General features: G+C 35.7%; 4 protein-coding genes, 1 long non-coding RNA gene and 1 pseudogene across 8 annotated transcripts; 5 read left to right on the plus strand and 1 right to left on the minus strand.

The window, feature by feature from the left end:
* The first annotated feature begins 26,931 nt into the window (after positions 1 to 26,931).
* LOC109804649 (uncharacterized) lies at positions 26,932 to 32,971 on the plus strand. Of its 3 annotated transcripts, none has more exons than XM_083068320.1 (8): positions 26,932 to 27,139; positions 28,363 to 29,621; positions 29,755 to 29,944; positions 30,433 to 30,536; positions 30,670 to 30,772; positions 30,871 to 31,160; positions 31,699 to 32,004; positions 32,207 to 32,971. In XM_083068320.1, the coding sequence occupies exons 2-8, from the start codon at positions 29,175 to 29,177 to the stop codon at positions 32,564 to 32,566; spliced, it is 1,800 nt and encodes a 599-aa protein (XP_082924446.1). In that variant the 5' UTR covers positions 26,932 to 27,139; positions 28,363 to 29,174; the 3' UTR covers positions 32,567 to 32,971. The 3 variants fall into 3 exon arrangements, with proteins under 3 accessions (XP_082924446.1, XP_082924445.1, XP_082924447.1); XM_083068319.1 differs by having other exon boundaries at positions 26,932 to 27,107; XM_083068321.1 differs by lacking the exon at positions 26,932 to 27,139 and adding an exon at positions 27,255 to 28,138.
* Positions 32,972 to 35,985: 3,014 nt separating this feature from the next.
* On the plus strand, positions 35,986 to 38,555 carry LOC109804650 (disease resistance protein RUN1 pseudogene; annotated as a pseudogene).
* A 1,787-nt stretch (positions 38,556 to 40,342) lies between these two features.
* Positions 40,343 to 44,289, plus strand: HY5 (Basic-leucine zipper (bZIP) transcription factor family protein). Of its 2 annotated transcripts, none has more exons than XM_020366565.3 (7): positions 40,343 to 40,502; positions 41,325 to 41,520; positions 41,600 to 41,784; positions 42,246 to 42,363; positions 42,785 to 42,965; positions 43,071 to 43,227; positions 43,974 to 44,289. In XM_020366565.3, exons 1-7 carry the CDS (start codon positions 40,422 to 40,424, stop codon positions 44,034 to 44,036), a joined length of 981 nt encoding a protein of 326 aa, XP_020222154.1. In that variant the 5' UTR covers positions 40,343 to 40,421; the 3' UTR covers positions 44,037 to 44,289. The 2 variants fall into 2 exon arrangements, with proteins under 2 accessions (XP_020222154.1, XP_029128587.1); XM_029272754.2 differs by lacking the exon at positions 40,343 to 40,502 and adding an exon at positions 40,580 to 40,719.
* A 6,691-nt stretch (positions 44,290 to 50,980) lies between these two features.
* Positions 50,981 to 57,556, minus strand: AGT (alanine:glyoxylate aminotransferase). The gene is made up of 6 exons (XM_020366785.3): positions 57,411 to 57,556; positions 56,175 to 56,434; positions 54,123 to 54,407; positions 52,825 to 53,191; positions 51,968 to 52,178; positions 50,981 to 51,268 (listed from the first exon to the last, which is right to left on the minus strand). The coding sequence occupies exons 2-6, from the start codon at positions 56,377 to 56,379 to the stop codon at positions 51,131 to 51,133; spliced, it is 1,206 nt and encodes a 401-aa protein (XP_020222374.1). The 5' UTR covers positions 56,380 to 56,434; positions 57,411 to 57,556; the 3' UTR covers positions 50,981 to 51,130.
* A 51-nt stretch (positions 57,557 to 57,607) lies between these two features.
* Positions 57,608 to 64,567, plus strand: LOC145954309 (uncharacterized). Its single transcript, XR_014431505.1, has 2 exons — positions 57,608 to 57,735; positions 64,032 to 64,567. It is a non-coding gene; the product is annotated as an uncharacterized LOC145954309 (long non-coding RNA).
* A 975-nt stretch (positions 64,568 to 65,542) lies between these two features.
* Positions 65,543 to 68,278, plus strand: LOC145954981 (uncharacterized). Its single transcript, XM_083069677.1, has 3 exons — positions 65,543 to 65,558; positions 67,257 to 67,362; positions 67,831 to 68,278. The coding sequence occupies exons 1-3, from the start codon at positions 65,543 to 65,545 to the stop codon at positions 68,276 to 68,278; spliced, it is 570 nt and encodes a 189-aa protein (XP_082925803.1).
* The last annotated feature ends 3,811 nt before the right edge of the window (positions 68,279 to 72,089 follow it).

Below are 72,089 nucleotides of genomic sequence, written 5' to 3' on the forward strand. Positions count from 1 at the left end.
TTGGGGGTCAATCCCACTACCCAGCATACAATCCCACACCCAGAGCGAGGTTTCTCACTCCCCCTTACCTCGATAAGTAGGAGCTGAAATTGAAGCAGGATCTCCTCCTCCGAGTTCCCCTTAGTCTCCAGAAAGTGTAGAAGAAAAAGGGTCAAAAGTGAAAAAATGCATTTTTTTGGAGTGCCAGAACACATTTATAGGCATCAGGATTTGGCCAGAACGGCCCATTCCGAATCCGAAACGGCCCATTCTGGGCACGTAGATTATGTACAAAAGCCTCTCCTATAATGGCCCATTCCAAAACCAGAACGACACGTTCTGAGTCAATACTTTGTTCTTTGAAACCACATCCGGAATGGCCCGTTCCCAAAGTGGAACGGCCCGTTCTGGGTTGAAATTTTACCCATGCATGCTCGAGTTGGAACGGCCCGTTCCCAAATTGGAACGGCCCGTTCTAGGGCTATAAAAATCCAGAATTACTAATTAATAAATAAATAAATAACATATACACACACACACACACACACACACACACACACACACACACACACACACACACATATATATATATATATATATATATATATATCGAATTAAAATAAAATATCAATACAATTTAAAACATGATTTTCTTCAAATAATAATTATAACAAAATATCATAATTAATAATATTGTACAAAATAATTTTCATAAATGATTATTATTAAAAACCTTTAAAAAATCAATCACATTTAATTAATCGAAATAATTATAAGGAAATAATCTTCATAAATACAAAAATAAATAATAATTATTCGTAGTATTAGTAGAAAAATTCGGGGTGTTACACTTTTTACATTTTGATTTAAAAAAATTATAACTACACACAATTTTTTTAGTATATAGGCATAAATTTATATGATAATTATAAATTGTAAAATAATCATTAATATAAAATTAAAACTTCGAGAGTAATTATCAAGGGATTAGAGAAGGACATGTGAATATAGCGAGGGAAAGATATTCCATGCATTGCAACGGAATTGTGAGCAATTAGTTGGAGATAATTTATGTGGAAAGAGCAAGTGAATAGTGAGAGAAAATTTACAAGGGAATGACAAGCAGTTAGCGAGGGATAGTATGCGAAGGAATAGTGAGAGATTTGAGAGGAAAGTTTGCAAGGGAAAAATGATTAGCGAGGGAAGTTTTGTGAGGAAATGGCAAAGGACTTACAAGAAATAGTTTTGCAAGGAAACAATGGAGGGTTAGAGAGAAGAAATTAGTTCATGTATATAGTGAGAGATTTGCAAGGGATTAGCGAGACATACATTTTCAACAATTATTGAGGGAATAATGAGAGAAAAAATTCAACACTAAATTAGTGACTTGTATTTAGTAAAGAAACATTTCCTTGCAAATCTCTCACAAATCTATCACTAATTATATTCACGAGGGAATGTTCCCTCGCTAAATTATAATTTTCTTGTAGTGAAATATGTAATGTAAGAACAAAAATTGATCATTCCTTACGAAGACACAAATTTATTGAATTCAAAAGTATCATGCAAATAGAGTGGAGATTTGATTCATAATTCATGAAATTAACAATTGAAAGAACGAAGTAGTAATCAATTGAAAATTTCATCAATCCAATCAATTCATGGAGTAAAATTATCACGGTATACATCAATTGTATTTGAATTCAAGTAATGTCATAATTAAAAAATGAATTCGATTAGATCATTATCTAATATTTATTTACATAGATGAAAATTACAATCTAATTATGACGAACTCGAGTGTAATTAATAGTTCATTTAGAGAAGTAATCAATTACCTCACCTCAATTTGATTGGGCTAATCAGTCTGAATATAATTCTTTTCCAATTTCAACATATTGATGGTCACATACAACACCATAAAAGACATACATAAAGCAAATAGAGGAGTGACAAACATCTCTCATAGATGCATGCATGTGGTGTCACTCACATATCACATATCACTGGTGTGTTGTTGAAACAACACACCTAAGGTAGTCTAGAAATACATGTAGGGAGCTACCCATACACTCTTAACTAGAAGGATGTACTACTAGGGTCTAGTTGGGATAGCGAAGCTGCACAAGTTACTTCTCGTGCTCATAAATGGATGGAATCGAGACATCCAAATTGCACTATCCCCTAGGACTCTCCCAAGCTGTTACATAAAGAGGATTTTCCCTAACGGTATACTCCACATCGTACCCATCATATAGATGCACATGACGCATGTCCCACATTCACACTTCATTGACTCAATATTTCACTTGTCACATCATATCATGTCTCATGTCACTTGTTCATATATCACTGAAGTTAGACGAAATACACATAGAAGGGGGGTTGAATATGTGTGTGTGAAGGTTTATAAAAATTCTTTTTGCATGGAAGTCTTTTTCGTGTTTTCATACTGACTTTTTGAGTTCAAGATGCATCTCATGTTTGCTTTTAATATAGCGTTTAAAATAGTTTTGCGTCTGCAAGTTTTATCGTCTGCTTGAAAGTGTTTCTTGTAGTAATAAGTTATACATGACATGCTTTCCATCTAAAAATTGTTGTAGTGTAAAATAGATGGTGAATAAAGTATTTAGTATGAATTATCAAGTAAGTAAAGTTTGCATCTGAAGAAGAGTAAAATAGTGCAAAATATTTTATACTGGTTCCCTCAGACTAAGCTACGTCCAGTCTCCTTCAATTGAAGGGTTCCATTAGATATTCAATTAAGTACAAGTATTGTAGACCATTTCTGGCCCGCCAACTTCACTCATCAACGCTAGTATTTTTTGATCAGCCTCTTCAAGCTCGTAGTGAGTATTCTCGACCACTCCTAGTCTTGAGTATTCTCAACCACTCATTGTTGCAACCCAAAAATTTTCGATATTGCAAACTATGGTTTAGACATCATTTTAAAAGTCTCATTAATTAAGGAATGTCTGGACACCAAACTAATCCTTAATTAATAGTTTTGAAAATAGGTTCATGGAGTCACCACCAATATTTTACTCAAAACATTGGAAAAAGAAAAGGTTTTGAAAGATCCAATAATGGCCTTGATAACCAGAATTGGGTTCGGGGGTCGGTTACGTGTAGGGAAGGTATTAAACACCCCTACAGCGCCCTAAATCGGTACCCTATGATGAAGTTAATGTGATAAGAAATAATAAATTAAATATTAGATCCCATTTTTTAATATTTATTTACATATTAAAAATTTAAATTATACGACAAACCCTAAAATATCTACATGATTACATTAGTTATAACAATAAATATAAGAAAATAAGAAGATTAAATGAAATACCTCGTAGCAAGCTTTGTTAGATCTTCAGAAATGGAAAATTTAGGTGCTTTATGGAAACCTTTCACACTATAATGCCTCACAAAACCTCAAGAAATACAAAAGAGAGAGACAGAGAGAAAAAGAGAGAAATTTCGAGCTCTAAGGAGTGCTGGACAAAATTTTTTGGAGGTTCGGAGAAAATAAGCCCAAGCTGCCTATTTATAGATTTTAAAAAGGGTCCAGAACGGCCCGTTCCAAAATCGGAATGACCCATTCTGGATATGAACGTTGTGTGTTAATTTTGTGACTGGAACGGCCCGTTCTGGAACTAGAACGGCCCGTTCCAGAGGTAAAATTAACACACAATTGGTTAAACTGGAACGGCCATTCCAAAAGGAGTTTTTAGGCCTTTTTCTTAACTTGGAACGGCCCGTTCCAGTTTGGGAATAGCCCTTTCCAGTAAAGCTTTTAACCCACCTTTTATAAGCTTGGAACGGCCCGTTCCAATATTGGAACGGCCCGTTCCAGTTTTGGAACACCCCGTTCTTAACCAGGGTTTTTTGGCCCTTTTAAGAAATTGGAACGGCCCGTTCCAGTTTTGGAACAGCCTGTTCCAGTCTTCTAAAATCAGCTTGTTTGGGCTTTTGGGCCCTCTAAATTCTTGTCTCGTTGTTTGCATGCCCCTAGACGAAATTGGGTGTCTACAGCTGCCCTTCTTTACTTGTCCTTTGGAATAACTGTGTTGTTTTTCCAAAGGCAAGTAAAGACGTAGACATTTCGTCCAGGTCTTCTTCTCGTTTCTGTGTTGATGCTTCTACATTGCTTCCCTTTGATAGGTGTATTTGCTCGTATCATTACCTTTTAGAGAAGCTGAGTGTTGGGTTGCATACTCTATAGGGTAACAAGGATGACAAACTATACACCTGATCTTTAGTCTTCGGGTAGAAGCTCCATTGTTTCTCTTGTGGTAGTGAGGTGAAAACTCAGATCTTCACTCTTGTTTTGACAATAGATACCTTCACATTATTTCCTTCGGGTAGACGGTGTTCCCTATACCTTACCCCTTGGAGCAACTAAGTGTTGGGTTGTATGCTCTGTTGGGTGTCAAGGATGGTAAACCGAAACATCTAGGCTTCAAGATCCATGTGAATGCTCCATGTCGCTTTCTGTGTCTGAATCTTCTCCTTTACTTCAGTAGTGTAGATGCCCCCACACCATTTCTTTCGGGTAGATGGTGTTTACCTGTATCCTTGTCCCTAAGAGCAAATGAGTGTTGGTTTATATGCTCCATCGGGTGATAAGGATGGTAAACCGAAACATCTAGACTTCTGGTCTTGATGTAGATGCTTCCTACTACCTCTGCTTGTCTCATGGTAGTATGTTTCTTTATTTGTGGCTTGTTAAAGAGGGAGTCTATCCTGAGCTCAGCCACTCCAAGCTGGACTGATATTTAGGGCTTCAGCCGGCCCACTGCTAGTTTTGGGGTCTAGCAACCCTTACTGATCTTGTACTAGTTTTAGGGATCTAGCAACCCTTACCGATCTTATACTAGTTTTAGGGATCTAGCAACCCTTACCGATCTTGTACTAGTTTTGGGGATCTAGCAACCCTTACTGATCTTGTACTAGTTTTGAGGATCTAGTAACCTTTTTTGATCTTGTACTAGTTTTGGGGATCTAGCAACCCTTTCCGATCTTGTACTAGTTTTGAGGATCTAGCAACCCTTACCGATCTTGTACTAGTTTTGAGGATCTACCAACCTTTACCGATCTTGTACTAGTTTTGGGGATCTAGCAACCCTTTCTGATCATGTACTAGTTTTGGGGATCTAGCAACCCTTACCGATCTTGTACTAGTTTTGGGGATCTAGCAATCCTTTCCGATCTTGTACTTGATATCTTCTCATTGGTGTTGTGGGATGAAAAACTGCCCCTAAGTGGATGGGCAGGAGATGTTCGATGTGCCCCTGTGTTGGTGGGCAGAGAAGTGGATGGCTGGCAGGGATTCCAATGTTGCCCCTATCACTTGAGTATTGTGATGCCTCTCCAAGCGCTTGCTTTTTGGTAGATTTTTTCTGAATTTCATTTTTGTTTAGCTTCGGCTCTTTCATGTTTGAAGCTTGCCTTTTTCTGTTATTTTTCTAAATGCTTCGGCTTTTTCTACATTTACTAAGCTTGCCTTTTTCTGTTTTATTTTGTGTTTTCATCATTGGTGGAGGGATCCCAACCCATGATGATGTTATTTGCTGAATCTTTATTAATGATTATTATTTCGGAAGCCACTCCTGGCTTTGGTAGGAAAACATTCCTGGTCTTGACATTCTCTTGGATCATCCTTCATTTGGTGAAGAGTAAGGCGCGATGGCCTCTTCATGCTTACAGACTTGCTTGTTTGGTCGATTCTATTCTATTCCACTATTGATATGTCTTTGCTTAGTGGGCACATAGAATCACTTGGGGTTGCCATTTGACACCGCTTTGACTCATGCTTGGCTATTGCTTTTACAAGTGCTTTGTCTAATGACTCCTTTTGACCCATAGCAAGTAGAATGCATGAATGCATGAATGCAATGAAAATGTAAAACATGAATGATTCTTTTATTTATTCCATTTTTTTTTGTGTAACGCCCTTCCATATGCCCCTACCTCATATGCATGCGATGCAGTTTATGCTCATGTGTTCAGTCCTAAACATGCAATTCATTTTTTTTAATGTTGGGAAATTAACCTATGCATGTTAAGGTTAATGTTGATGATTCCTTTTTATCCATGTCGTTTGTGATTATCGTCGGGATATGTTCTTTTGAACTCAAGGTTTCAGTGGCTCCTTGATTATCTAGTTGATGTGTAGTCAAACGTCTCCTAACTCCGTTTGGGAACATCTCGATCTTTCCCTCTGTGAGTATTCACTGTGCATTTTTCGTGTATCTTTTTGGTAACATTTTAATGCCATAAGGGTCAAGAGAAAAAAAAAAGAAGGAATGTCATTATTATTATTTTGTTTTTTTCCAAAAGGGTTGTTAGAAGGGATTTTTCAAAAAGGATTTTTTAGAACAAAGGCTGGCCAAGGTAGGCTTTGGTGTTTATGGCTATTAAACAAGGCATATTTGTTACAAAGAAGCTATCATTGTGTTTTAGCCTTTCTAGAAAGTGGAGTGATGACTTGGGATTGCATTTTGTTTAGATGATCCCCCTGAGCCGCCTTTCGATTTTCAACTTAGGTTGCTACTTTAACGTCCTAACTTTTGCCTAGGTCCCTTGAGATATGTTTCCTAGTGGACATTTTTCTTTTGATCTTTTCTTTTGCCTAGGTTACCCAATTTTGCTTGTGGGTTGCCTAGCAGATCTTGCCCTAACTTTTGTACAGCCCCCTTAGTGGGTTCCCTGTCGGGCCTTCATTTTGCAATGTTTGTATGGGACGCCCAATCATGTTTGGACTCCTGATTGTTCCTTTGTTATCCTTTCCATGCTATTATTCAGTAACATCTTTATCGCAAATACATCTTGTTTATTAAGGGTTAATGGATGAGGCCTAGAGTGAATGTTTAAAGGGAAAATAGAAATGAAAGAATGTTATGGCATTTAAAATAGTACATCCAATTTACACATGCCCCTTTAACAAAGCTCGGAGTCTCGGGCATGCCCCAAGTTCATGATTCGTACACAGAGAGATTAACCAAGATTCCCCCTAAAGGGAATACTCAAGCTGCCTTTCGGTTTTCAAGTTGAGCATGCATTGCTTCTTTATATATATATATATATATATATGTGTGTGTGTGTGTGTGTGTGTGTGTGTGTGTATCCCTAACTTTTGCATAGGATGTATCCTATCGGGATTTTGATTCCTTTACCCTAATTTTTGCCTAGGGAGCCTTCTACGGGTTTTCGTCCTAGCGAGTTTTTGTCATGCAATGCCTTTATTCTTCAATTGAGTTTTGTTGTAATTCCCTAGAAGCAATGATTCATTCATTTTTGATCATTCCTTCTATCCCAACAGTTGTCATTTCCACATGGGAAACTCTCGGTGTTTGAATCGTCAATTTGGGCGTGTTATGCCCCCCAGTCTTTTTGCACAATTACTGATTTTTGAGTGCTTCCAATTTGATGTATCGAGTTTGCACTTGATTACCAGTGATCTCATTATTTGATTAACACGCACAAGTTAGGTTTCCCTTTTTATTCTTATTTATTATTTACAAGGAAGACATGTTATCTATATGAGGTGCAAAATAGAATGCAAAGATGATTGAGAAACTCAACAAATATCATTCTCATTGATTTGTTTGTTTAGAGAACATTCTTTGTACAAGATCTTTCGGTGCACTTTGATGATGTTGTTGCAAGCTACAGAAGCTCACGCTTGAATGACGTCCCTATAGACATGCCTGCTCATTCGTTGATTTGCAATTAGTCTTCGTTTCTTCTCAGATTCTCTTCTTGTTATTCCCATCAAAAGTAACCATCAATAGGATCTTCAGGTTCACCATTATTTTGGTCATTGCCAAAATTTTCATCTTTATTGACGAGGTTGATGAGTCAGAGAAGAAAGATGCAGCTTGGAGTGATTTGATAACAAATTGGAGGTGTAAGGGAGCTTATCATCAATTTTTTTTTAACTCCCTAGGTTCATGATTTCTCGTTCATCAGTGGAGTTTTCTTTAGCTTCCTAAACTATGTTCTTTTGAAGTAATTTTTTCTTTTTTTTTTGCTTCAATTTCCTTTTTTGCGTGCCTCCTTTTTGAAATTTCAAATAATCTCCTATTTGGGTTGAGGAATGAAATCTTTATAAATTGGAAGAAGTCTCAGAAGATGTAGACTTTGTCTTATGTTGAAAGGATGACGAGAGTCCAAAGTCTAGTAGGCCTCCTTAGTATGTGCACACGATTCTTGTACTTTAGAATGTTCTCCTCTCTCAAAAATCTTTACATACTATGTGTCTTCCATTTTTTAATGAATGTATATGCTAAACTAAAAAATGCATGATATTTGTTTTCTGCCTAAATTTTATCATAGTTTTTTTTTACTAAAGGGAAATGATGCATGATTTTTGCTATATATTTATCTTCTTTTTTTTTTTGAAATAAATTATTCTATATGATGCTTTGAAGTTTGGGTATATAGAAGGAAGTTAAAATTTTATCATATTTTTTATTAATATTTATTTGTTTGTAATTCTTATCCATTTGAAATAAATAAACACAAACACACATATGCTCCAATAAGTGTACATCCGCGAACAATCACGTTTAAATCCTTGGTCTATGATTCCTGCAAGAAAAGTGCATTGTATAGGATAGTTCTAATCTCACTAGTCTTAAGGCCTCCAAGGTGCCCCCATTATAGGGACCTAGTATCTCTGTCGCCGTCACTTGGCAAACTCTAAGGTGTCTCGCAGTATTTTGGGCTAGAGTAACCGGTTATCACCTTGAGTGTGATTTTCGACAAGGCTCGTAGGCTCCAAGGCCAAACTTGGGCCGGTCGTATACCAACCACTCCCTATGTTTAATACCCTCATGCCCCCGGGTGTAGGGAGAACTGTTGTGTGCAAATGTTTGTGTACAATTTTTTTATTCAAAAAGATGCAGAATTTAAACAGGCAAACAAATATGAAAGCCAAACAAATAGAACAAACAACGTAAAGGGAAAAAATATTTAAATTATTATTTTTATTCTATTAACATCATCAATTAAATGGGCTTGACCCTCTTTAAATGTCCCCAGCGGAGTCGCCATCTGTTGCAACCCAAAAATTTTTGATCTTGCAACCTATGGTTTAGACATCCTTTTAAAAGTCTCATTAATTAAGGAATACCCGGACACCAGACTAATCCTTAATTAATGGTTTGAAAATAGGTTCATGGAGTCACCACCAATATTTTACTCAAAACATTGAAGAAAAAAAGGTTTTGAAAGATCCAATAATGGCTTTGATAACCAGAATTGGGTTCGGGGGTCGGTTACGTGTAGGGAAGGTATTAAACACCTCTACAGCGCCCTAAATTCGGTACTCTATGATGAAGTTAATGTCATAAGAAATAATAAATTAAATATTAGATTCCTTTTTTCAATATTTATTTACATATCAAAAATTTAAATTATACGACAAACCCTAAAACATCTACATGATTGCGTTTGTTATAACAATAAATATAAGAAAATAAGAAGATTAAATGAAATACCTCGTAGCAAGCTTTGTTAGATCTTCAGATATGGAAAATTTAGGTGCTTTATGGCAACCTTTCACACTACAATGTCTCACAAAACCTCAAGAAATACAAAAGGGAGAGACAGAGAGAAAAAGAGAGAAATTTCGAGCTTTAAGGAGTGCTGGACGAAATTTTTTGGAGGTCCGAAGAAAATGAGCCCAAGCTGCCTATTTATAGATTTTAGAAAGGGTCCAGAACGGCCCATTCCAAAATCAGAACGGTCAATTCTGGATATGAACGTTGTGTGTTAATTTTGTGACTAGAACGACCCGTTCTGGAACTAGAACGGCCCATTCCAGAGATGAAATTAACACACAATTGGTTAAACTAGAACGGCCGTTGCAAAAGGAGTTTTTAGGCCTTTTTCTTAACTTGGAACGGCCCGTTCCAGTTTGGGAACAGCCCGTTCCAGTAAAGCTCTTAACCCACCTTTTATAAGCTTGGAACGACCCGTTCCAATTTTGGAACACCCCGTTCCAAACCAGGGTTTTTTGGCCCTTTTAAGAAATTGGAATGGCCCGTTTCAAATTGGGAACGGCCCGTTCCAGTTTTGGAACAGCCCGTTCCAGTCTTCTAAAATTAGCCTGTTTGGGCTTTTGGGCCCTCTAATGTCCTGTCCGGTTGTTTGCAAGCCCCCGGGCGAAATTGGGTGTCTACACTCCTGGTTGGCAAACTTCACTCATTGACTATAGTATTCTTTGTTCAGCCTTTTCAGGCTCACAATGAGTATTCTCGACCACTCTTGGTCCCAAGTATTCTCAACCACTCCTGGTTGGCCAACTTCACTCATTGACTTTAGTATTCTTTGTCCAGCCTCTTTAGGCTCGTAGTGAGTATTCTCGACCACTCCTGGTCCTGAGTATTCTCAACCACTCCTGGTTGGCCAACTTCACTCATTAGCTTTAGTATTCTTTGTTCAGCCTCTTCAGGCTCATAGTGAGTATTCTCGACCACTCCTAGTCCCAAGTATTTTCATCCACTCCTGGTTGGACAACTTTCTCATTGGAATTAGTATTCTTTGTTTAGCCTCTTTAGGCTCGCAATGAGTATTCTCATCTGGTCTTAAGTATTCTCAACCACTCCTGGTTGGCCAACTTCACTCATTGGCTCTAGTATTCTTTGATCAGCCTCTTCAGGGTCGGAGTGAGTATTCTCGACCACTCCTGGCCTTGAGTATTCTCAACCACTCCCGATTGGCTTACTTCACTCATTGGCTCTAGTATTCTTTGCTCAGCCTTTTCAAGCTCTCAGTGAGTATTCTTTACCACTCCTAGTCCCAAGTATTCTCAACCACTCCTGGTTGGCCAACTTTACTCATTGGATCTAGTATTCTTTGCTCAGCCTCTTGAAGCTCTTAGTGAGGATTATCGACCACTCCTGACCCGTTGACTTCACTCATTAGCACTAACATTCCTTAATCAACCTCTTCAGGCTTGCATTGAGTATTCTTTGACAAGCCTCTCCAGGCTTATACAAGTATTATTTTCCTAGCCTCTTCAGGCTTTACAAATGATAGTTAAGATGTTTTGAGTGTGTGGTTTACTCTCACAGAGAAGATACAAGAAATTTCTACACTCACTAAGGTTCATGTTCCTAAGTTACATTTAGAACTCCTTAGTCTACAAAGATACATACAACATTGTACATTTAACTATGAATGCTCTGTCTCTGATTTCATTACTTCTTGGGCTTAGTTTTTCTCTTTGCTAGTCTTCGCCAACCTTTCCAGGTTTGAAGTTGAGACATATATATAGTATCTGTAAAATTTGCTCGTTGCAAGTGTCTGTTGAAGCAGATGTATCATTCATGACTAGTTCGATCTTTCATTTAATGCTCTTGATTTTGCATTAAATGTTGCTTCTTGACATTGCGTGAAGTCTTCTAAGTTTTAGCTGCAATATCTGACTTTGACTGTGACCTAGGAGCTTCTTGTCCTTTTTTGGTCATCGTAGCTGCAAAAGTGTTGTCTATATCTAAAAAAATGATGTACTTTCACTGACACACGCTTGCTTTGACTTTCTACTTATTCTTCTTTTCCTTTCAACACGTGATCATGTTGAGAGCTCTCTATAAGATCATAGACGATGCTTGAATTTTCCTTTGAGACTTGCTTTGATTTTTCAAGTGCTTACATGACAACCTTCGTCTGCGTGTGGTAATGCACGTGCATCTTATGCCTTGATCTTTGTCTGAGCATTTGTCATTTATGCTTTGACTTTCTTTGGTCTAGTCAATTTTATGGATGGATAGACTTCATTTTTGTCTGGAATGTTTCTTTGTCTTGTGTTATCCATCGTCTGATATTTTGTTGACCTTCGTCTGTTTGACCAACCTTTCATCTGTATGGATTTTATCTAGTGCTTGACCAATTTTTGTCCTGTTCTTGATTTGACCTTTTCATCTAATATTTCAAGACTTTGACTGGTAGTATGTCTTGATTAATCTTTCATATGATATTTGAGGTGGCTTTGTCTAAGGTTTTTATCTGATACGCTTCGTCTGTATTTTGTATGGACTTCTTCTCATTCTTGAATGCGCTTCGTCTGAAGCTTGATCAATTTCCATCTTGTGCTAGACTTGGATTCGATTGACCTTTAAGTCTGAGATTTTTCAGTCTGATGCTTGAAGTTTTCCTTCCTTTATCTTGAACGACGTGGCATCTACTCTGTTCTTCAATTTGCCTGTACTTATTTTTTCTGAAACACTAACACATTTGTTAGAAATAATGTATTATATTTGTCTCATTCAAAACCTTGTTGGGAGTTTCTTTTTTGTTTATGATAAACTTAATCATAGCATTTCGTATATTATAGCAAGCTTGCATATTATCGATGTGCTACATTTCTCCCCCCAGTATATGTTCTCCCCCTTACTAGATTTTCCTTTTAGTCATGTCAGATTTACTAGATTGTTCTCTTAGTCATGTCAGATTCTTATGCCATATTTGATTAATTCTTTTTCTATTTCTCCCCCTTTGTAATCATCAAAAAGAAAAAGGGAAATATTTAAAGAGAGATTAGATACCAGATTGAGTACTATAACATAGCGAGATTATGCATATTAAAGACATAACTTCAAGTAGAGCATGCCATGTATCAACACAATAAACCTTGGATGAAAAATTGCATATTGAATTGAATTGAATAAAAATTGTATACAGTGAAAATAATCTATACAACCCAATAAATAATAAAAGAATACATCCTATTGTTCTCCCCTTAACTTGGTTACCCATAAACCAATCTATACAAGTTACACTATCTTCCCCTAAGTGATCATCAAGACGGAGGTGGATCCCTAGGAAGCTGAGATGCCATCAAGTTGAAAAATTTGTCCAACTTGCTATCCAAGTCTACTTTGAATTTATTGAATGTCTCAATAGAGACATATTATTGTGCAGGTTCAGAAGCAGAAGAAAGATATTTCAGAGGAGAAAATGTTGTAATTGGCTCAGCAAAGATAGTCTTAGACGATTCAGACTGTGCAACACCAGAAGGAGCATCCCAAGGCATAGGCATGCCTAGTTTCCATGAGGGAATGTCCTTGCACCAGTCGTAGATTGGAGCTTTATACCAAGTGTCTGTAACAACCTTCCATTCATCCTTGTAAAGTTCTAAGTTGAAAAGTTCTGAATGGATGAAGTACTCCTTGCTGAGAGCATCCAGGTCTGGTTCTCGTCTTTCATTCTGATGAAAGGTGGAAGATGTATCTGAGAAGTGTATCACCTTGCATGGAGACATCCAGTGATATCCATGCATCATTGGTGTCCTAGCCTTTTCTTCGTCTGAAACACCAGACAAACTTGTCTCCTGACTGCACTTATGCACGAAGCTTTGATAATACTTTGCAGCGTCATCTTTATTACATTTGAGTGCATTGGCAAGGTTCTATGGCTTATATAGGCTTACTCTAGGATAATGATGAACCTAAACCCTTAATGGTTAAGGCATTGGACCAATTGGAAGTGCAGCATCTTTCATCTTATTCTAATCTATTGGAGGAAGACGGGGGCATATGCGATCAGGGTATATAAAAATTTGGGTATTTTCTATTGTGTATAATGAGGGAGGTATATGCAATTGTATGGAGGTATCTTTACATATGCACAGATGGCCAATTATTGAGAGGTCAGACGTTGCGAGGGAGCGAAGGTGACCTATATTTACAAAAAAAATTTGGTTGGTGGTTGGATGAACTCTACCTTTGGTAGAGGGGAAGGAGGATGCCTTAGACGGATGGATGTGGATGGAGCATTCTTCTTGCGTCTTGGTGGTGATGAAGCTTGTTGTTGACGCAGAGGAAGGACAAGTTGAGGAGTGCCATGTAGAGGAGTCCATGCGGACTTGAACTTGATTAGCCCTCTTGGGTAGATCTTCCTCTTGAAGGTTGGTGGAGGAGGGGCGGTGATGGCATTTGGTGGAAGTGCTTCGTAGGCCTCAGACGAAGTGAAGGGAACGTCTGGGCAGTAAGGAGTGCACTTATATAATCCTTCCTCATACTCATACACCGGCGCAGGTAGGATTTGTTGGCACGATGCGGAAGAGGCTTCAATTGTTTGACCATAAGGGTTAGTGACAGTAAGAGCTAGAAAATGCTTAAGAAGATAGTACGCAGATGGAGGAGGTCTGGACTGATCTTCTAGCTCTTTAGAAACGCAGGGAGAAGACTTTTGCTTATGTCCAAAGATGGGTAGACGAACAAGTATGGAGAAGGGAGCAGGAGGAGGAGGTTGCTCTAAGTGGTAGTACTCTAGTCCATCGTTGCCTTGTTGGATAGAATGGCTTCACACTTGTAGGTGTTCCCTTGGGAGTCGCGTAGAGGGTTTCTTGAAGCTTCTAGTATGGTGGAGCCTTCTTCAAGCCAAGAGTACACTGGCCTGTAATACCCCAATGCATACTTGGTGGGCTTCTGCAATACATAGCGCTCAACCTAGTTGAGGGGTACAGTCCACAAAGCACGCTTATAGTCTTGTCTATAATGTATGGACGTAGATTTGGACGCAGACCAACATTGTTTCTCTTTATGATGTCCTTATTCGTGGTGATGTGGATGTCCTTAAGAAATTCCATCTTTTCGTCTGGGTTTGCTACAGTAGGAAAAATGATGGAGTATAAGTTCTTCTCTAGATGCATCCCTTCTAGAATGAGTGGATTTCTAAGCTGCTTGGTGGAGGATGAGAGAAGAGGCCTTGAAGGAATGATCATCTAGTCCACTTTGATGGCCATTTTTCTCTTCCTCAAGGCAAGAGTATTTATAGGAGAAACCTGGAAGAAATTTTGAATTAAGATAGCATTTAAGAAAGATAAGGAGAGAGAGAGGTCATAAAGGTTGTATGAATATCACTTACAGAAAAAGAATGTACAATGATGGAGGGGGAGGAAGTGTCTGTAGGAACCTCAGACAGAGCTGAGGGGACGATGATTTCAACCTCCTTTTCAAGAGGAGGAGCGCACGCCGACCACTCTAGTTCAACAACCACCTTAGATGCTAACTTTATCACCCTCTTCTTCTTAGGGTGTGGTGGCGCAAGTGGAGGTAGAAGAGCCTTCCTCTTCAGAGCCTTCCCTATGGGTTGGCTATCCTTCGCATCAGACGTAGAGTCTTCGTCAGATCCAGGTTGAAGGACCATCTTCCTCTTGGCTGGAGGTGCCATAGCAGCCAAGGATTCAACCTCTTTTGGAGACGGAGAGAGTTGACGCTTCCTGCTTAAGCGCGTCTCTGGTTGTTCCCCTTCGATCTCCTTTTTCATCTTTACGGCAACTGTATTATATGAAATGGTGTAGTTCACTGGCATCTTCCCCAAGTTTGCCCTTCCAAAGACAATGGGGTTTAGCCTCTTATTCCTCCCCATTGCCATTATCCTATGCTTTTCCTCTTCTTCAGTAGTGAAAAAGGCATCATAGACTTTCTGGTCCCAAAGGATTTTATTAAGGAGCATCGTGTGAACCACGAACTCCTTGCTTTCTTTCAAGCACCCTCTCTAGTGCTGACAGAGAACTTGTGGGAGGTTGAAGGGGGTTCCAGTCATCATTTGGAACAGGCAAAATTTGTGCAAGTCCGAGACACTGTCCTTGGCACCCACCTTGTGCATAATGGATTTATTGAGCATCTGCTAATAGACCTTAGCCTTGTCTTCAAACTTGTTATAGGCTATAGGTCTTCCTTCACCCTCCTTGTGAAGGACTTTGGTGACTTGAGACAAGCCACCAGCATCAAACATCCACCCTTTGTGGTAGATGGTGCTGGTTTTCTCGCACCTAATGGCTTGTTCGATGGCAGTCGGGTTGACCCTGATGGTGACTCCAAGCACCGTTCCTTCAAAGTATCCTTGAAAGGTTTTTAAGGAATCATAAAACATCTTCACTAGCCCAAGATACACCACCTCCTTAATATTGAAGTACCTGAGGATTCCACAATCTGGCAGATCCTCATAGATGGGTATTCCCCACTCCTTCATCTACACAACGTTGAAGTGATGCTTCAGTACGTCACTGGCTTCACCTCCGTGGAGAAGGTGTGAGCACAATCAGTTGCCTCACACATTTTAGCAAAGATGACTATAGTAGGAACATTCTCAGCTGGAGCTGCCATTGCAATGAAGTTGAGAAAGTTTTGAAAAGCTTAGGGTTTTTAGGTTCAGAGAGAAGGCTTGAGAGTTTGAGTTCTTTTGAGAGCGTAGAGTGTGATATGGAGTGTGAGAGAACATATAACATTTTTTGTAACAGAAAATTATTTCTATTTTATTTCCCTTATTTATTAATATTTGTTTGACGTGGCGCCCTTTTGATTTCCTCGTGGAGAGTGGGATGTGTCTAGCGCCGTCACAATTAAAGCTTGTTAAAGGATCTGTCTTTTCTAATAAAAACCCCAAATGACGGTTTGTGTTACTCATTTGTTTTAAGGGTTTTTAACCTTTAAATGCGGATAATGTTTGTCTCTGACTGCTCTTGATAGATCACACTGAAGATCATTTATTAGGAATCAGACTGAAGTTTTAGACGAATGGACTGAAATTTCAGACGTACAAAAAATTTCCTAGACGCTTCAGTGGACGAAGATTCTCTAACGCAATAATTTCTTACTACACTCTGAGGAATATTTAGACGTTATGATTTACTACGTTTGTTCTCCTATAACATTTCAGGCGAAAGATGGACAATAAATATATTAATATTCTAGCACATTTGAGGTGATCAACTCTTATAACATTTAGAATATGTTTCATGAAAGTAAATGAGTTAATATTTGTTTTACCTATTTCAATTGTCTGTCCTCCTTGCTTTTTGACTTCCTGTTTATCCTTCGTTCCTCCATGGATCGTATTCTACCCCTGCAATGTGAATTGCTCAACCCAAGGGGTCAAGCTTTGATACCAATTGACACATAGAAGGGGGTTGAATATGTGTGTGTGAAGGTTTATAAAAATTCTTTTTGCATGGAAGTCTTTTTCATGTTTTCATACTGATTTTTTGAGTTCAAGATGCATCTCATGTTTGCTTTAATATAACGTTTAAAATAGTTTTGCGTCTACAAGTTTTTATCGTCAACTTGAAAATGTTTCTTGCAGTAATAAGTTATACATGATATGTTTTCCATCTAAAAACTGTTCTAGTGTAAAATAAACGGTGAATAAAGTATTCAGTATGAATTATCAAGTAAGTAAAGTTTGCATCTGAAGAAGAGTAAAATAGTGCAAAATATTTTATATTGGTTCGCTCAGATTAAGCTACGTCCAATCTCCTTCAATTGAAGGGTTCCACTAGATATTCAATTAAGTACAAGTATTGTCAACCACTTCTGGCCCGCCAACTTCACTCATCAGCGCTGGTATTCTTTGATCAGTCACTTCAGGCTCGTAGTGAGTATTCTCGACCACTCCTGGTCTTGAGTATTCTAAACCACTCCTGGTTGGCCAACTTCACTCATTGGCTCTAGTATTCTTTGTTCAGCCTCTTGAGGCTCGTAGTGAGTATTCTCGACCACTCCTAGTCCCAAGTATTCTCATCCACTCCTGGTTGGACAACTTTCTCATTGGCATTAGTATTCTTTGTTTAGCCTCTTTAGGCTCGCAATGAGTATTCTTATCCACTCCTGGCCTTAAGTATTCTCAACCACTCCTGGTTGGCCAACTTCACTCATTGGCTCTAGTATTCTTTGATCAGCCTCTTCAGGCTCGCAGTGAGTATTCTCGATCACTCCTGGTCCCAATTATTCTCAACCATTCTTAGTTGGCCAACTTCACTCCTGGTCCCAAGTATTATCGACCACTCCTGACCCGCTGACTTCACTCATCAGCACTAGCATTCTTTAATCAGCCTCTTCAGGCTCGCATTGAGTATTCTTTGACAAGCCTCTCTAGGTTTATACAAGTATTCTTTTCCTAGCTTCTTCAGGCTTTACAAATGATAGTTAAGATGTTTTGAGTGTGTGGTTTACTCTCATAGAGAGGATACAAGAATTTGTTATACTCACAAAGGTTCATGTTCCTAAGTTATACTTAGAACTCCTTAGTCTACAGAGATATATACAATATTGTACATTTAACTATGAATGCTCTGTCTCTGATTTCATTACTTCTTGGGCTTAGTTTTTATCTTTGCCAGTCTTCGCCAACCTTTCCAGGTTTGAAGTTGAGACATATATATAGCATCTGTAAATTTTGCCCGTTGCAAGTGTCCGTTGAAGCAGATGTAGTCGTTCATGACTAGTTTGATCTCTCATTTAATGCTCTTGATTTTGCATTAAATGTTGCTTCCTGATATTGCGTGAAGTCTTCTATGTTTTAGTTGTAGTATCTAACCATAACTATGACCTAGGAGCTTCTTGTCCTTTTTTGGTCATCGCAGCTGTAGAAGCATTGTCTTTATCTAAAAAAGTGATGTACTTTCTCTGACACACGCTTGCTTTGACTTTCGTGCATGCTTTTCTGCTCATTCTTCTTTATTTGATACACTTCATCTATAGTTTGTATGGACTTCTTCGCATTCTTGAATGCGCTTCGTCTGAAGCTTGATCAATTTCCATCTTGTGCTAGAATTGGCTTCATTTGACCTTTCACTCTGAGATTTTTCAGTCTGATACTTGAAGCTTTCCTTCCTTTATCTTGAACGATGTGGCATTTGCTTTGTTCTTCAATTTGTCTATACTTATGTTTTTCTGTAACACTAACACATTTGTTAGAAATAACATGTATTATATTTGTCTCATTCAAAATCTTGCTAGGAGTTTTCTTCGTTTGACTTAACAATCACATTTCTCATAGTGATATTCATAAGGTCACACACATAGGGATCCTCTTCATCATAACATTCATAAAAACACATAATTCATATCAAATCAGCATAAGACAGTTCACATCTAATTCACACCTCCAAACACAGCAAAAACATGTAGACATCAATAGGGGTCAGGTTCTGTACCTGACGAATTAGATACTGCGCCAAAAGCGAGGTAGCACTCTCGGCGCTCCCTAAGTGCGCCCGACGAATTTAATGTCGCGCTCAAAGTGGAGAAATCAACCCAGCATAACTTCACACGCGCTTGGCGCAACTTTCTTGCGCCCGATGCAACTTTCCTAAGCCTAGTTCAATTTTCCTAAGAAACTATTAATTTGCGCCTGACACGAAGAAGTACGCTTGGCACCCTCAATAATAACCTGCACTTCATAATCTGGCGATTTTTCACAACAACCATGTAATCATATAAATAAATCGGTAAAATCCTAAAAAAAACATCTATAACATAAATTCATAGTCAATTTTACATAAATACCTCAATTATCATCGACCGAACATATCCCTAATTGTTTCTCATAGGGTTTTCCACAGGAACAAACAGAGTGCTCTAATTTATATCAAAACTTATCTATTTTTGAAATTAAATGCATATTCACGCATCACACCTAACAAAGAACACAATAGAAAACTCTTACATCAAAATGGAAAACATTCATATTTTATCTGTTCCTAGAAGCATGCATTAGGAAAGGGATTGAGAGTTAATCCTACTACCCAACAATTATTCTCACACTCCCGAGTGAGGTTTCTCACTCTCCCTTACCTGGATGAGTAAAAGATAAAGCACTAGTTAGGTTGTTCCTCTTCTTAGAGCTCTCCTTATTCTTCACAGAGAGAGAAATAAGAAGTCAAAAGCGTGAAATGAAACTTCCCTTAACTCCTTCCCCTTAACTCCTAATAACCTCTTTTTCTAAGAATAATAATAATAATAATAATAATAATAATAACAATAATTAGCAAAAGACCACTACATCCCTCTTTCCCTTCTTATAAAATAATTAATACAATACAATATAATTAAAATACACCTCTTATCTTTAATCAAATAACATAAGCATAATTATTAATAAAATACAATTCATAAAAGTTATCAATATATCATCAATCAAAATAATAATTACAAATCATGCTTTATAATAAAATAGTGCTCATATAAGTAATTAAATAATATCAAAATCCTTTAATAAACACATTAAAAATATTAAAATAATTTCTAAAATATTATTATAAGGTATGAAAAACGGGGTGTTACAATTATTAAAAAATTATTATCATCATAAAACATAAATAATTATGACATTCTTAAATGAAAATACAAATTCTTATCGCAAACAAATATAGGGAAATTTGTAGACTATCCTCGCTCATACATCATAAAACCTAATTAGAGTAGTACATATATAAATTCTACCTTGTCGTAACCATTAGGGTGTTCAAACATTGTATATCCCTATTAATCTCCACAATTCTCTTGATATTCATGGTGGTGAATAAATTGATCCCTATGCTTGATTACTATCTTCATATATGTTGTCAAGTACATGCTTAAAAATGAGAAACAAAGGAGTGAGATTTAATGATCCCAATTTTTTTACAAACTGAGGATGGGGATATTTATCTTTACACACAAAAGACTTTATGGAGGAAACTAGGATTCTTCTATATTTACTTTCTTGATGTCACACCCTTATTTTTAATTACCTATTTGTATAATTTTTTGTAAATTATTATATGTTTTATTGTGATAAATATATAATAAATATTATGTAAATTATTGTGACTAAAAATTATGTAGTGTTATCCAACAAAAGTTCTTTGAATTCAATGACATGTATTTTATTGTCAAATTCGACTATTTATCGAACAACATTGTGAATAAGCCATAAAATTTGAATAATTAGATTTAAGAAAATTTGAGAAATTTATAAGCTAAAGGATAGTTTAGAGTAGATTAAGAATAAACACAATTATGAGAGAAAAACACAAAATTAGAATTTACAAATAATAATAATAATAATAATAATAATAATAATAATAAATAAATAAATAAATAAATAAAATTAGAATTTAAGTTAGAAAATTTATTTTGCTAAAATATTAAGTTAAGAAAATAATAGAAAAAAAATGTTCAATTTGATATATAGAATTTTATCTTAATTATAGTATTTTAGAATAATTAATAAAAGTTATCTAACTAAGAAAAAGTAAAATATAAATTTCAACCAATCAAATTATGACATGTAAGCAAATTGTAACTAATTAAATTAAGATTAATTAGCATGATTAACAGATGATCAAGAGACTTAATATTATGTTGTGATGGTGAATATTCTAATGATAATATTAGTTTATTAAAACTATAATTAATTTTTAAGATACTTTGATAATTCTACAAAATTCTAGGAAGTTCTATAAAATTTTACAAAAATGCACACCTAAGCACCGTGTGATTAAAATAAATACAAAACTTAACCATTAAAATAACTAAATAATTCTACAAAATTCTAGAAAGTAGACACATCATCATGTGATTATAATAAATTGAAAGCTTAACCATTAAGATAACCAAATAATTCTACAAAATTCTAGAAAGTGGACACCTAATCACCATTTGATTAAGATATGTTAGAAAATATCAAGAAATATCTATAAATCTAGAAGATTTGAGAATGGAGGTGGAGACTAGTATAAATAGGAGAAACCACACCAAAAAGCTCACAAACAACCCTTCAAGCCAAGACATAAACCAAGCCAAAGAAACACCCAAAAATAATCTATCATTTCCACAACCAAGGAGGAAAACAAGGAGTAGACAACTAAAATTTCAAGAAGAAAGGAAGAAAGAAAGAAGAAGAGGAAGAAAACGGAGTAGGAAAAGAAGAAATCAAGGAAGTTAGGATTGAATATTGCTATTGAAATTGTTTGAATTGTATTTGAAAAGTTTGATTGAGATTAATTTTTGAAGTGATAGATTAATAGTGAAACATGTTGCATATTGCATAATATGGTCTTTGAGTCAAAATATTTTCAGGGGCAAAAAGAAAAGAATTAAAAAAAAAAATATTTGAGAAACGAATTTAGCACCAATGATATTTGATAGAAAAAGAATGAGTTTTGTAATTTTGAAATGATACTTTTTACGCAAATTCTTTTCTTTATGTTTACTATCCGAGACACTGGTGGCAAGAGATTGATTGTGATAGTGGGTACTGTCAAGGACAGTTGGAAGTACGAGATGGATAAAGGAAAGGATAAAGTGAGAGAAAGCTTGATATGATTGTGAAAGTCTGACTGAGGTATTTGTTTTATGCTACCAATGTTAAAAGATAGTAAAGGAGGCTTGAGTAGAATGGGTAAGATGGGACCTCTAGTCTAGGGGAATAGACCTTTGGTCTAGGGAGTGTTTGGGCATGGGCAATCCCATAGATGGCTAGTCTTTATTTGATTTTGTGTCGTGGTAGCCTGCCAGGTGCACAACATTCTGACTATTGTCTACATGTTCGCGTTTAGTGAGGCATTGTTGAATCACTAGATAGAGTAATGTTAAGCTCTAGCTTCACTAAACACTCAAGAGGGAAAATATCCATGGAGTATTGAGTCAAAATGATTTTTAAAAGTATATTTTCAGTCAAAATCTGCATCTCATTCTTATAAGCATATTACATTATTTGGACTATTATTAATGAAAAATCTTATCAATTTGTTGTGTGTATTGATAATTGTATGAACTTATTATGCACTTGTCTGATTTGTTTGTGTAAGATGTGAATGAAATTAAATGTCTAACCCCATAAATATTTTTAAATCCAGATACTGAAGATCTTGTAATGCAGAAAAGTTAGATGTGCAGTTAGAAGGTCAGATGCAAAAATCCAGAGTATAGGATGGGAGGTTTTATTTTACTAAGTTGTTATAAAATGGTTTGTAATATCTAGTAACTTTTATTGAATAAAACATATTATTAGAAAAATGTCTTTATTTGTTTTCATGTCTTTCTACATATTATCCATAATAATATAAATATTAGTAACTATAAATAATTAGTTATAATTAGCATATGTAATCTGGAGAGGGGGTTACACTTGACACTTCTACACTCCTTACATCTGACATCTCAAAGGCTGCATTATATGACAATTCATATAGCTTTTCATTGGTTAGAACCTTTTTACTAGTTAGAATCTTTCATAGGTAGTCCTTTTTGAGAAGTTTGATCATCTTTAGAACTAGGATTCAGGACTGTCCCCACAAACCAATACATAATTTTTTAGCATGGTTTGTACCCAATCACACTTTATGAGAAATTTTCCAAAAAGACATTTATTTCTAAATTGCTTTAAGTCTACCATGCTTAATGTTAAGTCAACTGATGATATTGGATCCTCAATTTTTAATGATAACAAAAAATATTTTCTTTTGAACAAAATGAATTATCTATAAAATATTTTATATCAGACGAAGTGTAAAATGTATATCTTCTGCAAGATGAAGAGAATCAAAAGAAGCATATAGTCTATCTCATTATGTATTACACATATACTTTTAAGTGAGACTAATAGTAATTTCCATTAAATTTTTTTAATAGATTGAATAAGAAAGATATCTTGAAACTCTCAAAATCTATTAAAGAAAGAAAAGTCAAACTATTCGTTAGAACCAAAGGCAAAATCTCGAATATCACAAAAAAGCAAAAAAAGGTTCTACAAAGAACTACTTTGTACTGGAATTGCTTCTACTATCCCCCATCTTAGAAGAAATGATGATAAGCAGTCTCCTAGATCAGATAAGAGATACACATTTTATTGAAAAACATTTAATGCTCTCATTTAATGAAGCAATAGTAACTTCTTTCCTCTAGGATCAGCAGAGAAAATAGATGAAGCAACTTATTAGTTTAACTCAAAGTGGTGCAATGATTATCTTCTTTAAAGCTATATATAAAGATTAAGCCTTCAAGAAAGAAAAATTAGGGATATGCATACAAAGAAACACTCATTGTGAATTCTGTATGTTCTTCTTTATAGATTATTTGTACTTTCATTTTTGGTTTCAACACGTCTAGAAGAGACGAAACAACCTTATAATCTTCTGTAACCTTTGTTATAAGAGTTGAGCCTGGAGAGGCTTATTTGAAAAAGAATACTTGGTGTTAGGCCTAGAGAGACTTGTTATTCAAAGAATACTTGGGTAGTCATCTGATACACACTATTCAACCCCTCCTTCTATTGTGTGTCTTTTCTCTATAATTTGGTATCAAAGCTGAACCTTTGATGGGTTTGAGCATCTAACAATGCTAAAAGAAAAGACCCTCGATGAGAAGTAGTGAAAGACAGTACTTATTAGAAGGAACTGCTCTCACAAGGTCTCCTACCTTCGACGGAGAAGACTATCCCTATTAGAAAGATAGGATGAAGATGATCATCAAATCCACCTAGTACCAACTCTGGAGAATTATCACTCAAGGTGATATCATCGAAACTAAACCTGAGAGTCAATATACTTAAGATGATTATAACACTTTGCAGCTAAACCCTAAAGCAAGTTACATACTTGCATGTTCTTTGCCCAAAATTGAATATATCAAGCTTTGTAGCTACTCAACTACTAAGGAAATAAGCGATGCCATCAGGGTAACTTATGAAGGCACTGAATGATTATAAGATTTCAAACAATTCTAAATGAGTTAAAATCTCTAGGAATTAAGTTCTCAAAAGCTCATAACAACTTAAAAATCTTGAATAGTCACTACAATTGTTGAAGCACGAGATCTTAAAGCTCTCACTCCCGATTGGATTAAGAACTTTAAATTTAATAGTTCGATCATTGAAATTTAATGTAAAACATGAGTTATTGAATAAAATAAGTTTAGATATACTTATATCTAAAGTAAATGGATCTCTCTTCTATATATATATATATATATATATATATATATATATATATAGAGAGAGAGAGAGAGAGAGAGAGAGAGAGGAAGGAAGGAAGGTGGGAGGGAAGGAGAGAGATAGAAAGATATATGCACATTAATTAGGTGTAAATAGTTTGTTGAATTCTACCTAATTATGGTTTTAATAATCACAAATTCTTAGTTTCAAATTCTAGAAAAGAAGAGTTCTCATTTGTGTTCTAATAAGATTATTCTTATGTTTCAACAAAATTTAAGTCTGATTAGAAGGTTACATGAGCTAATGATTCCTTTAACAATAAAAGTGATTAACAAGACATTCTTATAAAAAAAAAAAGGATTCACTTTTGAAAATTATCTATTAGCATTGAAGGCATGTCTGTCATAAGCAAGAAAATAAGTATCCTAAGCCTCTGATTAGAAAGCTTCAAGTTAAACATTTTTTTAGGATAAATGTCTTGAAGGCATAATTTAGAAAATTAGCAATTTAAGTTGTCTATCAAAAAACTTCAATGAAAATAATGCTTCTCAGAAGACTTGTATTGAAGACTTTGTTTAGAAGGCCTGAATTGAAGACTTACTCAAAAGGCAACTCATCTGTAAAAAGCTAATAGGACCAAGAAGAAAAGTAAAGTATAGTGATGTGGGCATCTAGCTTAAAAAATAAGATAGCCATAAATCTTTTACTAAGTGTCTATAGAGGGAAGACAAAGGTCTTTATTTAAAGTAAGCAAGATCAAAGAGAGAAATCAACCACTCGAGCAAAACAAGCTACAATCCTTACTTCATCCTCTAAATTTTTTAGAAACTTTCACTTCTTATTTGTATATCTATTTTTTAATTAAAAAGAAGTGTGAAATCTTCCTTAATAAAAGCTCCATCATAGGAGAAATATATGCGATCTTAGCAAACAACAAGAATACAAAATTCATTATTGTAAACATTGTCCCTAACTAGAATTGAGAGTATAATGGTGTAAGGAAGTAGAAACAAATCACAACAAGTGTTGTGTAGTCTCATAGCAGGTGACTGTGAGACTAATTTTTCAATAGGTGGTTGAATGAGGAATTCTCAGTAGGTGATTGATTGTGTAGTAATGTTTTGCATCAAAGGTGATTGAGTTCTTGAACAACAGTTGGTAGTGTTTTACATAGATAATAATACAACTCTCTTCTTATATTCTAACATTCACTTTATAGTCAAGTTAATTATTTTTATGAATTTTTGCATCTCATTTATTGTGTCTAAATTAATCATTACTAAAAAAAATTAAGTTTATTTATTTAATTTTTTAATAAATAATATATATATATATATAACTTTTTAATTATTAAACAATATAGGTTAAATTTTTTAAATCACTTTACTAAGCAAGATGGGACATGATAGACTAAAGGGACTTGACAAATTTCATTTAGTCACTCCTACTTCCAATAACCTTTTATTAATCCATGAGATATTCAAAATATTGTTTATAAAATTGTAAATAGTATTAATGCAATAATTTTTTTTATTTATAATATAGTTATAAGATAATTATATATATTTATCATCTCACATTTTAAAGATTCCAAATATTTAAATTTAAAATAAGTTAAATTCTTTTTAAATTTTAAAATAAGATTTTCATGCTGTAAAAAAAAATACATTTTATAAATAAGGTGAGTTAGAATTTCAAATTCACTTTATTAAACAGACGAGATGCAACAAAACAAATTGACAAAACAAAATACAACACATTTTGTCACTCTCATTTTCAATAACTTTTTATTAATCTACAGAAAATATTAAAAATATTATTTATAAAATTATAAATATTATAAATTTTTATTTATAATATAATTGTAAAATAATTAAAGACATTTAGCATATTACATTTTAAAGTTACAAAATATTTAAATTTAATGTAAGTTAAATTCTTTATAAATTTCAAAATATTTTTTCATATTGTAAACAAATCTTATCTTTTAATAAATATTTTAAATAAAATAAGAAATATATATAAGACTATATTTAATTTGAATACTTTTATTTTTTTTTTCTATATTTTCAAAATAATTTAAACAATTAATTATATTATCTTATAATATATAAAAATAATTCTTTAAATAAATATAATTTTAACATATATAAAACTAAAACCATCAAAATCAACCATAATTTATGAGTCAACTCAGCTCATCTTGTCTCATGTCGGGTTGAACTATTTTTTTTTTTTTGGCAAGTTTCATAAATTCAGAAAATTCCACTGCCCAATTATTAAAGAAAATTGAAGAAGGGTTAGGGCTTGCCCGTTTTCGATTTCTTCTCTGTCTCCGCGCTCTTCTATTCGTGAGTCGTGATCCAGCACCGCCACCGTGCACCGTGCTCCGTCGTGCCACGCCACCGCGCACCGCCACGGTACTGGTGATTTTGCATTTGGATACACGCACGTATAGTTCTGATTGTGTATAGCTATTTAATATTTTAATTCTGATTTACTGAATGTGTATAGCTATTTAATATTTTACTGATTTACTGATTGTGTATATTTTTTAATATTTCAATTTTGATTGTGTGTTGTGTAGCAATTGTGTATAGTTCTGATTTCACGAGCACGCTCTGATTGTGTATATTTTTCTTTTTACTGATTATGTACTGATTTTTACTGATTGTTTATAGCTATTAAATGTTTACTGATTTTAATTTTAACACCCCTAGTTCTTGGACTTTTAGTTCTTGAATTTTAATTTTAATAGGTATAGTTCTTTTTCATAGTGTACTACTGACTGTGTTGTATATGTGGCTGTGATTTATTTAGTCTCTAATTTCACATTATATTATACAGAATGGATTTTGAAACTGTAGATGAACAATGTGTTAACTATAATTTAAATGAATCTTTGCCATCAATCCCAAAAGAGATTGTAAAAGAGGGTAATGATGTTGATAGAGAAAGTAAGAGGCCTAGGGTAACTACTTCTACAGTTTGGGATTATTTTAATAGAATTGGTATAAAAGATGGTAAAGAAAAGGCTAAATGTAATGCATGTGGTTCAAAGTATGTTATTGGTGGTACAAAAATAGGGACTTCAATAATGTTGCGTCATTTGCTGCCAAAGTTTGTGGTGCTAAAAAAATTAAAAGACAATGATGTGGGGAAAATGATAATTAATCATGCTGGGAAATTAAGGTCTAGGGAAATTGACCAAAAAGTTGTAGAGGTGGCAAATGCACTTGTATTGTTCTAGTTCACAATAAATTGAAGTCATTGAAATCAAAAAGAATTAGGAAGAGGGGGCAAAAACTTTGCTCAAGGAATACTGAAACCTACATCAGAGCCCTTTCACCGTCATTGTTCTCATTCTCATTCGCAACCCGATAGTGTGTGCAAGCAAACCTTTCTGCATCGGCGCCATTCTATCTCATAGTTATGTGATTCACGACCTAAGGTTGTTACTCACTTTTCCATCTTCTTTGTATCTGTATGTTCATTCACACCTCATGGTTTCACCTCTTTCCGTAGACCGTTCTACTAACCACACGCTTTTTCCAAGCACCTAATTGCTTTGTCCTTTTTCTTTTCTCTAATTACTCGTTCCTTTGATTTTTGATCTTGTATCTAGTTTCTCTGTGTTTTCCAAATTTGAATTTGGCTTATGTTCAATTTGACTAGGGTTTGGCATGGCAAGGAGACAAAGCAGTAGCGAGAGTGAGAATGACACGAGAAAATGAAGTGGTAGCGAATCTGAGCATGTTAAGAGGGATAGGCATCGACGTGGTGGTGGGAGTAGTAAGAAGAAGAGTTCCAAATCAGACCGCTATCATAGGGAGGGCAATGGTGGGAGTGATTCAATAGAAGAAAGAATGCGAAGTGAGATGAAGAATAGAGTTAAGGAGAGAAAGGAGGAAGCTGAGAGCTCTGAAGAGGAAGGTCAGATTGTGAATAACAAGAGGGGTAGGGAAGAAAAGGAAGAGGATGAGAGATTGCGGCGGTGTTATGATGGACATGGTGGGAGAGATGATGAAGGAGATGGCAGTGGTGGTAGGGAGCCTCGTCGAAGGGATAATGAGGGTGAACGACGAGGGGAGAAGGATAGTCACAAATTGGATTGTGGTGATAGATGGCGTGGAGGTGAGGAGGAAGATAGATGGAAAATTAAGGATCACCATGGGCGTCATGATTCAGAGGAAGAGGATCGTCGGGAGCTAGCCAAGAAATCTGAAAGGGTTAGAGATAGGGAAAGGGATAGAGATAGATATAGGGATAGGGATAGGAGGCGTAAAGTTGAAAAGGGTGGTAACAGTGATAGGGATCGTCGTGCACATCATGATTTAGAGGAAGATGATAGGGGGTTTGCCTAGAAATTGGAGAGGGATAGGAGGCCTAAAGTTGAAGAGGATGGTGACAATGAGAGGAACCGTAGAGAGAAGGATGCCAACAAGCGACAAGTAGAAAGTAGGAAGAGAGAGGATGGAAATGGAAGAATGGTTGAAGATGCTAATCCACAACGGCCAACAACAATCATGGGAGGTAACCTGAATGGTGATGCATCTAATTTGGGAAAGAGTGGAGGTGTTTACATTCCCCCATTTAAGATGGCAATGATGATGAAAGAAGTTGAGGATAAGAGTAGTGTAGAGTATCAAAGGTTAACTTGGGATGCTTTGAGAAAAAGTATAAATGGGCTTGTAAAAAAGGTTAATGCTACTAATATAAAAAATATAATTCCGGAATTGTTTTCAGAAAATTTGATCCGGGGAAGGGGACTCTTTTGTCGGTCATGTATGAAGTCACAGATGGCATCTCCAGGATTTACGGATGTTTTTGCTGCCTTGGTTGCTGTTGTTAATACTAAGTTTCCTGAGGTGGGGGGTCTTTTGCTAAGAAGAATTGTTTTGCAGCTTAAGAGAGCTTATAAACGGAATGACAAGGTATGTGATGACTCCACTTTTTCTTATAATTTAATGCGTGTTCTTTAACTGGGATCATTTTTATGGTTCAATTCAAACTTTACTTTTATTTGTCTTTGTTTCTGACTTTTTCATTGTCTTTTATCATTTATAGCCTCAATTACTAGCAGCTGTTAAATTTATAGCGCATCTGGTGAATCAGCAAGTGGCTCACGAGATTATTGCTCTTGAGTTACTCACAGTTTTACTTGAAAAACCTACTGATGACAGTGTTGAAGTAGCTGTTGGTTTTGTCACAGAATGCGGTTCAATACTGCAGGATCTCTCACCTAAAGGTCTTCATGGTGGGTATTCCCTCAAACTATAGGGTAACAGTGTGCTTTGGGTTTTATTTGTAAACATTGTCTTTTCTCTGAGAATTAAGTTTTGCAACTTGTTTTGAGTTATTTGATTCTAAGAATTAAGTATTCTAAATAATTATAATTCTGAAAGCAAAGCAAAAATATGTTTGCTAGATGTATTTAGAGACTGCCTGACTGGTTAGCTTTGTTCCATTTATGCCTTTTTTTGTCCCTTTTGTTTACATTTTCCTTTTTTAGGGAGGATCACATATCCTCCTATACCTCTGTAATCTAATTATGTATCTAATTATTGCTCTACGCCTCTACCCAACTGCATCCACTTGGGTTTTCTCCTGGTTTATATTTGTTTATGTTCCTGCAAGCTTGCAGAAATATGCTTATGCTAGACACTTATGTATATGTGCGAATGATGCATGAGATTAATTTCAGTTGTCGATCTTCCTTGATAAATAGGATTTGTAGTTTTGCAGGTATCTTTGAGCGTTTTCGTGGAATACTACACGAAGGAGAAATTGACAAGCGGGTTCAGTTTCTTATTGAAGGCTTATTTGCAATAAGAAAAGCCAAGTTTCAGGTACTTCTTTTTAATGTTTTTGATAGGAATTGAACTTAAACAAAATAACACAGAATGTCAACTCTTTTGCTAATCAGTTTAATCAAATAGTTTGAAATTGAAATGTGTTATGATGGTCGCATTGCATTTACAGGGCTATCCAGCTGTTCGTCCTGAACTAGATCTTGTAGAGCAGGAAGATCAGTTAACTCATGAAGTCTCCTTGGATGAGGAGATAGATCCAGAGATTTCCCTTGGTAAATATTGAATCTATAAGTTTTATCTGTTTCTAATTTGATTAATTGTGGTCATATGTCATTGTGATTTCTTTATTTTCCATTTTGTTATTCTTCAGATATATTCAAGCCAGACCCCAATTTCCTGGAGAATGAGAAGCGCTATGAAGAGTTGAAGAAATCAATGCTGGGTGAGGAATCTGAGGATGATGACAAAGAAGGCTTGGATGGTGAGTCAGATGATGATGAAGATGATGAAGAGGAAGAAGAAAAGATGCAAATTAAAGATGAAACAGAGACAAATCTTGTCAATCTTCGAAGGACAATATACTTAACAATTATGTCTAGTGTTGATTTTGAGGAAGCTGGTCATAAGCTTCTGAAAATTAAGCTAGAGTCAGGTCAAGAGGTGAGCTCAGAATCTCTGCTAGCAGTTACTGTTCTATTGCTAAACTATCTAGTTGCTGCCTTTTTCTTCTTATTCTAATTTTTTTTGGGTACATTAAATGTGTATTTTAATAATATGGAAGAACATTAAAATCTAGTTCAACTATTGGTGTGATTTTATTGAAAAAGCTGAATGCTCTATTTCTTAATCTCTCCCTTGTATATAATAACTAATAACTAATTTGCCAATTTGAATCTTGGCACTTTTTGATCATATAGATTAGTATTTAATTCAGTGTCACTTGGGTGCGCAATAATTTGGTTCTTTTGTTTTATTTGTTATCTAATTTGATGCTCTTTTAAAGAACTAGTGCTCCTATTGCATCATGTCTACTGTTATAAATTATAAGCATAGGCTGCATCTGTATGCATTTACACAGATTAGACATTAGTTTCCAGCATCTGATGTATCATCCTCCATTTTTTTTTTTGGCTCATTCAGTTGTACCTTTTAATTACTTAATAATCATAATTTTGTAATTTTGTATTATTGGCTGCAGATGGAATTGTGCATTATGCTTTTGGAATGTTGCAGCCAAGAGAGAACTTATCTTCGATATTATGGTCTTCTGGGGCAGCGTTTCTGCATGATCAACAAAGTACATCAAGAAAATTTTGAGAAGTGCTTTGTGCAGCAGTACTCGATGATTCACCGACTGGAAACGAATAAACTGCGAAATGTGGCAAAGTTTTTTGCTCATTTACATGGCACAGATGCACTACCTTGGCATGTTTTATCATATATACGATTGACTGAAGAGGACACAACTTCATCTTCACGTATATTTATTAAGATTCTCTTCCAGGTACCGAGAATCAAACTCCAATATTCCTATTTTTTGTTTTTCTATGCATTTGCGTTATTATTTCACCAATTTTGAATTATGGTTTAGAAACATACTGTTTTATTATGAGACCTGCAAAATCTTTGGGGGCTCGTTATCTTCTATATTGCATAAATTATGCGCATCTGTATGTGGATGTTGATTTCAGTTTGTAATGTTGCAGGAATTATCAGAACATCTTGGAATTCGGCTGCTAAATGAGCGGTTAAATGATCCAACAATGCTAGAATCTTTTGAATCCATATTTCCAAAAGACAATCCAAAAAACACAAGGTTCTGCATTAACTTCTTTACATCTATTGGTCTAGGCGGTCTTACTGAGAACCTACGTGAGTATTTGAAGAATATGCCACATCTAATCATGCAACAACAGAAACAAGTTTCAGAATCTGAATCAGATGATGAGTCAGGGAGTTCTGATTCATCGGATTCAGGGACAGCCATTTCAGAGTCAGACTCGGCAAGTTCTGATGAAAGTGACAGTGGGAGTGACGGAAGACGAAGAAAGCGGAGGAGAAAGTGAAGCAATTTTATGCTATTGTTGATGACCCTTGCATCCACAAAACTGTTTCTTGAGTATACATGGTTTCTCAATCTTTAAATCACTGAATTAACTAGCCCTTTTTTATGTATTTGAACAGTTGTATAAAGAAAAATACTAACGTTTTGCAAGAGTATATATATTTGAAAAAAGATGAATTTATTCATCTTCAACAAACAATGCATTATAACAAATCTAAATGTGCTTCCTTCTAGCTTTGAGTTGTTTTATTTGGTATGTGACTTTGTTTTAATCGGGCATATCAACCATCCTCTCTTATTTCCCTAAAGGGAAGTGTAGGCACTAAAATTTCCTCTTGCAATTATTGTATTTCTAACCCTCCTTGTATTGCATTCATGCATACTTATAATAAATTCAGTTTATTTATATCTCTTTTTTTTATTTTAATATATATAAAACATGCTTTTCAAAATTATCCTCGTATTTTTCCCACTTTCCCCCCGTAATATTAGCACTTCTCTATTAAGTACAATCATGTAATAATTTTGCGTAACATAAACGTTAACATTAAAGTAGTAACAAACTAATATCAAGGACCAAAAAAAAAAAAAAAAACCATATTGCAAGAACTATTAAAGTAGACAACTATATTTTTTTAGACTAAAAGCATGAGTAAACATAGTTTTGTTTATTCCTTTAATATGAATGCAAGAGCGTGTTTGACTTGAATCAATTTAAACTTAACTTTTCCTTATAAATAAAAGATGAGCCATTCAATTTTAAATTAAGCTTTAGCCTAACTAGACATTCATTTTGTGTGTGAGGGTTGGATTTGTTGGTAGAAAGTGTCTGCAGGGTCTTTAACTTAGCTAGGATGGTTGGATCTTGATATGTTTGATTGCTGGTGTGCTTTACCATTGATGGTGTATGTCTTGATGAGGTGAACGTAGTTCAAGTAGTAATAAAAAGTGATTTAAAAAAGCATAGTACTCATGCTTTTGCGTTGTCAAAATATAGTCAACGGAGCCTGTTGGTATGTGAGTCTTTAATAAAGTCCACGGAACGTGTTTGTGGATCTTGAACTCCACTAGGAAGAACCTTCTCAGAAAGTGCATGAAATTCTAAAGAAATGAGTCAACAGAATTATAGCATATTAAACTTCTCATAAACGAGCATGAAATTAACAGTATATTTACATCTTACGTCTCTTGTCCAATTCTTCTTTCATATATAGTTGAAGAAAGTCTAAACGTTTTGTCATGTGAACTATACAATTGCTGTCTAGCTATTTTTGCTGCGCCTAAGAAGTTCTTGTGTTGAAGTTAAGAATCAGTGTATTGTTCTCTGTTGGAAGAAGTTGGATTGGTTCTGTGGTAAGGTCTTCTTCTCTATTTTCAGTATTACATTTACCTCTGAATAGAAATAACAGATGATGAAATGATATGGCTAATTTGATATTTTCCTTGTTTTCCCATGTTTTAGCTGAAAGAGACTGCCTAAGAATGTGAATGTTGCCTTAGTGGAATGGAGTAAACCCTCAATTTCATTCCTAAAGTATTACTCTCTCCACTGAGTGATCCTTAAAGTATGGAAATTATATAATTAATCCCTCAGTCCTCAGATATTAGAAATCATTAAGTAGTCCATCAAGTACTGAAAAATCTACCAAATTTGTCTCAAATTTAGGAGTGAGAAATAATTGAGCTACTAAATCGATGGTTTATTCAAATGTTGCTTGAGAAAATAGATATTGGTCTTCAAAAGATGAGTGACAACATGAACTTTTCATTCAAGTGCATAAAGACATGCATCTATATTCTTGGTATTATTTGGTTAAGCTCACTTTGGATGCTTCCATTATTTTTTTTAAACTAATAGCTCTAAGAACATGAGCTTCTAATTGCTGTTCTGATTCATCATCTAATTAGATTAGTGAATTGTGGCTGATATGTTAGTTTAAATTTTTAATCTAATGTTGTGTTAAGCAAGGGTTAAGCTAGAAAGTATAAACAATACAAGCACCTTGGACTTACGACTTGCTGCTACCTGTTTAATGTCTATGCTGGTGTGAACATGTGGCTTCCAAATTTATGTTCTTTTCCATCTAATGATCTCAATGCTTATTGGGAAAAACCCAAGTCCCGCCAATCCTAGATCATTAAAAAGGGTCACTCACCATTTATCCACGTACCAAGTCCAATAGTGCTGGACGTGAGGGAGTGTATTGGGAAAAACTCAAGTCCCACATCGACTAGAGATTAGGCAATTGAATAGTATATAAGTGGAAAGAAACCCTCACCTTACAAGCTGGTTTTGTAGGGTTGAGTTAGGCTTAAATCTACCATTCTAACATGGTATCAGAGCCATTTAGATCCACTTTAAAAATGGGTCACCCACCATTGATGCATGCCTCATAGGTGTGAGGGAGTGTATTGGGAAAAACCCAAGTCTCGCCAATCCTAGATCATTAAAAAGGGTCACTCACCATTTATCCACGTACCAAGCCCAATAGTGCTGGACGTGAGGGGGTGTATTGGGAAAAACCCAAGTCCCACATCGACTAGAGATTAGGCAATTAAATAGTATATAAGTGGAAAACAACCCTCACCTTACAAGCCGGTTTTCTAGGATTGAGTTAGACTTATATCCACTATTCTAACATGGTATCAGAGCCATTTAGATCCACTTTAAAAATGGGTCACCCACCATTGATGCATGCCTCATAGGTGTGAGGGGGTGTATTGGGAAAAACCCAAGTCTCGCCAATCCTAGATCATTAAAAAGGCATTTATCCACGTACCAAGCCCAATAGTGCTGGACGTGAGGGGGTGTATTGGGAAAAACCCAAGTCCCACATCGACTAGAGATTAGGCAATTAAATAGTATATAAGTGGAAAACAACCCTCACCTTACAAGCCGGTTTTCTAGGATTGAGTTAGACTTATATCCACTATTCTAACAATGCTTCTCTCAGTGTATGCTTGTTTAAGCATAATTTAGTGATAAACCCTACTATTATTAACAATAGTTGAGCCATGCATATTGGACTTCAACCTTATTTTGTTCGATAGAAAGCAAGCAAACATTGGTCAAGACAAACATTTAAGGTTTTATTCCAGGCCAGTCAAGAAAAGTTAAATTACAAATCTAAGTTTTTCCTCTATTTTAACAATCTTTGCTTTCGGGGTCCTAAGTGGGGTTATACAACTGAAAATCTAGAATCACTTAGCCTATAAATTCTCTGTTCATCTACATGAATTATTAATTTGAATTTGAAGTGTGGAGTTTAGGCTTCCACTGATACTGCTATTGTGTAATGTGAAGTTTAGATTCATTTTTCATGTTATTAATTAGGCTTTTTATAACTATATTTTTTTATTAGTCAGAATTACAATGACGACAACAAACTCAAAACCTAAAACTCTATGCATACTACCAAACTTTTTACCACTAAACCGACCCCAGTGATTTTACTTTATGTCTAATTGTTTACCGAGCTTCTGTTATGTTCAAATGTACTATTAGCTTTACCAAGTCAAAAGCAATTTCCTTGGATCACAAAACTCCTGAAAAATCATATAACCTTTGAGTTATTCCATCTCATATTAGAGAGATTTATGAATTCCAACTAATATTATTAAGGACAAGTGACAAAAACACATTGAAACAAAAAACTTCTTTTACTTCTTCATTTGTAGTGTTATAATCATTGCAGGTGCAGCACTTGGAATTCATATTGGCTGAGCAACGAATGATAAGTGTTGTTGCTTCTTCCTCTAACTCTTCTGTATGTCGTCTTCAAAAAAATATGACGTTTTTCTAAGCTTTCAAGGTGAAGACACACGCAGGAACTTCACAAGCCATCTTTACGAAGCTTTGAGACAAAAGAAAGTTGAGACCTATATAGATGAACAACTTGAAAAGGGAGATGAAATCTCACCGGCACTCATCAAAGCCATCAAAGATTCTCATGTATCTATTGTTGTCTTCTTCGAGAACTATGCTTCTTCAAAGTGGTGCTTGGGTGAACTTATCATGATTTTAGATTGCAAGAAAGATCAAGGACAAATTGTAATACCAATATTTTATGACATAGATCCTTCCCATGTGAGGAAGCAAACTGGGAGCTATGAGCAAGCCTTTGCAAAACATGTGGGGGAATCCAACTACAACAAATGGAAAGCTGCTCTCACTGAAGCAGCCAATTTATCTGGGTGGGACTCTCAAACTTATATGTAAATAAAATGATAATGAGATAGACAATGTATTATTTTAAATTGAGTGAACCAAATTTGATTCTAAATTGAGCATGATTTTGCAGAAAAACACCTTTCATAGTATTTTATTTAGGAAGTTCATTGCATAGAGAAAGCAGAGGCATTGATTATCTCCTCTAAGCCATCGCATTTTCCTTCCCCAATTGTTTCTTTGTTATTCTCTAATCTCTACTACGCCACCATACTGATCATAATCATTTTATAGTTCTGTTTTATTTTCTAATTTGTTAGACTTGTAACACGATCATTTATTTTTCTTTTGTTTTCCTTTTCATATGCTAGGACTGATCCTGAGTTACTTAAGGACATCGTTGAAGATGTTTTGAGAAAATTGCCTCCTAGATACCAAAACCAACGTAAAGGATTGGTTGGAATTGAAGAACATTGTGAATGGATTGAATCATTACTGAAAACTGGACCAAGTGAAGTTAGGACCCTGGAATATGGGGTATGGGTGGCATAGGTAAGACAACTCTTGCTTCTGCTTTATATGACAAACTGTCTCACGAGTTTGAAGGAAAACGTTTCGTAACAGATGTATGGGAAGAATTCGATATGAGTAAGCTTCAAGATAAAAAATCTCTCATTGTGTTGGATGATGTGGCTACTTCAGAACAATTAGAAACATTAATAAATTATGATTTGTTGAGACCAGGAAGTAGAGTCATTGTTACAACTAGAAATAAGCAAATACTTGGCCTAACTGATGAAATATATCATGTTGAGGAATTGAGCTCTCATCACTCTCTTCAGCTCTTCTGTTTGACTGTTTTTGGAGAAAAACAACCTAAAGATGGATATGAAGATTTGTCAAGAAAAGTAATTTCCTATTGCAAAGGTATTCCATTAGCTTTAAAAGTGATGGGTGCAAGTCTTCGTCGAAAAAGTAAAGAGGTATGGGAAAGTGAACTGAGAAAACTCCAAAAGATTTCCAATATGGAAATTCACAAGGTATTAAAATTAAGCTATGATGGCTTAGATGATTCTCAAAAAGACATTTTTTTAGACATTGCATGCTTCTTCAAAAGGAATTATAAAGACTGGGTAATAGGAATACTCGAAGCTTCTGATTTCTTTGCAGCATCTGGAATAGAAGTCCTTTTAGATAAAGCTCTTGTAACTATTTCAGATGACAACCGGATAGAAATGCATGACTTGATACAGGAATTGGGTCAAGAAATCGTTCGTCAAGAATGTATTAAAGACCCTGGAAGACGAAGTCGTTTGTGGAGACATGAGGAAGTACATGATGTATTGAAATATAACAAGGTAAGTGGAAGATGCAATGTCTTTTATTTGATAACACATGTACCATTTAGAATGCACAAGTATGATAGTCTTAGCTAATTATTTATTTTAATTTTTGTTTGTCAGGGAACTGATGTTGTTGAAGGCATAATTTTAGATTTGTATAAACTAACTGGGGATCTATGTTTGAGCTCTGATTCTCTTTCAAAGATGACTAACCTAAGATTTCTTCAAATTCAAGGTTGGCGGTATAACAGATTTAATGTTTGCCTTTCTAATGGTCTTAAGTCATTGCATGATAAATTGAGATACCTTCACTGGGATAGATTTTGTCTCGAGTCTTTGCCGTCTAACTTTTGTGCTGAACAGCTTGTAGAGTTTCGCATGCATGAAAGCAAGCTTAAGAAGCTTTGGAATGGGGTTCAGGTATGAATGTGTCTATCCATACATACCACATTTTCCTTTCAATTTGCAATGGTACAATTGAGTCATAAGTGGTAACTGTTCTTGTGCTACCTCAAATGAAGCTCATTCCCTAGAGCCACACATAGGATTATGTGCTTTTATGTATGCTTAATTTTCTCTTGATGTAAGGTTCATGATTGTGGAATTAACAATTTCTTAAAAATCTGACGTATCTTTCTTGTGCAGAATCTTGTGAATTTAAAGATAATTTACCTTTGGGGCTCCCGAGACTTGATTGAGGTTCCAGACTTATCCAAAGCTGAAAGACTTGAAGTTATTTTTCTTTATAAATGTGTAAGCTTGTGTCAGCTCCATGTTCATTCAAAATCTCTCCGGAGACTTTTTGCTGAAGGTTGTTCATCTCTCAAGGAATTCTCGGTGACATCAGAGGAAATAAAAGAATTGAACTTAGCTGGCACAGCAATATGTTCATTGCAACCATCAATTTGGCCTAAGATTACTTTTCTTTCTCTAAAGGATTGTAACAATCTAAAGTTTATTGGGAACAACATTGTCCACTTATCTTCTTTAGAAATATTAGATCTATCTGGAACTAATATCTCAAGCTTGCTTGAACTTCCACCATCCCTGCAACTGTTGATAGCCATTAACTGCACTTCTCTGGAGTCAGACTTCACTCAACAGCTAGTGTTAAAACACATGTTACAGAGCCACATACCCTACTTACACCAACAATATCTTGATAATCCTGCGTATAATGATGACCATGCATATTTCCTCTTCTTGGGAGTCCATGTTACCAACGATTGTGGGATTTGTACAGCAGACAATTCAATAACTATTTCTTATCTTCCAAAATCTGACTTGTGTGGTTTCATTTATTGCATTGTTCTTCCCAAGGGATCAACCAAATATGGTTATGGTGGTGTTTCATGTTCTATCAATCAAGATGGCACAAATATCGGCTGGGACGTGAAGAAGAAACATTTCAAAAATTTCACTTCAGATCACGTGTTACTTTGGTATCATGACATCATAAAATTTGATGGAATAAGTGAAGCGTGTGATCATTTCAGCAACATAACATTTACATTTGAATATGCATACTTATTTCACACCAAGACAAAAGACAAGATAAAAGAGTGCGGGGTCTTCCCAATATATGCTACAACATCGGGGTTTAAGCTAATTAGTAGTAGTACCAAGGAAGCTTTTGAATGAGAATCCATTACTCAAATCTCTAGTAATGAGTCAGAGTTGGGCCCACAACCAATGGAAATGGGGAACTTGTTGGACCCCAAGCCCAATACAGAAACAGGCCCGTTAGGCCCGTTAAATTTGTTTGAGTTGTTTATCAATTATCCTTTTAAATTCTCTAAAAAGTATCATAATGGTCCATGTGTAGGATAATATTAATGATACCTTAAGGTTGTTACATATTGGTGGTTGTACATATTGTTTTGTTCTGAAATGAATTGTTATTTTTAGTTTCTTTATTATACCTAAACCTTAACTATTTGGTGCTTTCAGTCCCTTACTTCATGCCTCCCAAACTCATCTCCAACTCTTGAACCCATTTAATATAATAAAAAAAATGACAATAATGAGTACTTATTAATTGGGTTTTCTTCCAGAAAAGGCAAAAGCAGCACAGCACATGCCACGTGGTCCCCCTCATCCCAACTCTCATCCGTCCGATGGAACACAATCCAACGCTCCCAAATCGTCCACGATCTCTCCCAACTAGCCTTTGATTAAGCGAATTCGACATGGTTCACGTTGCTCCACGATCACCCCTTCGTCACCGTTAGATCATGAAAGATCCAACGGCCACAGATACGCTTAGAACCACAGAACATGGCAGCGGGAACAACAACTGAAGTAAGAGAGAGAGAGTGAAGTGGGGGAAGGTTTCGGAGAAGAAGATGAAACAGAGTGGCGGAATGGTAACTGGGTCGCGTGAAAGGAACGAACTTGTTAGAGTTAGACACGGTTCTGATAGTGGGGTCCGTGTTTCTTGCTTTGTTTCAACACTTTTACTTCATGGGACTTTTGATGAAGACCATGTCTGTCTTTTTTTTTTTTTTATTTGTTCCTTCACTGTGTGTGATTGACTTCAAAGCTTGAGTTTTTATGCTTACAATGGAAATGAGTCATACAAGTTTTATTCTTTTCAGAGAGTATGTAGGAGTGGCCTGTTTTTCTTCTTCTCCTTTCTTGAAGGTTTGGGTTGGTTATTTTTGCAACTTTTTTTTTTGTCATTTAACTAAACATTCTTTTTTTGGGTGTGGGTTGGATTTGTTTGTAGGAAGTGTCTGCAGGGTCTTTAACTTAGCTAGGATGGTTGGATCTTGATATGTTTGATTGCTGGTGTGCTTTACCATTGATGGTGTATTTCTTGATGAGGTGTTGAGGAGTTGAATTTGATGCTTTAGTATGAATTTGTTATTATCAAACAATGCGTGGATTTGAATCTTTATGTAGTCGCTGAGAATTGAGAAGTTTGTCATTGAAAGAGTCCAGTTTAGCCTTTGGATGAGGTCATTGGCTCTTGGAATAACTGTGATCATAGTTTGCAGTTTGGTATTGTTAATGAAAATTGGTTGATAACTGTAACTGATTGTCTGATCCTGATGCATGTAATGATTTCATCACTATTTTTTGTCAAAATTCGTGGTCATGATGGAATCATACTTGTTAGCCATTCTTAATTTTGTGGATTGAGGTTGTCATTTTTGCATATAATCTTGCAAGAGATTGATCTGCATAGGCTAAAGTTTTTCTTATGTAATTTTAATTCTGACTTGTATAATTTATATACCTTGCAGTCCAAACCCGTGAAGAATTTGAATGGTCAGATTTGTCAAATATGTGGTGATACCATTGGATTAACAGCCACTGGAGATGTCTTTGTTGCTTGCCATGAGTGTGGCTTCCCAATTTGTCATTCTTGTTATGAGTATCAGTTGAAAACTGTGAACCAATCTTGTCCCCAGTGCAAGACTAGATTCACAAGTCACCAAGGTTAGCTTGTGCATAAATGTTATGTTTTTTGGTCTCTCTCATCAGAATTTGTAATGAGCAAAATGAATCTGGATATCAGAGGGGGCTCGAGTGGAGGGAGATGATGACGATGAAGACGATGCTGATGATCTAGATAATGAGATCAACTATGGCCAAGGAAACAATTCCAACGCAGGGATGCAATGGGAAGAAGATGCTGACCTCTCTTCATCTTCTGGACATGATTCTCAAATACCAAATCCACATCTAGCAAATGGGCAAATGGTAACGTATTTTTAACTGATTTTGAGATTCTCAACTAGGCTGAAATCACATGTGTGCCAACAGAAATGTGTGAAATTGTAAATTCACTATTGGTCAAAACTTGCTCGGACTCAAATTTGGACTAGCTTGAGTAAAGTTTGAAAGTTATGAAACCATAGGAGTCTTACTCTATGTTTTCACTTTAATGTTGTGATTTCTTACCTATGCATAACAGTGTAATTATGTATTTTTATCACTTGTGTAGCGTGATTAGATATTGACTAATATGTTATTTTTGTTTACACTTTGTAATTTATACACTGCAATCAGTATTATATGTTATATTTCATGAAATAACATACGTATTTTACCTGTAGACTTCATTAACAGTCAGTTGGTAAATAATCCTCTGCTCGTATTTGGTACATCATTTTGTAATAATAGTATACTAATATTAAATAATTGTGTCATTTTATTGTCAGGTGTCTGGTGAGATTCCATGCGCTGCTTCTGAGGCTCAATCTATGCAAACTACGTCAGGTCCTATGGGTCAATCCGAAAAGGCTCACTCACTTCCCTATGCTGATCCAAAGCAACTAGGTATGGAGTTAACCAGAAATGATGACAGCATATCACATTTTATGGTTATTATAGTTCTTAAAAGAAAATATCTTTTTATTACAGTTCCTATAAGAGCTACAATCTTTTTCTGCCTAATACTTCTAATGTATGAATTTAAACTATTTTGAATTGGCCAGCGGAAACCATGTCCCGCAAGCATAGATTGATCTTTGGTTGCTAGTTTAAGCATAGATTGATCTTTGGTTGCTAGTTTTGGAACACTACATGGACTATGTGACAAAAAACAAAATAACATATTTTGAATTAAATTACAAAAGACCCCTTTTCAATGTCTAAACTCTAGACTTATGAATTGATATAATATCTGCATTAAGCAGAATGGTTATTCGTTATTGGACTAGATAACTTATTGGGTTTGAACTATTTTGGCATGATCCAGGTCCTGAGAGTGACGAAGAGATAAGAAGAGTGCCGGAGATTGGAGGTGAAAGTGCTGGAACTTCAGCCTCTCGGCCGGATGCCGGTTCAACTGGTGGTCCGGAACGTGTTCAGGGGACAGGAGAGGGACAAAAGAAGAGAGGGAGAAGCCCAGCTGATAAAGAAAGCAAGCGGCTAAAAAGGTATATATAAACTTGTTCCTGTCTTGCATCAGCTGAAACCTCTTTTCCTTCTATTGATTCATTGCATTTATAATTTGTTTGATTGGGCTGTGAAACTGGAAATAGGCTACTGAGGAATAGGGTTTCGGCTCAGCAAGCAAGGGAGAGGAAGAAGGCATACTTGATTGATTTGGAAACAAGAGTCAAAGACTTGGAGAAGAAGAATACAGAGCTCAAAGAAAGACTTTCCACTTTGCAGAATGAGAATCAAATGCTTAGACAAGTATGTTAATTTTGCTTTTGTTACCATGTCATCATCGTTATCATCATCATAGCAGTTTATATACATGTCTCTAACTCATCATCACACTATCACCGCGACGACGATGTTCTTTAAATGGGTTATGTGACTAGCTCAATGATACACCAGAACCTTTAAAATGGAATCCTAACTTGAAGTCTGTTTGGATAAACTTCTTTATAAATACTTATAGGAGAAGAAAATAGAAAGAAAAAAATGAAATTAGCTTTTTCAATAGTTAAAATTAGTTTATGCATAAGTTTTAAAATAAGTTTTTGGAGAATTTAATATAGGAAAACTTCTATAAATTAGTTTATGCATAAATTAATGTTAGCTTATGGATAAACTAATTTCATTTTTCTTTCTTATTTGAAGTACTTATGGAGAAGTTTCTTCAAACAGCTCTAGCTCTTGTTTATTGTTGACTTGTTCTCAAAATTTGTTTTAGAAAGGAAAAAAGGGGATATCCATGTTGTCTTATCCATGATTTATTACTATCAGGGTCATATTAGACTTCAGATAGGACTTTATGCACATAATATCCAATATGGTTAAGGAAACCGTGTGGGATGAAAATTCTGGCCCCTTCTCCTGTCCCATACCAGACCACATTTGGTGATTTATTTAGTGAACCTTTATATGCACTACCAAATTTGCATACAATGTGTCACTTTTGTCTAACTTTATCTTTGCTCAATCATGTAACTGTATGCTATTGGACTTTGCAGATATTGAAGAACACAACAGCAAGCAGGAGAGGGAGCAATAGTGGTACTAATAATGCTGAATGAATATAATGACAAAAACTGGCAGAGAAAACTTAGAGATGAAATAGATTCAGAGAGAAAAAGAGAGAATATATTAGCAAGAAAGAGAGGAAAAAAAAGTTAATCATTAGTTTTGATGATTTTTTCTAGGTGTGCGTTTGGAATACCGTGATGTAAAGGATGAACCTTAAGACATGCTTTATCCTATAATAGTGTGACCTGATGTTCCATTGTTATGAGTAATACAATTATCATACAAACAAATTTTAGAGACTCATTTTAACCAAGGTTTAATAATCATTTGGTTCCTTTTTTTTTTTTTTTTTTTTTGAGAATTTCAAGTAGGTCCTAAACTAAATTTGTAATTAGGTTTTTCAGCTTTTATATATATATATATATATATATATATATATATATATATATTTAAAGGGATATTCTTTTTAGTAATCATCTTGTCCTTCATATTTTTGTTGATTATTATATCGTTTTAAGAAATTAGAAAAAAAATATTTTTTTATAAAAATAAAGACCTTAAAATTAATGAGTTAATTATAACATTAAATCAACGTATATTTATTACTTTATTTTTATTTTCTTTAATAGAAATAGGAAATGTCTAAATTCTACTATATATATATATATATGGATTTGTTTATTATAGCAGTAAATTTCTTTAGTATTATTTCGTTCAATAATTTATGTTTTATATCAAATTTTAACGATTCAATCGTTAAATTTAAAGTTTTTAATGCATAAATTAAATTTGTAAATTTAAAAAGAAATAAAAATTATTTGATTATCTGTTTTATTAATTTAAATTAATGTATAAAATAATTTTATGAGAATTAATGAAATGAAGTATTAAATAATTTTTAAATTTTAAAAAATTTGCATATTTGATCTCTACATTAAAAATTTAAAATTTAACAGTTAGATAATTAAAATTTGATGTAAAATATGAGTTATTGAATAAAGTAAGCTTAAATTTATTTTTGAAGTAAATAAATTCCATTTATTTATGAAGTAAATAGATCTCTTTATATATATATAATGGGATCTATTTACATCAAAAATAAATTTAAGCTTATTTCATTCAATTATATTTTACATAAAATATATATATATATATATATATATATATATATATAATTTAATTCTTGGAGATAGAAATTCATATAATTTGATAAAATATTTTTTTATATCTGTATACTTAGACAACCATATCAAATTGATATTCCATGTCATTGTCCATATAAAGCCACTTTTAATCCCTATTTGTGAGAAATTTTATGTAATTTCCCTAATCATAAAAATTTTAGAATGATAAAAATTTTTAATGAATAGGAATTAAAACATGATAAAAAAAAGATGATGATATAAAATAATAATATAATGTGGTTGTTCTGATATGAAGATATTAAAAATGTTTTGTAAATTATCAATGTAAACAAAATTTTAAACATAAGATTAAACTAGCAAAATATAAGAAGATGAAGATCTAATTACATATTTTTTTAATTTGGAAATTTAATTGAAGATTTCCAAAAAAATTAGGAATTGAATGATGCATTAAAATTTTAATTAATGATCAAACTAATTACTTATGGTTAACACCATTTGGGGAGGAGATAAGATGTGGTTGATCAATCGTTTGTGAAATATACTTAGTTATATCATTAATGATAATGAATTGGAAATAGAATGATATTAACTAATAATAAGTGGTTAAAATGTAAATATCATCATTTATTTGGCTAAGCCACCGACACTAATGGTGGAGCTATGCTTAAACAGATTGTTCACAGGGCAATAATGTATATATGGATCTAAAATTTTAAAATGAGTATTTCTAAATTTACTAAAATGAATTGTTTGGTATTTTTTTTTTAATAATTTGAACTTTATTTTTTTGGGCAGGTTGGGTGTAAAATTATTTAACAATTTGTTGCAACCAATATTATTTAATATTTTATTGACAATAAAATTAATTTAATATCTATTAAGGTACTGATTTCATATGAGATTTCATCATTTTTAGTATATAAATATTTTTCCGACGAAGTAATAATTATTAAAATTATCAACACTATTTTTGTAAGCGATGTTTGCATCGAGAAAAAAAAAAAAAATTTCTTATGTAATTGTACAGTGTAGGTGAGCGTGTTTCTTTAGTCTATTCCAACATTTATAATACTATAAATCAAACAAAATTTAAGTTTTACATTAATTAAAAATAATGTCAAAATAGAATATAAATGAGAGCGTTTGTTATTTTATAAGTCAATTTGTGAGGGTAGACTATATCCAAATTTACACTTTGTTATATAATGAAAAATATATATTTTAATTAAGATCAATAGGATAGAAAAAAGGACTAAAAAGTAAATAAAGTAGTTTATAATTAGGAAAATAAGAGGTAAAATGATAGTCCTATCTTTAACAGAAAAAATATTACAAAATACAAACTTCTATAAAGTTTTTTTTTTGTGTTAATTTGTACGGTGAGATTTCAGTCATTAATTTATATAATATAATTTTGACTGTGAATTTGTATTTGTAATCTTTGCCGTTAAATTGTTTGTCACAAAAAACAAACTTTTGTAAAGTTCTTTGATGCATAAACATTTATTACGTTTGAATCAATGCAATTTTAATCGTCCATTTATATAGTGCAATCTCAATTACCAATTTGTTTGTCACAAAAGGAAAACTTTTGCAAAGTTCTTTCACGTATGAACAATAGTTGCATTTGAATAATTGTGATATTGATTGTCGATTTGTACAATATAATCTCACACATCAATTTGTTTATTACAAAAGACAAGCCTTTGTAAAGTCTTGATATGTGTGAACAATGATTATATTTGAATTGGTATATGTTCGACCATTAATTTATACAATCTGACTTTGACTATTAACTTGTTATGTGTGATATTTTTTAAGTTTAAATATGTTTTATTCACTACAAAATTAACAAATTTTGATTTTGATCCTCATAAAATTTTTTCTTTGATTTTATTTCCTTTAAAATTAGAATTATTGTTTTTAATTACTATTTTTTACGTGATCATTTTTAATTACTTATAATTTATAAAAAAAGTTAAGTGATCATTTTATATATATTACCCACAACTATTAGTGATATCATGTTAATATTTGGCATTTTTTTTATAAATTTTTAAAATAATTGTTATTTATCTACTTTAAAATGATAGTTAGGAACCAAGAATAAGAACTTTAGATTTTAAAGGAATGACAATTAAAGAGAATATTTTACAATAATTAAAATTAAAATCTATTCATTTCACAAGGATAAAAAACAACGTTTCGTAAATTTTTTTTAAGGATAAAAATAAAGAAGACTTTTTACAAAGACTAAAATCAAAATTCACTCATTAATAGGAAAAAAAATATATTTAAATATTTTTTAATTACTTTTTTTAAAAAAAATTGATGAAATTTATGCTTAAATAATTTTTAAAAAAGTCAATGAAACATAATGACCTCTAAAATAATGTTAAAGGACATGACTAAGTAAAAAGTGTTATTATTTTTTCTCTCTAATTTTTTGGCATATTTTGAAGATTTTTTAGATCGATTTAAGACATGGGGGTGATACCATTACATTCATCAATATGAAAACCATGAGAATGAACCATTGTTCGGAACAAAAAAAAATTAAAACTTTTCCACATTAATCAAAACACACCACAAAAATAATCTTATAATAAGTTTAATGGACTTAAGTCACTTAACTAAGAAAAAATAATGTTTTATTTTATTTTGAATATCTTTTCAAAATCTTTTTAGATCAATTCAAAATTGGATTCATCAACATAAAAATTATAGGTACAAAACATTGTTCAAACAGAAAAGTCTCATACACATTAGTGAAATTGCACAAAAATTAACCTTTACATTAAGTTTATCTAAGTAAAAAAAAGAGAGACTAATTTATTATTAATCTAATGTTTTCTTAAATATATTATATGTTTGAATAATTTAATAAAAAATATGTTTAGCATTTATTTTCTTATAATTTTTTTTATTCGAGTTTAATTTGTATTTTACTCATTTTAAATAATATATATCTATATATTAAAAATAGATTTTTATAAATTAATTTTCAAATTAAAAACAAAAGAAAAAAAAAATAGAAAGACACATTGAGAATTCCTCAAAGTTCACAAAAGTGTGGCATTTCGAAGTCTAAAAGTTTGTGTGTCTCGTTCTTGTCCCCAACCTACCATTTTCCTACACAAAGGGATAATGCTAGAACTTACGTGTGAACTTAGATCTAACCCTAAATGATATTGAAATTTTCAAAATGATCACTCCAAATTTAAAAAATTGTCTATTTCGAAACAATGGAATAGTGGAACAATCAAATAAAGTAAATGGGCCCTTTCCATATATAGGAAGTGTCCTCTTCGTGTTGATTTTTTTACTTTTTTTTTTCTTTCTAAAGTTTTTTTTTTTTTTTTTTCATCCAAACTATACCTAATTTTACGTGTATTTGAAGGTGAGATTTTTTCCCTTCTATTGGATTGTCTTCCTGAATTTAATTATGGAAAAATTTGGCTTTCAAAAATCTATTTCTATATTCCAGAATTAAGCTTCTAAAAATTTATTTGTTATGCATTTAAGAATTGAATTTCCAGAGGTCTATGGATATAAAACTGTGTTCCATAATTATATTTGTACTTTTTTCTGTGGAAAAAGAATTAATAGGAGAGGCAAGTAAAATCTCTGGATTCAAAATAGACTTCCTAAAATATTTACATTTATCTTAGTCTAAGGAGACAAATGAGATAAATGCTTTATTGGAAAAAAAAAACGCAAAAAATTCAGATGTGTAAATACTAAATAGTAAAGAAAAAGATGTAAAAAAAATATTATATAACATTTTAATGGACTCTCATAGTTACTTTTTTTAATAGAAAAAATTATAAAAATGATAATATCAGTCGAATTTAAAACTTTGTATGTCATTTTAATTTCTAACCACTAAATAGATCAAAAGTGTGATTATTTATAATTGAACAATATTATTTGTATAGTATTTTATAATATTATTTTCTACCCATAATTATCAAATCAAACACTTATTTATTTATGTTTCTTCTCTTTTCTCTGATTTTTTTTTTCTATTTTGTTGTAGAAATAAATTGTATAAATATGCTTTTTCTATTTCGTATGAATTTGGATATGCCTAATATGCACACAATAGCCACAAGTGGAAAGAAGGAGAATCAAATGCGTGGTTTTTTTCTTTTAGGTATGAGAAAAATTCTTAGGAGATAAACAAGTAGGTCCTAACAAGAATTTCTATGGTCTTCATAGTGAGTGGATTTCTCTCTCTCTCTTTTTTCATTCTGATCTCATGTTGTATATTGAAATTATTTTGAATTCTTATTGATTTAATTTGAGAGACTATGTTTAGAAAATAAAACTCTCCCGATATATATATATATATTATTTTTATTAACAAGACTTTAAATCTATTACGGAAAATTTTATCACACTCAAATCAATATGCATTGGTAGATAAAATATTTCTCTTTTATATTAATTTTAGACGAGTTTAAATTTTGAGGGTTTAGAAAGGTATTAAATTACCCATAAAGGAGATTATCATATAGATAGTGAAATTTAAATTAACATTTTTATGAGATATATGAAGTCTATCCTTATCGGTTCAACTAACCTTAATTGATTTTATTCGGATTTTTCTTTCGTTGTAATTTGTATAATTAATATATGCCACACAAACTATAAAATTAAAAGGTAACTATGTATTTAAAATGTACTTTTTATTACTTTTATCCTTAAAGTATGTCAATTTTTAGTTCCAATTCATATATTTAAAATTTAACTTTTAATCTCTATATTAAACACAAAAAATAGTTTTTAGTTCTTCGTTAGGAAAAAAATGTTATATGATCCTAGATAATGTAAATCCAATAAAATTTTACTTAATAATAATCACAATTTTTAATTTATAAAAAAAATTAATTACATATTTACAAGGAGATCAATCAAAACCATATAATCGTAAGCTATACTATAACTTCACCCTCATCTTAAAAGCATGTATGTGCTTTTTTAATAATTTTTCAAGATTATAAAATGAAATTTAAATAGATCTAAAATAATAACAAAAATGACTCTTTAAGAGGTTATAAACATATTAAAACCATTTTCTTTTTCAATCCTAACAATGGGATAACCTCAACCATCCTTGTCCTTGTCCTCATTTTCCATTTATTTGTATTAATTCAATCATAAACATGAAACTAGTAATTATGTTTATTTCATACATGATACATCTATCTTATTACATCTTTTTCTTACATTAGACTAAATAGTTTGATTTGTACATATTAGTTTAGAGAATGATAATAATAAAAAAATGGAAAAAAATTATGTATTATTTTATTTGTTTGCTGCTTCTTGCAAATATACCTAAGGTTGTGGAAAGTGGAAACTACTAAACTATGTTAATCATGCTCTATAAATTTGTTGCTGTACTCAATTGTGATCACTTAAGATTGTATAACATATTTTTCGTAGAGTAACCCCAAATTGATATATACTTACCTTACCTACACAATATATTCATGAATGCCTTTACACCATTAGATTGTATCAATTGGCAATGCAATAACCCTGTGCCTTGCTGCATATACTGAATGTTTAGTATTTGAGAAGGAGGACATCAAAATTTGAATCTAAGACCTTTTGTATATTACTTGTACTAGTAGACTAAATTTTTATTAGTATTTGAGTATAATCTTAACATACATGGGACATGATGACAATGTAATAAAACTTTTACATTGTTAAAGTGATTGTATTTAAATTAAATATTAATGTTTTACTTATTATGTACTTTTTCTTGCCAAAAGACTTTATGATGAATTTGTTGACAATATCATAGTCACAAATAAGGTGATAAGATGCAATGATTTTGATATACAGGACAATGAAAGAAGCAATGCATTAAAGGCTTAAAGTGGAGAGAGTATGTTCATCTTCCAAGGAGTCTAAAAGAGGGTAATATATATTTTACAGAAGTCCTGAAAGAGCAGAAAAAGAAGACAAGAATGGCTTGTGACTCAAATCCTGGAAGGGATCATAGGAATATTGTTCTGTAAGTATGCACTGGCAGCAGCAACACCACTTCCCAGCTTCACAGGGTAACCCACATCTTTCAGTATCATTTCCACACCAGCTAGACATCCCAAGAGTTGCAACTGCAAAAATATTTAAAGAATTAACAATATCAAAGTTTGCCAACTTGCAACTCAGTAGTCACTTCTAACAAGCTTCATCTTTTTAATTGGTTTGATTACCTTTTGGTCCTTATAGTTGCATGAGTTTTACTTTTTAATTCCTATAATTAAAAATATTCCATTTTAATCTCTATGTATTTACTATTTCTGTTTTTTTACTCCCTATAATTTTATTAACTTTATAACAAGAGAATACATGTACTATAAGGAAACTAGTATACTCCAAAGATGTAACAAGAAAGTTTCACATTTATAATTTGATATTACATTATGGATTGAAATTATGTATACTCTAAAGAACTAAACCTTGCTGGTTTTCCATTAACAGCTTCAATTCTTGCATGATTGAAGTTGGACAAAAAGTACTTCAAAACTAGGATGGATAGAATTTTATAGATTCATATATAACAACCAGGACTATAAGAACAAATTTATGATTTTCTTTTTAACATTGCCGTTAGATACAGATTAAGAATAATTAATCAAGTCAAAATTTCTAAATATTGATTAGTTTTGATTATCCGATGATTACTTTCCTTTGACTCCAGCATTGGTTTTTAAACCTTTTCATTTCACTACAAAAAAAAATGCATCCTGGGATCTGAGAGAACAGATTAGTTCCATGATTTATACAGATGGGAGTTTGGAAATCAACATTACCTCATTCAGGTTGCCAAGATGTCCAATTCTGAAAACCTTGCCAGCAACTTTGTTCAGTCCAAGACCTAAGCTCAAATTGTATCTCTTCCATGCCCTTCTAACTATTTCAGTACTATCAATGTAAGAAGGAACAACAACAGCAGTCACTGTGTCACTGTACCACTCTTCCTTTTGGGTGCAATTCTTCAAACCCCATGCCTCTACAGCAAGCCTGAATTTAGCACAAGGACCCATCAGATGCAGTCTTTAAACATATAACAAAATGGCAAAACCATTATCAACTTTTAAGAAACCTTTTCCCATTTAAGGTATCTTTTGTAGTGTAAAGAGTTCTTACAATGTCATCTAATCATAAACCATAATATTTGGTAAGTTTGCTAACTTTTTACAATAAGGGAATGTTTAGATAAGCTTCTGCATAAGCACTTATAAGGATAAGCTTCTCCATAAGCACTTATAAGGAGAAAGAAAAATCCAAACAAACTTTTTTCTTAAGCTAAAACTACTTTATGCATGAGTTAAAAACAAGATTTTGAAGAAAATTATAACATTGTGCTTCTACAAATTAACTTATACATAAGTTAATTTCATTTTTTCTTTCTATTTGGCCCTCCTAAAAGTGCTTCTAGAAAAGTTCATCCAAAGAGGTCCTAAATAACTATCTTAGAAGTAGCTGATAATTTCTGACTGTCAGCTTAATTGTCTGGTTAACAGGTCCTAAATCATTTTTCTACAAATGATTTCTGATTGATAGATGGTATAAAATTGTTTGCATTAACAGTACGTAAAAATTAAACTCGTCTTTTACATGTTGAAGACCTTAACTATGATTTTTGAACAAGCAAATGATGCCTTACCTGGTTGCTGTGCCTAAACGGTTGTGCCTTGCAAATATATTTTCAAGTCCTTCCTCAAAAACGAGATCAAGGGCAGCTCTCAGACCATAGAGCAAATGTATGGAAGGAGTGTATGGCCAATAGGTTCCTAACTGGTAGAACTTGAGGTAGTCTTTCCAGTCAAAGAAAACTCTTAGTGATTTAGCAGTTTTTGAGGCCTCAATAGCTTTAGGACTTGCAACCACAAAACCTATCCCAGTGGGAAGGGAAAGGGCCTTCTGGGAGCCAGTTATGGCCACATCTACTCCCCATTCATCCATGCGGAAATCAAGAGCACAAATTGAAGACACTCCATCAACAATAAAGAGGGCTGGATGCCTATAAGAATCTGAGTATCCAAATCACAATGTCAGAACCTTCTCATGAAGACCATGAAAGAAAAAACACTAAACATGAACAAGCGACATCTAAAATCCAACGGCTGGTGATCGCCTAAGATTAGATACATTTGAAGAGATTACAGAGGCACTAAGAAGTAAGAACGCATTTTCACCAAAGAATGACAAAATTTATGTCAATTCATAAATGTTGATAATCTTGTCAAGTCCATTTTGTTCTATGACCCGAGATATATAGCATTCGAGTCCAATAGTCATGTTGCATGTGAATAATCTGCTCAAGTTTAATATGCATACTTAAATATTACAAGTTGAGTAAAATGCTAATGATCTATGGCATCAGTTACTCTATAAATGCTGATACGACAGTTATTTAAACAGTATAGCAGTTATGTATGCATTCAATAAATATAGGGAAGTTATGCATTTAGACAGTTTAGTAGTCATTTTACATTATGTATGTGTGTGTCTTATGTATATGGCATGCCATGTCCCACAAGTGTGGGGATTGTAATGGGAAAATGAATATCAACATCAAGATAACATCTTAACAAAAAAGTGGTCCTTCTAAATCTAATAGATATTTAAAGACAACAGAAAACAAAGGGCTAAAACAAATAAAGCTTGTCCAACATAGAATTCTTTGAAGAATCTTTGTATTTCCCAATGGAGCTAAGAGCAGTTACGAATAATGATATCTTAGAACATCAAAGACATATATATTTAAGAGCAGTTGAAAATAAATGTGCAGTCTCAATGAGTAAAAGCTATGACTTAAGAGTCTATTTTGAATACAAGTCAGAAATGTTTTTGGAAATTTTTTTATCAAAATAAAGAGTATTTTTTGGTAGAGAAATTCTAAAAGACGCTTTTAAATTTGTATCTAAACAGACTCATAAAGTGATTAGATGACATACTCACCGAGAATTTGTCTCACTTTGGCCAAATTATTGGTGACCCCAGTTGCTGTCTCATTGTGAACAATGCAAATTGCTTTTATAGTGTGTGCACTATCTGAAGCAATCTTTGATTCCAGAACATCAAGCTTAGCACCCTCGCCCCATTCACTCTCCACAACATCAACATTAAATTTCAGGCGTTGCTGCTGATCAATCCAAAGCAAGCTGAATTGGCCAATCAGGAATGATACAATTCGATCCCCAGGAGACAGTGTGTTTGTGAGACCACTCTCCCAAGCACCAGTACCTGAATGAACCAAATGCAGAAACATTACTTTATTGATAACAAAAAACTAAACCAAGTCAGTAACAAATTATTTGTTCTCATTAGGATCAAATCAAAGCATATACATATCCACAAAAACAAGATATACAATGACATTTAATACAATCACTGTTATAGAATATCGTATAAGAATTAAAAATCATTTTAAATCATGGTCAAAAAGTGTATATAATCTATGGGGTAAATTGCGCATGGATGATAAACAGAGTTGATTAAATATGTAATTGGATGCATCTAACATATCAATGTAAAAAATATAACTATTCAAGTCAATATCATCCTGATTGTTAAAATTAATATAGTCTAATTGATTTTACGAAAAATTGCAGATTAACACCCTAAAATTCGTGTGATTTACAACATAGTCCCTAATGCTGTGTTTGATAGTGAGGATGGAAGTGGGAGAAAAAGGAGGAAATAGATGATAAAAAAAAAAAAAAAGAGAGAAGAGAAGTAAATGAGAAATAAAATTAAAATTAAAATTATTTGGTTGGAGAGAAGTAAAAGAGATTTGGAGGGAAGATTAATTCTTTTATTGATATATATGGATTTGAATAACAAAATTAAAATGATGTCATAAATTCATTTACAAATATACCCTTTTACAATTAATTTTTGGACAATAAAAAAGGACATAAAATTCTTCCCTTCAAATCTCCCACTTTAGAGGATATTAAAAAACACATGGGACCCACACATATTTTCCTCTCCTCTCTCTTATTTTCTTCTACACCAAATACAAAACATTAACTATCTTCCACTCTCGTCCATGCAATTCCACAATCATCTCTCTCTCCTCTCCCCTTTCACACAATTCCATTGCATCAAAGATAATGTAACCTTTTTCTTTTATTAATAAAAAAGATTATAATGATAATAAGAAGTTCAAATTTATGATATTATGCATACTATCTTAACCCCACTTGTATACCACTAAGCAAACTTTCATGAAAGTTCCTAACGTTTAAAAACATTTATTTCAATCCTTACAAAGGGTACAAGAAAAGGCCCTCTTAATTTTTCATTAAAAATTGACAGATTTGTCACGTGAGTGACACACAACTCATTTTATTCCAAAGTTATCTATAGGAAAAAAAAATGTAAATTAGCACCTTGAATGTGCAACTTAATTTCCAACCTTTATGAATGTAACTAAACATAAATCAACTTCTACTTACATCTTTTAGAAATAAATCACTCTTTTTAAGCCTAAACAAATGGATCCGAGATGGGATTTGGATCCTCTGCTACAACTATTCTCTCCATCCTCTCTATCTCTCCATTTTTCTTTTTCTCTCTCTCTTTTTGCTTTTTGGTTGGAGAGGCAGGAGGGCCATACGGGATCTACTTTCCGAGTGATGTACTTCAGACTCTCAAAATATGTAAAGAAGCCTCTGTTACAATCTAAATAAATAAAAGGGGCTGTCTTGCATACTTTGAAAATGTTAAGAATATCTCCAATGGAAGCAATTCACTTGAGTTGCTTTATGTATTGAAAAAGGCTAGGGATTTAGTCACTTATGATTTATAATTTTCAATGAATTTTAGCTAATAGTAAAGACTATAAATTTGTTTGAATATAAATTGAATAGAGTTTTCTCTATTGAATAAAAAAAAAATCCTTTAATTCATAGAAAAATCCTTAAAAATTATAGTAAACCTGTATTGAAATAGTCTATCTAGCATAGAGCTTTGTTAGCACTTTTCTGTAATATGGTTTGTTTATACCTGTTGTAGGGATGAGAAAAGGGGTCCCAGTAGTAGTCTTGAAAATCTTCTTGACATCCTCAAGCAGAGTTTTTGTCATAGCTGGGATAGCTGGAGAACGATAGTCTTCATTGTTTCTGGCCATGGCCCGAATGACCTGGTCCGGGATGTTCACTGGCCCCGGAACAAACAGATGGTTCTTTCCTGGTGCATTGAAGTAATCCATCTTCTCTTCCTTCAAAGTTCAACCTTCTCTTTCAATTTTCCCACCAAAGTATCTCCTATAGAAAAATCCATCAAAAAGTTAATTAGTCTTAACAACCTTCTGAATTGTTGGTCAAAACTTGGTGCATGTACTCTACTGATTTATTGTTTCTTTATTCCATGGTTGAGGAAATTTGTAACTGAGACATGAACAAACTGTGCAAACTGCTTAATGAAATTATGAGTTACCAATAAAAAATCCCTTTACATGCTCTAAAATTTGGACGTTGAGAAGGTTAAGTAAGAACAAGTTGAGATGACAAAAGTTGGTGTTTTAGGTTTATCATTTTATAAATGTATTGGTGGCCTTGACAACAACATAATAAAATAAAATAATTAAAAATGTAAATTTAATAATTATTTTTCATCAACAGCTTTCTTCTGCTTTCAAGTTTGATATTTAAATTGTGCTTGGTGTCTTTCATGCAATTAATGAGAAAAATTGAACTTGTACTAGAAGAAGTATTACATTAGAATTGATGCACAACTGAACTCGCTGCTTTGCAGAGAATTCATGAATAATAAGAAAGATGTAACAAAAATCAGCGTACTTTAAAACATTTATAATGTGATATTACAAGGATAGAAAACTCTTATTCAATAGCAAGATCAGGAGGAAGTCCTAGAAAGTGATTTCCTCCAAAAGAATGAGTTTCTGATATTTGTAACAGAAAATCCTAGTTGGAAACTCCCCCTTTTTTCTCCTCAACGTGACATGAAGAAGAAACAAATCATAATAAATTTGTTGAATTAAGAACTAGAGGTAATAGCTGCTTTGGATTGTAATTTGCAAACCAAAAACCAAATTAACCCATGAAAAAACTTTGTGCATACTAATCACCCCAACTTGATTTTTCCACTTCCAAAGCCAAACTTATAGTAAAGGGAATAACACAAATATTGAATTGAAAGAACCAACTTAAAACACACAGAAAACATAATATATGTATTTGCATGTGCACATGAGTTGAAAATGAGAGTAAGTGTGTATACGTGGGAAGGAGGATCCTTAGACAGTTTCTGTGGAATATGGCAGAAGGAAGAAAGGAAGAGTTGTGTGTTGAGTTCTTGGAACCTTATTATTATATAAAAGTAAAAATGCAAAATATTAATTTTTATGATCAAGAGCGTGGGAGAACCAACGAAATGCTAAGGTGGGGCCAGGTGGTGTCACATGTGGAAGATAAGAGGGAGAAACTGGGCATATGCACCTTGCGGCTGAGAATGGATGAAGAGGGAACCTCTCAGTTCTTGCTCTCAAATGGCACATCATATCAAATTATCAACTTATTTTATTTTTGAGCTTCATCTCTAAAAGGTTATCCATTCTCCAACTTTCTTGCTCCTTCATTTCCTTCTAATCTTTATCATTATCATCAATGATATAGAATATTTGTGGGACAATCAATCTCACACGACATCAATATGAAATATTTGGTTTTAGAGAATGAGGTTTTCAATTCAATTTCCAATAAATGGAACTAGTATCATTTGATGGATAATAGCTGTCTAAAATTATGAGAAATAATAAAGGAAAAAGGATATTATTTGTTCTACTTTTACTAAAACCAACTCTAGATTATTTATTTATTTCATTAGCTTTTAAAAATCCCCAAGTTAAAATATTAATAAATAATCCATCGTGTAAATTAATATTTTATATTGGTATTCATTAAATCATAAATTATTGTATATAATGAATTTATTGCATTAGAAGACATTTCTGATTATGTTATGTGTTTGCTTGTTAAATCTTAAAATGAGAGGTGAATTAAGACAAACTTGGGCATTGAAGTTGATATGTCTGGAAATAAGTAATAAGAGGGTATTTTACTGCCATACAAATTTGGTTTTTGGAATCATGAAGGTTGAGGCTAAGAAAGCAGAATGAAAGATAAAGAGATAAAAGAATATGAACCACACTTCACTTGTGGGAAGTGAAGCTACACAGCTATCACTTTTGAGCTTAGTGCTTACGTGGTTTTTGTTTCAAAGTTTGGCTATATCCCCCCAAGTTTATGGTGTGTTTGTTTGCAAGTGTTACACGTAGGCAATCATATTGGAGAGTGTTTCACACACGTATTCTTCTTCATCTTTTGTTTCTTTCCTTTCGTTGTTTCCTTATGTACCCTTTTCTTCTCCAACGCCTACTTCAATTTCTAACTATCTCTAAGTGATAATTTAACAATATGAATGTGGTATATGTTGTATGTGTTAGACATGGAAGATATGTTTAGATGTCATCTATTATACCAAACAATGACTATAGTGGTTCGTATTTGATTTTCTTTACATTAGATTTTAGTTTTACATTTTGTGTATCAAAAATAATTCCAATGAGAACTCAATTTGAATATTTATTTTGGCACAATTACTTATAGAAGAAAATAAGATAAAATAAATTAATTTTTTCTCACAAGTTAAAATTAATTTATGGACTTAGTATAATATAAGTTATATCATCTTAAATTTGTTCCCTGGAAATACTTACGAAAAAGTTTTTCTAAATAGGACATATAAATGTTCCATTTAATTAAAATTACTTCATATACCGTATGGTGGCCGAACAGTCCGACCCGCCCGAGTACGTAACCGAATAGACCGAAGCCGTGCGCTCGAGACCGACCAAACCGATGACCCGGGAACACCGAATACTCACGGAAAGAAACGGGTCAGCTTGCCCGGCCCAGACAAGGGTTTCCACTAGGATAATTACACAGAGATTAATTTACGTAATAGCCCGGTTTATCCCCCTAATTATCCGGGGCCCAATCCCTAATCATGGCCCATCAAGAAACACTATAAATAGACCCCCTTCGAGGTACGTAACGAACTTTTGAACTACCGCATTTATTACGCCGAGTACTTACTTGAGCGTCGGAGTGTCTTTGCGGGCACCCCTCCCCTCACTTCGGACTACCCGGATTGGAACGAGAAGACCGAAGACCTAGGACCGAACCCACTAATTAAAGTGTGTCTCCTGATACAGGAACATTTGGCGCCCACCGTGGGGCCGAAGAAACATTATCAGCCCCTTTTGAACTCTACGACTGAGACCGAGATATGGTAGTAACACGTAAAGGACAATCAGCAACGACTCAACCGATTCCTCCCACTAAGAACAATACCGCCATGAACAACCAAGAACGATACCCGTATGGAATGCCCCAAACCCAACCAGACCCGGTGATACAAGAAGTCCACCCGAGCGCTAACCAAGATCGGCCTGACCTACAAGACGACTTGCGTGCCTTGTGCAAAGAGATGGCGGTCATCCATAGACAAAGAGAAGCCGATGCCGAGAACTGGCGGAGCTCCGTCGGCAAAATGCCGAGCTCCGAAGCCTGAACCAGACTTACGTGCCGTCAACTCCCACTCTCCAAGAGGATTCAGCATACCACGCCCCAACTGACCATGCAACCCGAGCACCTGTCACCTCTTTGATAGGTAACAAGGCTGACACCAGCGTCCACTCTCTAAGACATCCTTTCTCGCGAAGGATAATGGAAGCAACCCTGTTGGATCAATGGAAAAGTCTCCCGATCGAGAAGTACGACGGATCCACCGATCCCGATGAACACCTAAACGTCTTCCTGACACAGGCAACCCTCTCAACGCAAGACGACTCGACTTTGTGTCGAATATTCCCCACATCGCTGAAAGGTAGAGCCCTGAGTTGGTTCACGAGATTGCCGAGCTCGTCCATTGACTCGTTCAACGAGTTGTCATCTCAATTTACCCTCCAATTCGCGACAAGCAAGCCGTACCGGACGACCTCGTTGGCCTTGGCGGGGGTCCACCAAGAAAAGAAGGAAAGCCTGAGAAGCTTCACAGACCAGTTCAACAAGATCGCAATGGAGATCGGCGACCTTAATCCTGCTGTGGAGATGGACCGGCTGAGCACCGCCCTCAGGCTGGGGCCGTTCGTGAATAGCCTATGCAAAAAACTACCCATTGATATGAACGATCTCCGACGCCGAGCTGAAAAGTACATGCAGATGGAGGAGCTGGCTGAAACCAGAAACCAAGCCAGGGCCGAGGAAAATTATAACCGAAAGGAATCCGGCCGAGAACCAATGAAAAAGTTGAATACCGAGCCCTCAAATGCTCGGCCCCCGAGAGGGCCGCGCTACACAACATATACTCCCCTCAATGCGAGTAGGGTAAAGGTGATGGAGCAGGCCCTCGCATCGGAAATCCTCGTGATGCCGAAACGGGCAAACACGCCTCCTAGAGCCGACAAAGCCAAGACATGCCGATTCCGTCGGAACAGGGGGCACTCGACAGAAGAGTGCTCGACACTAAAAGATAAGCTGGAAGACCTTATCAAGCAAGGTCACCTTGGGAGTTTCGTCGCCCCCCAAGACCACCAGTCAAGGGGAAGAAACCATTGCTATCAGGAAGCGCCACCACCGAGAGACTGACACCACCGATCCCGGTCGGCTGAAAGAAGAGACCATTCACGGCACTCCCGAGAAGAAGACACTGACCGGCCGAGGAAGGTAATAAACACAATAGCCGGAGGCTTTGCCGGGGGTGGTTCCACGTCCTCCGCCAGAAAAAGGCACCTCCGGGAAGTACGATTAGTAAATAGCGTGAATCAGCCGAGGACGCCGAGGATGCCGCCTATAACCTTCTCCGACCGAGACTTCTGTGGCGTTGATCCCATTCAGGACGACCCCATGGTGATTTCAGTTGAAATGCAGAACTGCATTGTAAAGAAGACCTTGGTCGATCAAGGGAGCTCGGCCGACATTTTGTACTGGAACACCTTTGTACAACTGGGAATCCCGGAAGAAAGCCTAGAACCGTATTACGAGCCGTTGGTAGGATTCTCGAGCGAAAGGGTGATGACGAGAGGATGCATTGACCTATACACTCGTTTTGGCTTCGACCAGAAGTCTTCGCGAAAGATCAAAATCCGCTACATAGTGGTACATGCGAACACGTCGTACAACATCTTGTTGGGCCGACCTTCCATTAACTTGCTGGGAGCCATCGTCTCGACCCCTCATGTATGCATGAAGTTCCCGTCCAGGGATGGGCAGGTGATAACCGTGCACGCCGATCAAAAGACGGCGAGAGAATGTTACCTCTCAAGCCTTAAGGTACAACCGATTGCCGACCCCCCGAAGACGAAAGGTGTGAATGTAGTGAGGCAACAAGCAACAGACAACTTGGACCTCGACCCTCGGATGGGTGAAGAAGAAAGAATAGAGCCAGCGGAGGATCTTGTTCCATTTCAACTAGGCCGAACCCCCGAACAAGTAACGCACGCGGGGTCTTAGTTGGATGAGATCGACTCAAAGCAAATCAAACGAGTGGTTCGAGATAACAATGACCTGTTTGCATGGACGGCGTCAGACATGTCAGGGATTGACCCCAAATTCCTATGCCACCGTCTGGCTGTGTGCCGAGATGCCCGACCAGTTGCCCAAAAGAAAAGAAAAATGGGAGACGAGAAGAGAAAGGCTGCCGATGCCGAAGTACGAAAATTGCTACAAGCACAGTTCATCAGAGAGGTGACTTATACCACCTGGCTAGCTAATGTGGTGTTGGTTAGAAAGGCGAACGGAAAGTGAAGAATGTGTACCGACTACACCGACCTCAACAAAGCTTGCCCTAAAGATGCTTACCCTCTCCCTTGTATTGACCGACTCGTGGATGGAGCGTCCGGCCACGCGGTGTTTAGCTTCCTGGACGCATATTCCAGCTACAACCAAATAAAGATGCATCCAGCTGACGAAGAAAAGACAGCTTTCATCACCGAGAATGCCAACTTCTGTTACAAAGTCATGCCGTTCGGATTGAAAAACGCCGGAGCGACCTACCAAAGGTTAATGGACAAGGTGTTTCGGGAACAAGTAGGGCGCAACATTGAAATCTATGTGGACGACATGGTGGTGAAATCCAACTCGGTGGCCGACCACTTAACAGACTTGGCCGAGATATTTGGTGAATTACGAAAGCATAACATGAGACTCAACCCCGAGAAGTGTACTTTCAGGGTTAAAGGGGGCAAATTTTTGGGATTCATGCTGTCTGCCCGAGGAATAGAGGCAAACCGGGATAAATGCTGAGCCGTCTTAGACATGCGAAGCCCAAGCAATCTTAAGGAAACGCAACGATTGTCCAGAAGACTGGTTACATTGTCCCGTTTCCTCCCTCGCCTCGCCGATAAGATCAGCCCGATGACCAAGCTCCTACGAAAGGCGTCGGTCTTCTCATGGAATGAAACGTGCGAAAAGCCTTCATCGAGCTAAAAGGAACCTTGGCATCACCGCCGATCCTGACGAGACCCGATCCCTCACGACCACTTGAAGTATACTTGGCCGTCTCAGAGGAAGCTATCAGCTCGATATTGGTACAAGAAAAGGAGGGTGACCAAGTCCCCATATACTTTGTGAGTCGACTACTTCAAGACCCCGAAACACGGTATCAGCTGATAGAAAAGGCAGCGCTAGGCTTGGTACACACGTCTCGACGCCTAAGGCATTATTTCCAGAGCCATCGAGTAGTTGTGCATACCGACTGTCCGATCTCTAAGGTTTTGGGTAAGCCCCGAACTAGCGGGGAGAATGATGGCTTGGTCGGTGGAGCTTTCTCAATTTGACATTACTTTCAAGCCGAGAGGACCGATCAAAGCCCAATGCCTTGCCGACTTAGTGAATGAACTTCACCCACACAGTCAATTCGAAGAGCATTGGTGGACCCTCCACGTGGATGGTTCTTCAAATTGCCAGGGGAGCGGAGTAGGAGTAATCCTAGAAGGACCCAAAGGGATAGTCTTGGAGCAATCCCTCCATTTTCGGTTCAAAGCTTCGAACAACCAAGCCGAGTACAAAGCCTTATTAACCGGACTGAGACTGGCCGAGGACATGGGCGCTTCGAGAGTCAAATGTTTGACCGATTCGAAGGTAGTCGCCGAGCAGGTGGGCGGTAGCTTCCAACTAAAAGACCATAACATGATGAAGTACTACCATGCTTACCAAATGTTGAAGGAAAACTTTCAAGAGGTGATAGTCGAGCATATCCCGCGAGAGGACAACGCCCGAGCCGACCAGTTGGCCAGGTTGGCCGTGACCAAGAAGCCAGGTCAACTGAGAACCATTATCCAGCAAGAAATCGACCACCCGAGCATCGAGGAACAGATCGTAGCAAGCGTCAATTCCGAGCTCCCCGGCAAGAGCAACTCGTCCGACTGGCGAGACGAGATCAAGGCATTTATCATCAATGGCGTCGCCCCGACCAACCCAACCGAGGCCAAATGGCTAAGAACGCAGGCTAGCAGGTATGTTGTCATTGCAGGCCTGATATACAAGCGCGGGTTCTCGACCCCGCTCCTCAAGTGCCTAAACCCCGCCGAGGCCGACTATGTGATGAGAGAAGTACACGAGGGCATTTGCAGAATGCACTCACGAGTGAGGTCAACCGTCAACAAACTTTTGCGGGCAGGATACTACTGGCCGACCATGAACACCGATTGCGCAACTGTTAAGTCTCAATTTTACCTCTTTTTGGATGAGACTTATACAAGATTTAATGATCAAATTCTTCCATTCTTTGTATCATTGCATATAATTGTTCTCATTTTGGTTTCTTTTGTATATGCAGGTATTCAAGTAGAGAATTGAGGAAAAAAAGGGTTAAAGGAGTGGAAAACAAAAGAATTAAGGAGCAGAGCAGGCAACCGCGCCAGGCGCCGTATTAATCTCGCCGGGCGGGCATAAAATAGAGTACTCTCAGCCTTTGGGAACCTCGCGCCGGGCGCAATTTATAATTGCGCCGGGCGCAATTCAAGGCCGAGAGCACATTGAGCATCAGGGGAAGCCCGCGCCGGGCGCGAAGTGTAACGCGCCGGGCGCAATAACCCTAATCTGTCTCCTCGGGCTGCATAAAAGGAAAATTTCGAGGGTTTTCTCCCAAAATTCGCCCAGGGGCGCCTCCAGGAGCTCTGCAGGAGGGATTCTCAGGCTTCGGAAGCCTCCCACGGTGGATCATTCCTTCGGTTCTTCCTTTCCTCTTCCATCTCTATTTTAGTTTTCCCCTCTTTGTTTTGAGAGGTTCTATCCATTGTATTGGGGTTTTGATGTAACCAACAAACTCTATTGTAATCCCTTTGTGTTTAATGATATATATGTTTTGTTTCATTCTTTGTTGTGTATGATTCCATGCTTAATGCTTGCTTTGGCTTGATCACCCTTTGCATGATTTAAGGTTTCATTGAGTATTGGGAAATATCCTTGAAACTAGTTATGAACATATGCCTAGTGGGAATTGTACATAGGGATAGGGCTTGACTCATTAGTAGTCTTAAAACCCTAACCGGTAATGCGGGTGGAGGTATTGAGTACTCAAGGGATTGACATTCAATATTTTGCACCTAGGCTCTTTCTCTAAGGAATTAGGTCTGAGTAAATTTATGGTTGACTGAACAATGGATGTAACAAGAGACATAGGATTCACTAGTGTTTGTTTGGTGAAATCAAACCCCCACAACTTCAAGTGTCCATTTTACCATTTCTCACCCCATTTCATTTCTAATTCATTTATTTGTGTTTTAACAATTTCAGTAGTTTTGTTCTTAAATTCATATTCATATTTATTGGGATTGTTCTCAAGTCACAAGTAGCCAATGAATGCTTAGTTTACCTTCTAATCCCTGTGGATACGATATTTTTACTACTTGTACGGCCGGTATACTTGCCGTGTTTGAGTCCGTTGAGGGAAGTAACCTAATCTATAATTATAAATAAAAGTACTTCAACGGAATTCTCAACAAGTTTTTGGCGCCGTTGCCGGGGATTAGAATGGCAAATTGAGTATTTATAGCTATTTGTGACTTGTTTGTTTATATGTAAATATGTTTGTGTTATATGTTGTTTGTGTTATGTATTGTTTGTGTTACTTGTTAAGTGTGTGAATCATGTTTGAAATGAGTAAATATAGGTTATACTTTGTTTGGAGTGTGAGATATGAGGTAATTCTGGTTCTGGTTGGTTACAAGGTTCCCTTCAAAGTAAATTTAGGCAAAATGTAACCATTTCAGAGTACCACGCCCGGCGCGAGTTTGTGCTGCGCCCGGCGCGGTATCAGAATTTGAACCTCGTTGGCCTTTTACTGATATGGCGCCCGACGCAAGTTTGTGCTGCGCCCGGCGCGAGCACTCTCCTGAACCTATATTTCTCTGTTTTCAAGCATGTTTCTTTGTGGTTAATTTTGGTCTAAGGTTGTTCTTCATTTTTGATATAATTGTATGGTCATCATTGTATACTATGCTCACCATGTTCTTCATGATTATACTCTTTCACAACTTCTGGTTACTAGGACTTGCAGGCATATACTGGTTGGCCTGGGGACCAGGCTTCTAAATGTGGGGGAGTGGAGCTGCTGATGCAGATGCGGTTGAGCACTTACTGAGGAAGATGACCAAATTTGATGGAAATAGATGAAGCTCACCTTAGTTCACCTCTGTTTGCAATTTATTTTTCTGTTGTTATTTTCAGTATTTTAATTGTTTTTGGATTACTCTGGTTGGTACATCTTTTTGAATATCCTGCTAGAGCATGGTTTTTAATCTTGTTGAATACTTGTTTTGTATGTGATCAATTTTGGATTGAGGTTTGCTTAATGTTTATGGTGTGTGTACTTTAGACATTTTCAAGTCATATTAGAGCTTTAGTTCATGATTAGTTGCATACGGGTTTCAATGTTGATCATAGACTGAGCTGAGTGTGATAATCTGTGGATGCCAACCGAGTGAGGTCTGAGCCTAAATACTGATGAGAGAAACTACACTTATGTTGCATGATAGACTTTGCTTGAGTTTCCCGGGTGGTTTGCTAGTGTAGTGTATTTACATGATCAAGGCATTTCTATATTTTGATAACCATCTAAGCCAAAAAGCCATATTTATTTTTCTTTTGACCCATATCTTCCTAAGCTTAAACACTCAACCTTCCACTTATCCCAACTTTGAAAAATTAACCATAAATCCTTGTTTTGGTTAAGAGAGTATATTGATGACATCAAATAAGTTTGGGGGAGTTGAAGAATGAAGAAATTTGAGAAAGAAGAAGTATGTGGTCAGTAAAAAAAAAAAAAAAAAAAAAAAAAATAAGATGCAAAAGTGTACAGATGCATCATATAAAGGCTAATGGCTGGAATTGGTCGAGGGCCTGTGCCAAAATGATACATTGGGGTATGGAGAAAGAAATTATTGAAGAAATTTCAAGTACTCTCTTAAGCTATAGCACCCTTATTCCTTGAAAAACCATGAAACCGCTATGCTTGACCCTAATTACCTTAAATTGCCCTAATAAAGCCCTTGTGATAAGTGCCTGCATGTGTATTACCATTGGTTTCATTTGGAAACGAAGAGCAAAGTTGAATCCTGTGGCGTGAGTAGTAGATATGAGAGAAACACTCACCCCTATACACTAGTGTGCATATGAGAGAAACACTTTCCTAGTGAGGATGCATTCATAGATAGTCATTAGCTTTTCTCAGTTCTTTGATCTCTTTTGAAACTTTTGTTTGCACATTGTCATGTTCTATTGCAATAATTGTGGCTGAAAATTCGTTTAAGGTTCATGCTTGTGAAATGAAATTGTAAGTGAACCAAGAATAAGGAATTTGACACACATGCATTGCTTGTTATCTGCTTGATTAATTACCTTTTGCTTGAGGACAAGCAAGGTTCTAAGTTTGGGGGAGTTGTTAAGTCTCAATTTTACCTCTTTTTGGATGAGACTTATACAAGATTTAATGATCAAATTCTTCCATTCTTTGTATCATTGCATATAATTGTTCTCATTTTGGTTTCTTTTGTATATGCAGGTATTCAAAGAAATGCCAACCATGCCAAAAGTAATGCCAACCATGCCAACCATATAATTGTTCTCATTTTGGTTTCTTTTATAAAGAAATGCCAACCATGCCAAAAGTATGCCGACTTAATCCACCGACCCGCCGAGCAGTTGCATTGCATCCCTCCGGCATGGCCGTTCGCCACTTGGGGGGCCGACATACTCGGACCTTTCCCGGTTGCCAAAGGGCAATGTAAATTCCTCATAGTCGCCGTGGACCTATTTACTAAGTGGATTGAAGCCGAGCCCTTGGCATGTATCTCGGCTCATCAAGTGCAAAAATTCTTCTGGAAGAATATCATAACTCGTTTCGACATCCCACACACCCTGATAACTGACAACGACCTTCAGTTCACCGACCAAAGACTCAATGAATTCCTATCTGGCCTAGGGATACAACACAAGACCACTTCGGTCGAACACCCGCAGACAAATAGCCAGGCCGAGTCCGCTAATAAAGTGATTTTGAAATAGTTGAAGAAGCGGCTAGGGGAAGCAAAGGGAGCATGGACCGAACAATTACCTGAGGTGTTGTGGGCTTACAGGTGCACGCCCCAGTCGGCCACACGCGAAACCCCCTTTCAGCTAGTCTATGGGTCCGACGCAATGATCTCGGTAGAGATCGACGAGCCTTCGTTTCACCGAGCCCAGTACGACGAATCAAATAATGAAGTCGAGCTCCGAGTAAACCTGGACGAGCTAGAAGACGTGCGGAACCGAGCACAAATCATAGACGAGGCCACCAAGCAACGTTACAAGAGAAGATTCGACAGCAACGTGAAGCCGAGAGAGTTCCGAGAAGGAGACCTTGTATGGAGAGCCACAAGCGAGGCAAGAAAAGATCCGAGACAAGGAAAATTGGCCCCAAACTGGGATGGACCTTTCCGAGTCAGGCACAACCTCAACAATGGAGCGTACAAGCTAGAGCACCTCTCCGGAGAGCCTATCCCTAGGACTTGGAACACAACCCACTTAAAGATGTACTACAGTTGATGTAATAGTGCACTCTTTTCCTTGGACGACTCTTTTTTCCCTAAGGAGGGTTTTGGGTCGGCAAGGTTTTTAACGAGGCACTTAGTTAATACAAAGATGTTTTTGAACATTATTTTATTTTCTAACATTATGTTTAGGTCATAAACATGCAAGGCCGAGCACTAAACTCTCGTGTTGACACCGAGCAATCCTCGGCCGACCACTCCAACGCACGCGCAAGCCCAACAGGTTTCCCTCCCGAGTACCCTCCTCGGCTAAGGATGCACCTGAGCCGAGCACTTAACGCTTATGTGTCGACACCGAACAATCCTCGGCCGACCACTCCAACGCACGCGTAAGCCCAACAGGTTTCCCTCCCGAGTACCCTCCTCGGCTAAGGATGCACCTGGGTCGAGCACTTAACGCTTATGTGTCGACACCGAACAATCCTCGGCCGACCACTCCAACGCACGCGTAAGCCCAACAGGTTTCCCTCTCGAGTACCCTCCTCAGCTAAGGATGCACCTGGGCCGAGCACTAAACGCTTGTGTCGACACCGAACAATCCTCGACCGACCACTCCAACGCACGCGCAAGCCCAACAGGTTTCCCTCCCGAGTACCCTACTCGGCTAAGGATGCACCTGGGCCGAGTACTAAACGCTTGTGTCGACGCCGAGCAACCCTCGGTCAACCACTCAAACGAGCACGCAAACCCCAGGTTACCCTCCCGAGTACCCTCATCGGCTAATGATGTACCTGGGCCGAACACCACACTTGTAAAATTCAACCTGCTAAACCCTGAAACGCATGCGACGGACGAACACCCAGATGTCAATCGCTCTCGCATGACCTAACATTCGACGTTAACCCGAGATATCACAACCCGAACATTCGCCCATAGAATACAAGATTTATTTTAAAACGTACAGTTGACCCCCCTTGGTCAAGCATGAAATCGGTTCATTTATCAACAAACGCAAGTTAAAATTTCATTAATAAAGGCCGATCAAAACGCTTACTTACAAAAAGAAACAAGTGTCTATGCACCGACACCAAAGGCCGAGCTTACAAAAGGCGCTAACGGACCGGTTACAAAAAATAACAGTCCTAACCCTAGCTTAACAATACAAAGGCCGATCCCTATTCAGCTGTCTGCTCCGTTGGATTCCCGTCGCCGACCACATCTATAACCGGGTCCTCCTCCTCGGTTGACTGCACAGGAGCCCGGCTAGATGCACCTTGACGGGGGGCTTCGGCATCAGGTTGAGCCCTTGGAGGGAACTCGACATAGCTTATAAACTTACCACCTAGGTGTAGACCCCTAAAATTGTCCGGGTCGGAAATAAAACTCGAAGACCCTCAAAGATCGAAGGAAAGTCAGCCAGAAGGACTCCTAGAAGACCATAGGATGGCTATCTGTGGATTTAGAGGTCTTAGAGTAGCTTAAAATAAGGAAGTGGAGGGAATGAAGCCCAATACGGCCGTACTAAACTTAATACGGCCGTATTGAAGCTTCAATATGGCCGTAGTGAACTCAATACGGCGTATTGAAGTTTCTGAAACTTCAATACGGCCGTACTGAAATCAATACGGCCGTATTGAAGCTTCAATACAGCCGCAGTGAACTCAATACGGGCGCATTGAAATTTCTGAATTTCAATACGACCGTATTGAACTTCAATACGACCGTATTGAAGTTCAAAAATTTCAATACGGCCGTATTGGTTCTGTAGCCCGTATTGCGCCTATTCCCTATAAATATGACGTCAATTGGACGTCATTCGATACTTTCACACATAGTTTTAACCCTCTCCTTGAGTATTCTGGGGTTTTTGAGCAGTGTTCTGCCCTAGAAATCACTCGGAGAGTTGATCCGACGAAGTTCTTGAGTCTCGAGCCATTTTGCTTGAGGATCGAACCTAGTCGAAGGGAAATCCTCCGGATTTCCGTAGTCAAAATTTTATAGGAGGGAGCGAGCGGGCTTGTAGAGCGAGGGAACGCCAAAAAGCTTCCCAGTTTTACGAAATATATAAAAGCACGCTTCAAAGGTTTCTTCTTAAATCCTTCCTTTTACTGCTTTCTGTGTGCATATTAAATTGTCATCATGTAGATAGTTAATTCATAATTGCTTAGAATAAATAGGGGTAATTTAGTAATTTTGTACTATTATTTTCAGAAATAATCTGTCATAGGGAACCCGAAAGGGGCGTTGTGGGGTGCTAACACCTTCCCCACACGTAACCGACTCCCTTACCCAACTCTGGTTGTAATGGCCGAAGTTGATTTATAAAATCAATTGCCTTATCCCTTTTTCCAATGTTTTGAGTAAAACATTGGTGGCGACTCCACGAACCCTTTTACTACGAAAACCACTAATTTATGGAGGGTCCCGCTTGGGATTAACATGGATTGGTGAGACATTTAATAAATAAATTGGATAAGATCGACAAGGTCTCAGTTTGAGAACAAGTCGTTCTAATAATCCAATACATTTTCACAACTAAAATAAAAGCGAGCTCGACCGTCTTCGCGACCGCCGAGGCCCGTTTGGGCCGGTGGCGACAGATGGCGACTTCACTGGGGAAGCTTCGAGAGTCAGTCCCATTTAGTGACAGATTATTTTTAACAAATAATAGTTAAAATTACTTTATTACCCCTCACTTGTATGATAACATGTTTATCTATTTGGCTTTAATAACTGTTGTATTTTTAAATTTACGCAATTGTTTGAAATAAAAACTGTACACGAACCTTTGCACACAACAGTTCCCTCTATACCCGGGGGCATGAGTGATTAACCATAGGGAGTGGATGTTAGTACGGCCGGTTGTCGAATGGGTCTATAGGTGCCCGTAGACCGTTGTCGGAAAACATCACTCAAGGTGATAACCATGAACTCAAGTCCGACAGTGCGTTGGAGCTTTCCATCGACTTACGACGAGAGGAATTGGGTCCTTATAATGGGGGCACCTTGGGGGCCTCAGACCGGTGAGAACAGTTAGATCCACCTTGAATATGCACTTTTCTGCAGGATACCCCTACCTCGTGATTCGCTCGTGACTGTTCGTGGATGAGTGAATTGTTTGTGCATTGTTTATGTGAAATTGTTTGAGCATACATTGCATTTCTTTAAACATACAACATTCCTATTCTTTTAAAATAAAAATAAATAGGAATAAGAATCTTCCATTGCATGGTGTTAACATCTACCTTCATCACATTCATATAGGTAGTTTCCCTTTTCACCCAAAAATACAAAAAATATATAAAATAAAAAATACCCAAAAAAAAGGAAAAAAGGGTTATTTATCCAAACTTAGCAATATCATGCATCATCTTAGGAACATCCTAAAAACATGATAATGCTTAGTTGAATAAACACTATGCATGCATATTCAACCTCATCATCTCATATCATGCATATAGATCATGGAGAGATCTAGGAGTCATTCATTTCATACATCTCTCCTAGTAATCCATTAATAAACATTAATAAAAAGAAAGAAATAATCGATGCGTATGTTCAAGATGGATCGCACGCCATTTGTTATTAAGTGTAAGCCAACAACCGCGCCAAGCGAGCGCACATCAACTCCGTTGTTGGTAATCAAGACGAATAAAGGGGAAGGTCCGACACCATTAAGAATCACTACTCCAAGGCCTTTTCCCTACGAATCGAATAAGGCTGTGCCGTGGATATACGACATCCACTCTTCTGCCGACAGCGATATCTCCAACATCGCTGGACTTGGGGGCATGACTAGGAGTGGCAGGATCTACACTCCCGAAGATCTTCATGACAAAGCTCCCAAGAATAAAGGGAAAGAAAAA

This window comes from Cajanus cajan, chromosome 2 (assembly GCF_000230855.2).
Source record: "Cajanus cajan strain Asha chromosome 2, NIPB_CcT2T_4, whole genome shotgun sequence".
NCBI classification, from domain to species: Eukaryota; Viridiplantae; Streptophyta; class Magnoliopsida; order Fabales; family Fabaceae; genus Cajanus; species Cajanus cajan.

What these genes read in the sequence shown, in the direction of transcription:
- LOC109804649 (XM_083068320.1), top strand. Translation starts at nt 29,175, where the DNA reads ATGGTTGAAGATGCTAATCCACAACGGCCAACAACAATCATGGGAGGT. An exon ending in CTTATAAACGGAATGACAAG is followed by an intron (nt 29,622 to 29,754) that starts GTATGTGATGAC and finishes TATCATTTATAG; the next exon opens with CCTCAATTACTAGCAGCTGT. An exon ending in AGCTAGAGTCAGGTCAAGAG is followed by an intron (nt 31,161 to 31,698) that starts GTGAGCTCAGAA and finishes TATTGGCTGCAG; the next exon opens with ATGGAATTGTGCATTATGCT.
- HY5 (XM_029272754.2), top strand. Translation starts at nt 40,630, where the DNA reads ATGCTTACAATGGAAATGAGTCATACAAGTTTTATTCTTTTCAGAGAG. An exon ending in TAGATTCACAAGTCACCAAG is followed by an intron (nt 41,521 to 41,599) that starts GTTAGCTTGTGC and finishes TCTGGATATCAG; the next exon opens with AGGGGGCTCGAGTGGAGGGA. An exon ending in ATCTAGCAAATGGGCAAATG is followed by an intron (nt 41,785 to 42,245) that starts GTAACGTATTTT and finishes TTTTATTGTCAG; the next exon opens with GTGTCTGGTGAGATTCCATG.
- AGT (XM_020366785.3), bottom strand. Translation starts at nt 56,379, where the DNA reads ATGGATTACTTCAATGCACCAGGAAAGAACCATCTGTTTGTTCCGGGG. An exon ending in CAAAGTGAGACAAATTCTCG is followed by an intron (nt 53,192 to 54,122) that starts GTGAGTATGTCA and finishes TTGGATACTCAG; the next exon opens with ATTCTTATAGGCATCCAGCC. An exon ending in ATCTTGGCAACCTGAATGAG is followed by an intron (nt 51,269 to 51,967) that starts GTAATGTTGATT and finishes ATATTTTTGCAG; the next exon opens with TTGCAACTCTTGGGATGTCT.
- LOC145954981 (XM_083069677.1), top strand. An exon ending in AAATGCCAACCATGCCAAAA is followed by an intron (nt 67,363 to 67,830) that starts GTATGCCGACTT and finishes GTGGGCTTACAG; the next exon opens with GTGCACGCCCCAGTCGGCCA.